A 72089-nucleotide genomic window follows, 5' to 3' on the forward strand; every position below is an offset into this window, starting at 1 on the left:
TAAATAAAAGATTCTAACTACTGAAGGCACTAACTACTGATAGGCATAGTTAGCAAATGAAAGATTTTGATGGAGAACAAGCAATGTATTTACCTTAATAGCGTTCAAAAGTCATTATATATATATATATATATATCAGTTCATGACATCCAGTCCTACAAATTTCCTTTTTCTGGCAGACACACGTCCAGATCGTCCGCTCTCAAAACTCTGCCATCTCTCTCCACACATCCACCACTGCTGGCGGCTCACCTCCAACTGTGCAACGCTATGCGCTGTTCACATCCAACTGCCCAACACTACAATAGCGAATATTCCAACAATAAAACCAGCCACAGACTGCACACAGCACCGTCAGTGATTTTCATGCAGAGCGCTACGTTGCGTTACCAACATAAAAACCTAAACAGCCCACTTACATAGCCCACATGCTCCCCACAAAAAAAAAAAAAAAAAAAAAAAAAAAAATTGTTTTGGCAGCGACTAATAATTATTTGCTAACATTTTTTATATTAACGATAACAAATATATCAGATGCACACACTTATTTATACACTGTTGGTCAAAAGCAAATATTGTCCTCACAGTACATAAAGACAGTCCTGATCATTCATCACAGTAGTAATTACAATTTTATGCACAAAGTCTGAGCAGTAAAAGAAAATGCACACAGAAGTAGTGGATTTCCATACAGTCTTGAAGAAGTAGTATTGTCCTTCCAACGGAAAGACAGTGCTGACTCTTGAAATGCAGACAGGTAACGGGCCACAACAGAGCAAACCCACAGCTGAATCAATCGACGTTTTGAAGAATATTGGTAGGTAGGTCATCACAGAGCAGACCCACTGTAGTCCTGGTAGAGAGTATGGTATTGGTGGGCCACCAGAGGTGCAGATCCACTGCAGTCCTTGTAGAGACAATGGTATTGGTGGGCCATCAAAGGTGCAGACCCACTGTAATCCTTGTAGAGATGACCAGCCACCATCTGTTGCCACTGCGCACGTGCACACTCACCATTGAAGAGTCTTGCAGATAATATAACAAGTCCATGAACCAACAACTGTGCAATCACAAAAAAATTTTTGAAATGTCCTTATAACCACCAATGCTGTTAACCAATCCCTTGCTGAATTATCAACACATGCGTAAACACTAACAGTCACTTTTTTTTTAACTTCTCACATATTTTGCATATACTATGACCAACAGAAATTTACATACTGAAATGAATGCCTACAAGTTACTTAATTTGATGAACTGGTGTCAATTACAACTTTATAACATGAGAATACAATTACAAACGTACAGAAAACATAATTAAAGAACATGATAATACAAATAATATTTGTAGTAATACGGGCTTTACAAACGAATAGAAATATACACATACAGGAATTATGACATAAGTAAATAAATAAAATAATGAGAATAGTTTTTGAAACATTAATTTCACACATGAGCATTAAAACAGAACAGAATAAATTATGTCTAAACATCTTTACAAAGTAAATAACACAGTATTAGAAAAATTCTACATCATACCTCTTATCAGATAAACACATAAAAACAGGAAGAACACAAATACACAAGGGTACACAAATATATAGAGGGATAACACAAAAGGACAGGGTTTGTTTTACTGCAATATTTATAGTTTTTGATTTGCAAACAAAAATTTCTTTACTTCTTGGAGATATCCCTTAGTTCATCTCTCTCCCCACATCCACCACTGCTGGCGGCTCACCTCCAACTGCGCAACGCTACGCGTTGTTCACATCCAGCTGCCCAACACTGCAATAGCGAATATTCCAACAATGCAAACCAGCCACAGACTGCACACAGTGCAGTCAGTGATTTTCATGCAGACCGCTACGTTGCGTTACCAACATAAAAGACTAAACAGCCTACTTACACGCTATAGTCTAACAATATGAGCTACGGAACAACAAGAATTTTAGAGTGAAGCTGATGCCATATATCATATGAAAAATCATAGCACCAAATCACATAGAAGTGCAATTTCATACACTAACGTAAGTTAATGTGTTAACGTCTTTGCACAAATCCCTTATGTGGTCCTAAGATCTCGTTTCTGAGCTTAAAAGTTATCTTCACTTTTGGTGATAATCCTTTTTACGTAGAATAGAATTTTTTTGTATGAGCTGCTCTTTAAAATGTAATTTCCTTACAATAACCTTTTTCAGGCAGTTTACAGGCTGAAGAAAGACTAGCATTGATGACCTTCAATAACAAGATACATTTTGATGTACAAACCAAGGTCCGGGTTGTAACTGTTTTGCAGTGTGTTTGCTATCCGTCCACAGACACTTTTTACTTATGCTGTCTCCATTTTGCAAGCCTTCTGCACCATTTCGCTTGAACACTGTCACAGGTAACTTATCGATTTCACAACAACTGACGAACGCATTTACCAGTGATTTGTAATACCTCACGGGAGTGTCCCTGTACGCACTGGTGTGATGGCAGCACCTGCCGACTTTCAGGATATTAGTATTAAAAGTAGTAAACATAGCCATTTTTTATCCTGAAATGTGTGAGGATGACAAGATACTCTATCTATTGGGCTAAAAAACTGTAGGGCTGAGAAATAAAACCATTGAATTAATAATCTCTTTAGATGAAATGCAGCCTACAAATCAAGTAGTTGTAATTCGTGTTTGTAAAATCATTTGACCACGGAAATATTTATGCTGAATATGTCTTAACAACCAGCTACTGCAAGTGAGAGGTGGAGAAAGCGGGAGCTTCCACATACGGGCGTCCAAATATGAAGACATGCAGAAAAGTAATGCCTCCGAATTTTCTATGTGGAAACTCTCAAAGCTTTGCAAATAAAACAAACATTATTAACAATCTTTGTCTTTATTATTCACGTATACATAGTTGCAACCTTTTTGCCACTAAAGGGCTTCCAGGTGTAGCTTGTAACATGGCGGTGTGTAACGTAGCTATGTCGGTGCGTGAGAAACAGCGTGTGGTAATCGAGTTTCGAATTAGAAGAGATCTTCCACAAATCGAGCACCTTCTCCTCCAGCATGAAAATGCCAGATCACACACGAGCGCTGCGACTTCTGCAACAATCTGACAACTTCGGTTGAATGTAATCGATCATCTTCCATACAGTGCCGCCGGCCGGAGTGGCCGTGCGGTTCTGGGCGCTACAGTCTGGAGCCGAGCAACCGCTACGGTCGCAGGTTCGACTCCTGCCTCGGGCATGGATGTGTGTGATGTCCTTAGGTTAGTTAGGTTTAATTAGTTCTAAGTTCTTGGGGACTCATGACCTCAGAAGTTAAGTCGCATAGTGCTCAGAGCCAATTGAAACATAGCCATACAGTGCCGACTTGGCCCCATCCGATTTTCAGCTCTTTCCAAAACTAAAGAACACCTTCGAGGACTTCACTTTGATAGTGATGAAGCGGTCCAAGCAGAGGTGAGGTTGTGGCTCAGTGGACAAAGTGAAACAAACATACTACAGTGACGGTATCAACAAACTGGTGCCTCGTTGGGGGAAGAGTGTTCGTGGCCAGGATGAATATGTTGAGAAATAAGTGTATACACATGAGAATGAAGATGTTGAATGTTAACAACATTTGTTTTATTTAAAAAGCTTTAAGAGTTTTCACATTAAAAAATAGCAGGCATTACTTTTTAGTACGTTATCGCTGTTTGAAGTACTCATTTCAATCATTGTCGGGAAATAACACGTTTGTTATTCCTACCTAGAAGCATTTCTCCAATATTTCAAATGTGTCAATGAAGTTTTCAGAGTGACCATACTATCCAGCCTCCCTGAGCGGTGGTGTGGTAACTTGTGTGTGTCAGCAAACGCTAGCGCCCTCGCTGGCCATCGGTGAAGTTATGTCAGGCTACAAGTCAGGAACTGTTTGGGCTCTAGGCAGGTCTTCTCCTTCAAGCAACTCCATATGACAGGGTTCGGAAAGACAGACCTCAGCAGGGACGGCTAAGAATGACTTAACATTAATGAAGAACAAAAAGTAGCACTGTTTTCCTTGCCTGCATGTTCATCTATAGTACTTTTAAAATTAGTTGCACCTTTTGACGTTTGGCTCACCGTGGGAGCCATGACGCCGTTTTCTAGGTAACACAAATGGCGAGCCGACTTCCCCTACCACGCCGCCAGCAATTCGGTGGGTAAAGCGCCTTGTTGTCACGCCGTGGATGAACAGTACCACATGGTGTCGTGCATTAGATGCACCTACTTTCATTAGCTCTCATTGTAAAGCGATACTTTCTTGAATTGAAGTATTCTGCCGTAATCACGTATTGTAAACAAGTGTTTTGTGTTGACGTCGCATTAATAATCATAGTGCAGCACGCTCGAACACGAGATTCACAATAAATGGGGTCGTCCAAAAGCACGTTCGCCGGCTTTGCGGATAATGTTGCGCTGCATAATATTCCACCGAATTCGACAATTGTAATTGACAACGCGCCATAACGCTCCATTGTAATGGATACACCTCTAACAGTAAATGGAGGAAAGTGAGTGTTTTGCTATGGGTACAGAGAAATGTTCCATTGGATAATGGTGAAACTAGATTATGTAATACGGTATTAACGGAACTTTTGTACAAGTCAAAAGCTCCACGCTGTCAGGTCGATGAACAGACTAACGCTAAAGGGCATAATTTAATCAGGGTTCCTCCGTATCATGCTTATTTAAATCTGACTGAAAATATATGAACCAAAGTGGAAAGAAATGAGGCAAAAACCAACAAGAAATTCACGCTAAGTGAGGTTTAAATGCTGCCAAAGGAAGCCACAGTAAATGTTGCACCACAGCCATACCAAGAAGGTAGTTGAGGAGACATGGACTCATGAAGGACTTTGACGAGGTTTGAATAATACGTAACTTCTCTTGTGCCATGTCTAAACGAAGCAGAGTTCTCGAATATTCACTTCATTAACAGTCTAATGCACTTGAAATTGTGACAGAGTCCCAAAGCAGTATGCTAGTACACTAACTGCTGAGGGTGAGACAGGTCAAAGTATAAAAATAAATGTGTAACTTCTTCACAGACATCGTTGCACACAAAATCTCGTTTCACCAGCTATTGATGGTTCTTAAATGTTACATTATTTCCTCTAAAAACCGGTAGTTGATCGAATATTGCCGTACATACTGAAGTTTCACGAATCACTCATATGGAAAAAATATGCTCTTCTTTGCGTCCCATCATTTTCCAAAGTGTTGTTTTGACATCCCAGGCTGTTTATGAGATAGGAGGGATTCATGAATATTTTATTCTCGTTTTTTTCACTGGCGCTTGCGTTCGTGACAGGGCCCTTTACATACTTTCAGTTTTCTCGACATTGTAGATAGGTAGCGATATCTTTCCAAGTTTAAAGAATAATTCAATACGCAGCGACATATGACTCAACACGTACAAAACGCAAATTCATAGCGACCAATGTTTTTGACTACAAATTCTAAGAATTTCGTGCGGTAGTTTCCCTAATACCGAAATATCATAGTATTTATGACCATTAATGACATGATAGGCAGTTCATGATGAAGCTGACGAATGAAGCTGTAAGACGTGCGGGAATCTGAGTTTGTTATTGAATAGTTTGTTTAAAGTTGTTTGAGAAAGACAGTCGGCCAACTTGCACGGCTTGCTGTTCATACAGTCAAGAGAGCTCATTCACTACATACTGAACTGTCAAAAGTCACAACTAATTTTAAAAGCACTATAGACAGCTCCTGGTTGCACTTGCGAGAGTTCTTCCATATTCAAACTAACATTGCTTTGTTCAGAGTGCGTATTCAAGAGCCCAGATTTAATAATTTCGGCGTATATTTTACGAAAAACAGCGTTCACTTGCTGTGATTGAAATCGAGAAAGAGCTTTTTGAAATCAACCAAAAGAAAATCATTAGCTACTAAACGCCGAGCCAAAGTGTGGCAGAACTCACCTTCGATAGGCCCATGAAACAAGAGGATGTTTCAAGGGTATTTGCTCTTGAACGACTTGGAAAGTCCTGGATCACCTAAGGGCGGCCGTGTCCAGGTGTAAAGAAAATCTGAAGCGATGAGGCTATATTAGTTCTGATGACTACCATGAATGATATGGCTGCCTTTAAGTCCACCATGAAACTTCTAACGTTTTCCCCGCGTATTTCTTCTTCTAATAATTTTCGGATGTGCAGCCGGAACCCGTCGACCTTCTGCCACGATATTTCGGCCCAGAGACGTCCGGCCATCTTCAGGTGAGTAAACAACTTCTAGTAGTTGTCTACTAACCTGAAGATTGCCGGAAGTCTCTGGGCCGAAATATCGTGGCATAATGTCGACGAGATTCGGCTGCACACCCAAAGAGACAGTAGACCCTAATGCATGACATAATTTTCAACTTCATACGTCTATCCTTTCCTGTGAAGAAGGATACTGAACAGTCGAATTGACAGCCTGCAAAAAGTTAGATGAACCGTGCATCTTAGAAGACCTCCTTACAGCAAATAACAGGGCGGCTACTTTCTGCAGTAATTTTGTAAATTGAACACTTGGAACCTGGGTCAATACCATTTTCATTAACACATAACATGTAATAGAATTATTTAGCGTGTTTTTGATATACTTACTTGTTTATTTTAACTAAGATCGTTTAGCAGTGTAAAATACAACTTTACTTAATAATTTTATTATTCCTGTAGTACAATGTCTTCGACAAGAACAAATTAATGGCAAATATCAAGCCCCGTCTTAGGGTGGAGACAGTAAAGCAACGCTAATATGAAAAAAATGGCCAGATGTGAGTAGGAATCGCGCACTGAGGGATCCGTATAAACTTAATTATGTATACAGACAGTTCATTAAATCCGTTTATCTCCACAATTTTTCTCTGTTATCGACACTGATACTGGCAAGATATCGGGCATAGACTTCCAAAAATGTATTAATTTCGTCTTTAAAGTCGGATAACGAATAAAAAAGTAATGTTTTTTCGTGTGATATAATTACAAATTAATAATTTTCTGATTTTTTTACTTGTATTGTGGAATCTTCCTTCTTGTCAAACTTCATCATTCTCCTTCATTGGGAAGTGCCTTACAGGTTTTATTGAGTGAGGGAGTATTAAAATATGAGACTAAATGGCCGTATATTTCATTGCACTGACTTAGAAGGTTAATATTTTCACTCCACCGAAACACCATAGACCTCAGTATGTGACATAAATTTCCACTTGGTACGTCTGCACCTTCCTGACAAAAAGGGGTCTTAACAGGCAGAGGGACAGGCAGACAATCGGGTAACTAACGACAAAAAAAGAAAGTTTTGTGTGACATAATTAAAAATTAACAGTTTCGTATTATTACCTCTACTTGTACCGCTAAACCTTTCTTCTTCCCAAATTTCATGATTCTAGACCAATGGGAAGATCAAAATATGTGACATAGAGGGCCGTGTCTTGCGAGTGCTTGGAATTAGGAGCTTACTCTCGTTTCATCGCCAAGTGACTGTAGACTACAGACATGTGGCATAAATTTCAACTTGATACATGTATTCGTCCGTGAGAAAAAGGGGACTTAAGAGACGGAAGGACAGGCAGATAATCTGATAACAAATGACAAAATTTTGTTTCGTGTGATATAATTACGAATTAACAATTTTCTGAATTTTTTCTTTGGTTACAATATGGAAAAATTTCATGATTCTAAGTCAGCAGGAAGTACCCTGCAGGTTCTGATGACTGAGTTTGCGAGAATCGAATTACGTGGCATAAATGGCCGTTTCTTTTGATAGCTTTGACATAGAAGCTTCACTTTTTAACATCGCCAAAACACCATGACCTTAATATATGACGTAAAGTTCAACTTAATAGGTGTATCCTTTCCTGAGAAGAAGAATTCTGAGCAGTCGAAGTGACGGACGGATAGCAAAGTGATCCATAAGTGTTCCGCTTTTAGTGATTGAGGTACCGAACCCTAAAGACAGCTAAAATATAAAAATATCTGTATCAAGGTATCACATATATTATTAAATGTGCAATATGTAGCACGGTGGTACCATTAATATTGGAAATGGCACACATTGTTTTAGCTATGGCTTTGAAGGAAATAGTTGTTTACCAGTGACGGCTACCCTAGTGGACTTTCGGATCAGACACGAAAGCGCCGTCGTCGACCACACTGTAAAATGTCTCAGTATGAAATTTCACATGAGTCACATGTCTCCTAAGAGCATGAGCTGATATGCGTTCATCGATATTCATTTAGCATAGGCTTATTGACGAACGAATGCGTACCACTGACAGAACAACAGTGCTACGAAAATATTTGTAGTGATTCACGATTTCGGATGACTGAATTAGACATCAACATTTGAGGAAACACTGGAATAATTTGCACACAGTGCTCTACCTCACCCGTTGCGAACATCACGAGTCTGAGTGTTAGGGACGAGAATAGCATAATCAGCTGCTCGTGATGCGTTCCTGGAAGCGTGGCTAATGGCCGCGCCTCGGGCCACGCCGGTCAGCGCATTGCGTGTCCCGCCTTCGCAGAAGGCGCTGCGCAGTGTGTAATCGCTGCAAGGCCAGACGGTCAGGGCCGGCTGCGGAAGGCGGTTTAGGAGAGATGCAGATAACGAGACCACGTCTAGGGGGACGACTATCGCAAGCCACTCGTTGGGCTCTGCCGCGTCAGAAGACTGCAGTCAAAACTACCAATTTAATGCTTTTCAACAGAAAATAAATAAACAAAACTACATGGAGCAGAGGCTAAGCCACTAGACTTGCATACGTAATGAAAGGATCAGAAATTGCCGTTCAGACACACACATTTCATTTTCTGCGTCCTCATTCAGTCATTTCTTAACAGGAATGCCTGTACGGATCGCTTAAATCGTCTTGGCTGATTTTCTACAACACTTATCTAATGCGAGGCTGAGACCAGTCTCTAATGATATCGACAGCGTCGGGACGTTTAAAACCAGTCTTCTTCTTTCGTGTCTATATACCGGGTGATCAAAAAGTCAGTATAAATTTGAAAACTTAAGAAACCACGGAATAATGTAGATAGAGAGGTAAAAATTGACATACATGCTTGGAATGACATGGAGTTTTATTAGAACCACCCCATATTGCAAGACACGTGAAAGATCTCTTGCGCGCGTCGTTTGGTGATGATCGTGAGCTCAGCCGCCACTTTCGTCATGCTTGGCCTCCCAGGTCCCCAGACCGTCCGTGTGCTTATTGGCTTTGGGGTTACCTGAAGTCGCAAGTGTATCATGATCGACCGACATCTCTAGGGACGCTGAAAGACAACAACCGACAACAATGCCTCAGCATAACTTCGGACATGCTTTACAGTGCTGTTCACAACATTATTCCTCGACTACAGCTATTGTTGAGGAATGATGGTGGACATATTGAGCATTTCCTGTAAAGAACATCATATTTGCTTTATCTTACTTTGTTATGTTAATTATTGCTATTCTGGTCAGATAAAGGGCCATCTGTCGGACATTTTCTGAACTTTCGTATTTTTTTTTATTCTAATAAAACCCCACGTCATTTCAAGCATGTGTGTCAATTTGTACCTCTCTATCTACGAGGTGCATTCAAGTTCTAAGACCTCCGATTTTTTTTCTCCAAAATGGAAAGAGATAGAAACATGCGCGTTTTAAAATGAGGCCGCGTTCATTGTCAATACGTCCCAGAGATGGCAGCACCGTACGGCAAATGGAATTTTACTGCCAGTGGCGAGAATGAGAACTGTTTTAAATACTTAAAATGGCGACGTTTTCCTTACTTGAACAGCGTGCAATCATTCGTTTTCTGAATTTGCGTGGTGTGAAACCAATTGAAATTCATCGACAGTTGAAGGAGACATGTGGTGATGGAGTTATGGATGTGTCGAAACTGCGTTCGTGGGTGCGACAGTTTAATGAAGGCAGAACATCGTGTGACAACAAACCGAAACAACCTCGGGCTCGCACAAGCCGGTCTGACGACATGATCGAGAAAGTGGAGAGAATTGTTTTGGGGGATCGCCGAATGACTGTTGAACAGATCGCCTCCAGAGTTGGCATTTCTGTGGGTTCTGTGCACACAATCCTGCACGACGACCTGAAAATGCGAAAAGTGTCATCCAGGTGGGTGCCACGAATGCTGACGGACGACCACATGGCTGCCCGTGTGGCATGTTGCCAAGCAATGTTGACGCGCAACGACAGCATGAATGGGACTTTCTTTTCGTCGGTTGTGACAATGGATGAGACGTGGATGCCATTTTTCAATCCAGAAACAAAGCGCCAGTCAGCTCAATGGAAGCACACAGATTCACCGCCACCAAAAAGATTTCGGGTAACCGCCAGTGCTGAAAAAATGATGGTGTCCATGTTCTGGGACAGCGAGGGCGTAATCCTTACCCATTGCGTTCCAAAGAGCACTACGGTAACAGGTGCATCCTACGAAAATGTTTTGAAGAACAAAGTCCTTCCTGCACTGCAACAAAAACGTCTGGGAAGGGCTGCGCGTGTGCTGTTTCACCAAGACAACGCACCCGCACATCGAGCTAACGTTACGCAACAGTTTCTTCGTGATAACAACTTTGAAGTGATTCCTCATGCTCGCTACTCAGCTGACCTGGCTCCTAGTGACTTTTGGCTTTTTCCAACAATGAAAGACACTCTCCGTGGCCGCACATTCACCAGCCGTGCTGCTATTGCCTCAGCGATTTTCCAGTGGTCAAAACAGACTCCTAAAGAAGCCCTTGCCGCTGCCATGGAATCATGGCGTCAGCGTTGTGAAAAATGTGTACGTCTGCAGGACGATTACGTCGAGAAGTAACGCCAGTTTCATCGATTTCGGGTGAGTATTTAATTAGAAAAAAAATCGGAGGCCTTAGAACTTGAATGCACCTCGTACATTATTCCGTGATTTATTCAGTTTTCAAATTTATACTGACTTTTTGATCACCCGGTACACACACACACACACACACACACACACACACACACACACACAGCGTCAGTTACAAGGGAATATATTCATAATTAATAAAAGTGTAAACTGTAGGCACGTTACACTCTAAAACAAAAAATACGACGCACTATGAAGGAATTCTCCGAATGGGACGGAAATCGGCAGATGCGATGTCACGAACAGACAAGAAAGTAATTACAGTTTAGAAAAATGTGATGATTTACTCAAGAGAAAGAACCTCACTAATTGAGCAAGTCAGTACGGTTTTGATCCACCTCTGACCCCTATGCAAGCTGTTACTCGGCTTGGCATTAACTGATAGAATTATTGGGTGTCCTTCTGAGCGAAACGTACTAAGTTCTGTGAAACTGTCGCCTTAGATCGTTATAATCCGAAGCTGCTTGGACAGCCCTGCCCATAAAACTCTAAACGATGTCAACTGAGAACAGATCTGGTGACTTTGCTGCCAAATATGGGACCTGGCAAGCACGAAGACAAGCAGTAGCCACCTTTACTGTGTCCGGGAGGGCATTATCTTGCTGAACTGTAAGCCCGGCGTCAGTTGCCATGAAGGGGAACAAAGCGGAGCATAGAACATCGTCGATGTTTCGCTGTGCTGTAAGGGACCACGTTGACAACCTTAGGGGCCCTGCTATGAACTGAAACGGCACATCAGACCATCACTCCTTGTTGTCGCGCCGTATGGCGGGCAACAGTCAGGCTGGTATCCCACCACTGTTCGGGGCGTCTCCAGACACGTCTTCAGTAGTCACTGGGGCTCAGATCGAATCGGGACTCGTCACTGAAGACAGTTCTACTCCAGTCAATGAGATTCCAGGACCAATACGTGTCTTCTTGATGAAATAATTTACCAACAGCCGTATGTATTGTGTCGCCTGGCAACCATGACTGTGTCGCCTGGCCACCAAGAGCTGTTGCAGGACGATTTGATTCACGGATCCAGTTATATGGCTCCTTCCGTGTATAGCGATTTTACGACTATGACGAGTGGTGCCTGAAGATGGCATCAATGTAATGCCGAAACTAGTAGCACATAGAAGTTTATAAAATAAAATGAATTTCTACAATACATACGGCTGTTGGTAAATTATTGCATCAAGAAGTTCATGCCAGCCGTCGTCCCACGATCCATAATGGATCAATGAAGACCGAAAGCGCGTCTAGAGAGACCCCAGACAGCTATCGGATACCAGCCTGACTGTCGCCCGTCATCGAGCCAGGAGTGATGGTCTAGGGCGCCAATTCTTTTCACAGCAGGAATCCTTTGGTTGTCATGCGCAGGACACTTTCAGTACAGCGGTACGTCACCTATATTCTACGCCCCGTTTTTTTACTCTTCATGAGAAGCCATCGTGGGTATACTTTTCAACAACATGGCGTAAGGTTCTTCTGATTGTCCTCATGTTTGCCAAATCCTACCTTGACCAGCAAGGTCACCGAACCGCTACCCAGTTGAGGAAGTTTGGAGCCTTATGGGCAAGATCCCTATGGGCAGATCTGGCTTTTGACGATCTGGCACGCCAACTGGACGGAATTTGGCATGATATCCTTCAGGAGGACATCCAACAACTCTATTAATCAATGGTAAGCTCAACAGCTGTTTGCATAAGGGCCAGAGATGGACCAACGCATCACTGACTTTGCTCAATTTGTGAAGCTCTTCCTCTTGAATGAACCATCCAATTTTTATGATATTGTAATCATTTGTGTGTATACAGGGTGGTCCATTCATCGTGACCAGGCCAGACATCTCACGAAACAAGCGTCAAACGAAAAAACTACAAAGAACGAAACTTGTCCAGCTTGAAGGGGGAAACCAGATGGCGCTATGGTTGGCCCACTAGATGGCGCTGCCTTAGGTCAAACGGATATCAACTGCGTTTTTTTAAAATAGGAACCCCCATTTTTATTACATATTCGTGTAGTACGTAAAGAAATATGAATGTTTTAGTTGGACGATTTTTTTCGCTTTGTGATAGATGGCGCTGTAATAACCACAAACATAAGGCTCACAATTTTAGACGAGCAGTTGGTAACAGGTAGGTTTTTCAAATTAAAATACAGAACGTAGGTTCGTTTGAACATTTTATTTCGGTTGTTCCAATGTGGTACATGTACCTTTGTGAACTTATCATTTCTGAGAACGCATGCTGTTACAGCGTGAATACCTGTAAATACCACATTAATGCAATAAATGCTCAAAATGATGTCCGTCAACCTCAATGCATTTGGCAATACGTGTAACGACATTCCTCTCAACAGCGAGTAGTTCGCCTTCCGTAATGTTCACACATGCATTGACAATGCGCTGACGCATATTGTCAGGCGTTGTCGGTGGATCAAGCTAGCAAATATCCTTCAGAAAAGAGTCCGGGGAAGTCAGATCCGGTGAACGTGCGGGCCATGGTATGGTGCTTCGACGACCAATCCATCTGTCATGAAATATGCTCTTCAATACAGCTTCAACCGCACTCGAGCTATGTGCCGGACATCCATCATGTTGGAAGTACATCGCCATTCTGTCATGCAATGAAACGTCTTGAGTAACATTGGAAGAACATTATCCTTCCTCCCATAATGCCGCACCATACATTACCCGCCAAGGTCGCTGATGTTCCACTTTTCGCAGCCACCGTGGAATTTACGTTGCCCAATAGTGCATATTACGCCGGTTTACGTCGTCGCTGTCGGTGAATGACGCTTCGTCGCTAAATAGAACGCGTGCAGAAGATCTGTCATCGTCCCGTAATTTCTGTTGTCCCCAGTGGCATAACTGTACACGACGTTCAAAGTCGTCGCCTTGCAATTCCTGGTGCATAGAAATATGGTACGGGTGCAATCGATGTTGATGTAGCATTCTCAACACCGACGTTTTTGAGATTCCTGATTCTCGCTCAATTTGTCTGCTACTGATGAGCGGATTAGCCGCGACAGCAGCTAAAACACCTATCTGGGCATCATCATTTGTTGCAGGTCTTGATTGACGTTTCACATGTGGCTGAACACTTCCTGTTTCCTTAAATAACGTAACTATCTGGCGAACGGTCCGGACACTTGCATAATGTCGTCCAGGATATCGAGCAGCACACACAGCACACGCCCGTTGGGCATTTTGATCCCAATAGCCATACATAAACACGATATCGACCTTTTCCGCAATTGGTAAACGGTCCATTTTAATGATGTATGAAGAAGCAAATACCGCCCACACTGGCGGAATGTTACGCGATACCACATACGTATATGTTTCTGACTATTACAGCGCCATCTATCACAAAGCGAAAAAAGTGGTCCAACTAAACCATTCATATTTCTTTACGTACTACACGAACATGTAATATAATGGGCGGTCTCTATTTTAAAAAAAAGCAGTTGATATCCGTTTGACCTATGGCCAACGATAGCGCCCTCTGGTTTCCCCATTCAAGCTGGACAAGTTTCGTTCTTTGTAGTTTTTTCGTTTGACGCTTATTTCGTGAGATATTTGGCCCGGTCACGCTCAATAGACCCCCCTGTATATCACACCTACCGATTTCTATTCCATTCGGATAATTACTTCGCCGTGCACTGTTTTTTAATACTTTATTTATTTCTAGTATATTTACAGGACAGAACGTTTCTGGGGTGCGTTTCAATAAACTGCTTTCAAGTCTGTGACCACCAAATCAACTACTGTTTCAGGACGCCTCCATCATGATGACAAGTTGGAGTCGTAATCGTAGATGTCCTTTTTCGTCTCTAATTCTCCAGTTGCCGCGTGACAGGAACGTCTTAGCATCTTGCTACCGCACTACATCTACTTCAGTATATAACGATAAGCCAAAATATTATGACCCGCGCTTAGCAATGTGTTGATTCACCTTCGCAACGGAGCACAGCAGGGATTCTACGTGGCACAAACTAAGCAAGTCCTTGGTAGATTACAGGACGGATGTGGCGCAAACGTCTAAGCAGAGGTCTCGTAATTGACGTGCTTTACATTTCGGTAGTTTGTAGACGTAGAGCTGGCGCTCGATAGAATTCCAGATGTACTCCATCGGGCTGTGATTGGACGAATTCGGTCATCAAGACATCTACGTGACTTCACTATCACGCTCTTCAGTTTACTGTGGCGTGAGTCAGAACTTGTTACATAGGTAGTTGTTCTGCTGGAAGATACCATTGCCGTCGGGGAAGACATCGGGCATGACGATACACAGGCTGTCTGCGATAATGTTTACGTACTCCACAGTTGCCGTTGTGCCTTCTCCGTTTACCACAAGAAACCATAGAAACTCAGGCAAATGTCTAACTCAGGCGCCCTGCGTCTGTGGTGTATTGTTTTTTTCATTTATACACTGGAGTGGATGTCGGCGTATTCCGAGATGACCATCGACTCGGCGTCACAAGAAACAGGATTCATTCAACCACACGCACAGTTCCACTGAACCAGAGTTCAGTCTCTACAACCCTGCACTTTCTGCTGGCTTAATGAATATTTCGTTGAGTCAACATGGGAACATGTAGGGTTCGTCTGCTACACAGCCTCTTCTTCAACAATATGCACTGAACTGTGTTCTCCGAAGCACTTTTGTTATCATCAGCATTGTACTCCCATCAGAGCGGACAAATCTGCGGACCTACGTCTTGTGACCAGCTTCGATATTTGCGAAACGCTCATTAAGAACTGCAGGGCTACAACATTCTGCCCTTTGTCGAACTCCCTTACCTCAATGGATTTCCCCATTTGTAGTTCGTATCATGATCGTGTTAAAGGGGGGTATAAGGCAGGGCTGTAGATTATCCCTATTATTCATTACCAAGTACTCCGAAGCAACAGTGAAGGAGTTGAAAGTTTATTGCGCAAGAGCCAGTGGGAATGACAGTGGTCACGTTCGCAATCAACGTAGTTATTTTGACAATATTTTAGAAAGGCTTAGAGCTCGTGAGATGAATGGAAACCAAATCCAGCACAAATACAAAAAATGAAGAAGAGAAGACGACTGGCAAAGCAAAAACGAAGTGATGAACAGCAGTAGAAAGGAGAATTCAACCTCGTTTAACATCAAAACTGGAAGCGACCCAGGAGTGGAAGAATTCTCTTGTCTAGAGAGCCAGGCAAGTCAGGTAAGCAGACTGACGCAGGCGTAGAAAGCTTTCTTCACTAAAGCAGCTCCACTGACATACTGATATGAAATGTGTAACAAGTTAATGAAAAGGCATGTCTGGAACACAACATTGTATGGAAGTGAAATGTGGATTATACATAATCTGAAGAAAAAGACTCTGGAAACATTTGTAATATTCGGTTGCCATTCGGAATGTTTCAGGGATGGGGCGAAAAAGTCGGCCTCGCCCTTTTCAAAGAAACCATCCCGGAATTTGCCTGGAGCGGCTTAGGGAAATCACGGGTAACGTAAATCTCAATTGTCGGACGCAGATCTAAATCGTCTTCCCCCCTAAGGTGAGTCCAGTGTGTTGATCCCTGCGCCACCTCGCTTGGCAACTGGCAGATGAAGCATGAATAGATGAAGTACCGACAAGTGCAGGTAAGTAAAGAAGGTTGTCGAATGGTGCCCTTACCAGAATAAGTGGCAGGTTAGAAAAACATATATTACACCTTCTAAGAAGCAATAAGTTGATGCTAGAGGGAGCAGTAAGAGCGAAAAAATTGTAGGGGCAAAACAGATTGTAGAGAACGTTGGCTGTAGTGGTCTCACAGCGATGAACAAATTAGTGCAAGTTGCAAAGATTGAGGACAGCAAACATATAGACGAAAGACTGATGGCCTAAATACGAACACTGAAAGCGAGATACATGGGAACTGTGTGCAAGTGACAACACTTGTTGAGTAACAAAAAATAAGCTCAGAAATCGCAGAATTTAGACATATTCTGTGATCGAATCCGCACGTTGTTGCTACCAGAGAGGACTCGTCTTTTAAATTCTAGTACAGTTGCGGTCTGCTTATACACTATAAAACAATAAGACCTCTGACAATCAAGAGACTGAATACTGACTGTTGTCATTGCCGGCACATGACGAGTTAAGGAAACTATTCAGACTGTTAGGGGCATATGTGCAGATATTCAGATCGGTCATACTTTGGTTTGATCCCACTTCAAAGCCTCAGTTGTTTTTTTTCTCTTTGTGTGACAGTCTTCTTGCAAACACATCGCGTAATTTACTGCCTAATGTTTTCTGCACAGTTGTAACTGCACCACTAAGTGGACTACGCCTGTCTGTATAGACTAACCGTTCGGCACTGACTTGCCCACACATTATCACCTGACCTACAACCCAGAGAAAAAAAAAAGCATTAATGACGTGCTCTTGCCATATGTACTAGGAGATACTAACCAACCTAAAAACATACTACTCCTAACAGCGGTAATATTATTAGTCTGCAAATGAGGTAAACACTGCTGTAGCGATGTTCAGTACGTGGTCCTCAGTCAGTGATACAAATACTTACTCCGCTAACACCCTGTATAATCGGAGCATACACGAATCAAGAATCATTTTAGTGACACTGGACTGTTAAGTGACAGTTGGGTAATTCACTAACGTGAGCGATTTTGAGAGGGCAGATGTCGTGGCCCGGCGCCTTGGAATGAGAATCTCGGAAATGACGGATTTGATCGGCTGTTGGTGTGCTACTGTTGTGAATATGTACAGAAAGTAGCTGGAGGACAGTGTAGCAACGACTAGATGATAAGGCGTTGGTCGGCAACGAATGACAAAAGATGTGTGACAGAGGCTTGACCGCTCTAAAGCAGGACAGGCGGACATCTGTGGCAGACATGACGACAGGGTACACTATTTGTGTAGGCACAAGTATTTTGGAGCACACTGTTCAGCATACTTGTTGAACATGGGGCTGCACGGCAGACGACCCCTACATGTTTCCATGTTGACCCAACGACATCGTCTATTACTATTGCAGAGGGCATGGAATCATCGAGATTGTTCGGTGGATCAGTGAAAACGTTTCACTGGGTCCAATGGAAAAAATTTTTTTCTAAAAAGATAATTTGTAGTGTCCAGATATGCCACCACCCAGGCGAGTGACTGCTCTAAACATGAGCCATGCTACGACACAGGCCGATTACATCAGTATTAGGCTACACGGGACATTCACCTTAGCTTCCATAGGACCTGCACTATGGCTGCTGTGGTCTATTTGAACATTATTGCAGACCACCTGTATCCCTTCATGCCTGATGTCTTCTCCGTTGGCAGATGGCATCTTCTATCAGGATTATTGTCCGTGTTACGAGGACACACATTGCTACATATAACTGTGAAATCACGTAAATGTCTTGACTATCAAATTCCCCCGATCAGAACACGATGGTTCACTTCTTGAATACTGTCTGGTGACAGTTCTTCATCCGAAAATAACAGACCCGTAATTTATGGCATTTGCGTGACCTGGGCATAGACGTCTGATCCCACATACTTCCGCCGATAACTTATCAAGGACCTGCTAGTCCATGCGGCGGAGAATCGCTCCTGTACTACGTTGCAAATGGTGGACCAGCATGCAAGTAAGCAAGTGGTCGCATTATTTTGCTTCCTCTCCGTACGTCCGTTACGTTACGTTACGCTGTTTTATGTCTCATACAGTTTTGGCTTTATATATAACAAAATGTAAAGAAGGTAATTTGCACGCAAGTGCAGATGAATAAGTCAGCCGTACTGTAAAAGCTACAGCCAGGCCTCCAAAAGGAATATGAAGAGTTGGATAAGGGCGAACATTACTCGCGTACTGAGGGTTCCGTCAAAACTTAATTATTTTATACGTATAGTTCATCCGTCCTTGGAATTGAGAATCTCAACGATTTTTGTCTCTTATCGATATCGATACTGGCGGGAATATCAAGGCTGTGTCAAAATTTGTGCAGTAATTCCTCAGATCAGCCAGTACATACGAAAAGAAGCGAGAAAGGAACTTCACTAGAGATAAGAGATAAGATGTAGTAGAATACTTTTTTCTTTACTTGCTGAAACATGACTGCAACTCACATTTTATGTTTGCATGCTGTGTTATTCGTCTGTTATCCTTCTGGCGGATGATGAATGCAATTTATGTTCAAAAGGCAGAAGATATTTTTTATGTGAAAACTACAGTTTAACAAGTTTCAGAGTTTTTTACTTTACATGTACTGCGTAGCCTTGCTTCTTGCCGGATTTCATGATTTTAAGCCAACTGGAGGTACCCTACATTTTCCTGCTCGACTAGCCGCGCGGTCTAATGCGCTGCTTCCCGAGGAGGAAGGCGTACCGGTTCCTGGCACGAATCCACTCAGCGGATTGGTGTCGAGGTCCGAAGTGCTGGCCAACCTGTGGATGGTTTTTAAGGCAATTTTCCATCTACCTCGGCGAATGCGGGCTGGTTCCCCTTATTTCGCCTCATTTACACTATGTCGGCGATTGCTACGCAAACACTGTCTCCACATGTGTGTACACCATCATAATTACTCTACCGTGCAAACATTTGGGGTTAGACTCGTATGGTGTGAGACACTCTCAGTGGGGGGGGGGGGGGGGAGGAGGAGGGGGGGATCCACTGGAGGCCGAACCGCGCAATAACCCTGGTTTCGGTGTGGGGCGGCGGTGGGGTGGGTGGACAGCTGTGGCCTGTAGTGAGGTTGTGAACCACTGAGGGCTATGGCGGGACGAAGCCTCCCCATCGTTTCTAGGTCCCCTGTTTAAATACAGAATACAATACCCTACATTTTTTTATGAGTGAGTTTGCGGGTATCAAAATCTGTGACATAAATGACCGAATCTCTTGATTGCATTGACTTGGTAGCTTAAATTTTTTGCACCGCCGAGGGACCATAAACTTTAGTATGTGACAAATCTGAACCTGATACGCCAACCTGTTCCAGAGGAAAAGAGTCTTAAAATAGGGACAGAGAGACGGATAAAAATGACAGAAAATATTTTTTCCTGTGGTGTAATTACAAATTAAGAATTTTCAGATCTTTCTTTTTATTTGGATTGGGAAACCTTACTTTCTACCAACTTCCATGATTTTAGGTCAACGGGAAGTTCTGACGAGTGAGTTTTCGAGTATCAAAATATGTCAGTAAATGGCCGTTAGTGTTTATTTCATTGACCCAGAAGCTTAAAATTCTTATCTCTCCAAAGGACGTAGACCTTAATCTGTGACATAAATCTGATCATGTTACGTCCACCCGTTACCGAGAAAAACGGTTCTTATGTGTCAGACGGAGAGCGATCCTACAAAGGTTCCGTTTTTACAGATTGAAGCATGGATCCTGGTTGCTCCAGAGGCCCAGCGTCCATTTAGACTTGTCAGAGTACCGGAGGAGCTGCACTCCTGCTTTTGTTTTTACCTCCTTATTTTATGATATTTTAAACCAGCATCCCGACCATGTACCAGTATTTACGGATGGCTCTAAACAGGGGGACTCTGTTGGTTGTGCTGTTGTTTTCCCTGATCGAGTCGTCAAGTTACGGCTTCCTGCAGCGTTTACCATCTTTGATGCCGAATTGTTTGCGATCTTGCGGGCATTGGAGCAGATGAGATGTGTTCCCAGTATTAAGTTTCTCATCTGTTCTGACTCCCTGAGTGCCCTTCAGACCATGCAACACTTGTACCCAGCGGATACGGTCGTCCAGAACATCCATGATGCCCTACTCCACCTGCAACGGCAAGGGAAGGAGGTTTCTTTCTGCTGGGTGCCGGGGCACGTGGGAATTAGGGGAAACGAACTGGCGGATGTGGCTGCCAAAGATGCATGTTCCCTCCCTCACTTTGTTGAATGTGCCGTCCCCCTCCATGCTGTTACCTCCCTTTTGCGTTTTCGTGTTATGTGTCAATGGGAAGAGGAGTGGCTGGCAGTCGGTGAAAATAAGCTGCGTCTGGTCAAGGCCACCACGCGGCCATGGCGTACGTCCTACCAGTCATGCAGGCGGGATGAGGTTCTCCTCACTCGCCTCCGCATCGGGCACAGTCCCTTAACGCACAGTTTTTTACTCCGGCGGGAGGATCCCCCAATCTGCAGTGCTTGTGGCGTCCAGATTATGGTCCGCCGCATTTTACTTGACTGTCCTTTATTCTCTGACCAGAGGGCGGTGGTTTCCTTGCCACCGGATTTGCCCTCTATTTTGCAAGACGACGCAACGACTGTGGTTAAGGTGTTACAGTTTTGTGTCCTGTCCAATTTGTTGCCTCGGATTTTAGGGAGAGGATTTTAATGTGCTGCTGGGTGACTGGCTCACCCAGGCTTTAGGTAAGAGGTCCGCCAGTCACGATTACCTACTTGTTGAACTTCGATTTCTGTTCTCTTTTCCTTGTGTTTCCTTTCCTCTTTTAGTGCGTTTCTTCTCCTCTTGTTTTGCCTCTGTATGTGAGGATTTGGAACTGCGTCAGGTCTGTGTCTTTTAGCCGTTCTCCTTGTTCGGTGTCCGTCTTCGTCCCTTCACTGCATGTGTTCCTGTTTCTATGCGTTTGGGCGCTGATGACCACGCTGTTTAGCGCCCGAAAACCTCAAACCACACACACACACACACACACACACACACACACACACACACACTAAGACGTCCGAGATACTGAATGCGTGTGGAAGGAGCGGTCGGCCTCCAGGGCACCTGCGCCTGCGCGTCCGCCTCGTAACCGTACACTTCAAGGTAGCCCGAGGTCGCCGGCGCGTTCTTTGTTGAGCAGATGGCAGGCGCAGTCATCCAGAGCGTTCCGGAGCGTGAGACGGGCTGCGGACGCGGAAGCGACGTCAGCGATCGCTCCCGAAGGCCGTCCGGACACCGCGACCGAGAGTGACTCACAGCTCTTTCTGCAAACTGCAGCCGCGATAGCTGCGACTTCGCCTGCGACAGACGGTCAGCGCTGACACACGCCGTGTCCGTTCCCATTTACTCTGAGATGCGAGGGCGGCAAAAACCCCTTCTGGTCCCAGCGTAAACTTCGTTCATTGTCGCGACAACCTCAGTACAGGTCGTTATTCTTGCGAAGTTTTGCATTACCTAACATTTTGGCTGTGTTTAGTTGCCTCCACTGAACTGTATATCATTGTTATATCTTCCCTTTATGACATTGATAGGAAAGATGCAGTTACATTGCATTCTTAGGGCAATTCAGCGCAATATTTTAATTCCACTTTCAAATAATGACCGTGGGACAAATGTACATTACCATAGGGCTATAGCGTTGACATTAATCTGCTATAGAATTATGAAATGTGTTCTGCGGTCAAGAATTATGATGTTATTGGAGACCGAAAATCTCCTGTATAAAAATCAACATGAGTTCCTCAAAGTGGGATCTTTCGAAACTGGGCTCGCTTGTCGCTTCATGAAGTCCATAGCGCTGTAGACGATACGCGCTTAGGCTGATCCCGCGATCCATGACTTTAGGAAGGCATTTCATACCGTGCTGCACTGTTGTTTAGTAAATCAAAAAAGGACGTGCTTATCGAGTATCGGACCAGGTTTGGACCGAGCGAGGTGCCACACTGGACTCGCATTCGGAAGGACGACCGACCAAATCCGCGTCCGGCCATCCTGATTTAGGTTTTCCGTGATTTCTCTAAATCGCTTCAGCCAAATGCCGGGTTCGTTCCTTTGAAAGGGCCGGCCGACTTCCTTCCCCATCCTTCCCAGATCCGATGGGACCGATGACCTCGCTGTTTCGTCCCCTCCCACAAATCAACTAACCAACCAGCCAGGTTTCCGACTGTATTCAAGACTTCTTTGCAGACAGAACTCAACACTTCTCTCTTAACGGAACACAATCGACAGGTGTAAAGGTAGTTTCAGGAGCGTCCCAAGGAAGTGTGATAGGAGGGTTACTGTTTACCATGTGTATGAATGATCTAGTGGCATGCTCGGAAGCTCTTTATCACTGTTCGCAGATGATACAGTTGCCTATAACAAAATAAAAACGCCAGAAGACAACATCGATTTGCAGAATGACCTGCAGAGGACTGAATAATGGTACAGGCTCTGACAGTTGACCCAAATTTAAATAAATGTAACAAATTTCGAATACACTGGAAAAGAAATCCATTACTGTACAATTGCACTACTAATGACAAATCGCTGGAAACACTATCAACCGCAACATATCAAGGAGTAAATATCCAGAACGATCTTGTGGAATGACCCTCTAAAACAAACAGTATGAAAAGCAAACACTGGAGTGAGATACTTACGAAGAATCTTAAGGAAGTGTAACTCATCCACGATGAAGTGGTTTTTAAGGCACTTGTTTGCTCGTTTCTCGAGTGCCGTTCATCTATCTGGGATTCTTAACAGGTAGGACTGACAGAAGAGGTAGATAAGATACAACGAAGAGCACCTCATTTCGTCAAGGGATCTTTTAGTTGGCGCGACAGCGTTACTGAGATACTCAACAAACTCCAGTAACAGAGACTAGAATAGAGGTGTTGGGCATCACGGAGAGGTTTGCTACTAAAATTTCGCGAGAATACTTCTCGGAAAGAGTCGGACAACATGTTACTCCCTGCCACATACATCTCGCGAAATGATCACGATGAAGAAATTCGAGCCAGCCGGTGTGGCCGTCCGGTTCTAGGCGCTTCAGTCTGGAACCGCATGACCGCTACGGTCGCAGGTTCGAATCCTGCCTCGGGCATGGTTGTGTGTGATGTCCTTAGGTTGGTTAGGTTTAAGTAGTTCTAAGTTATAGGGGACTGATGACCACAGATGTTAAGTCCCATAGTGCTCAGAGACATTTGAACCATTTTTGAAGAAATTCGAGAATACACCAGTACACGGGCTTACCGACAACCATTGTTTGCACTTGTCATTTGTGAGTAGAACAGGGAAGAGGGGATCAGTCAGTAGCACCAGAAGTACGCCGCCACACATCTTCAGGTGGCTTGTGGAGTATGATGTATATGTAGACGTAGATATAGAAAATTAAAAAAAAAAATTAATGAGAACACCTCCAGTGTTCTAGTGCCTGTTGTATTTGTTGATAAAAGGTACAAACTTGTGCGATCTTATTTTCTGAAGATGAAAACATCATTTCAACAGATGACGAATGGTGTGAGTGGCTGTTGGTTGTGTCTCCGTAACTGGAACTTTTCAGATGCGGATCGGAAGACGGCATGCCTAGACGACTTACAGGTACAGCTTATCGCCATCTTTCGGACTGTGAGCAAGGTTGTACCAGTCACATGAGGAACATGATGCCATCATACTGACAGAAACCGCGCACAGTTGGCTGTAGTGCAGTGACTGCAGAACGACCAGTGACGAGGTGGACTCAAGACAACGGTCTCGCTAAAGGAATAGACGTAAGTCCTTCCGGAAGGTTTACTCCACGTGATGATAATAGGAGAGTTTAACTGTGTCTGATGAGTGTACTCATAGCGTCAGCTGAATTCAGGGAGGGGTTACAGCCACGAACCGTCAAGAACACATCACTGGAAGCTGGTTTGAACTCTCGAGTTATCATGCGTCGTTTACCGCTGATAGCATACCAAAGACAACAGGGACTTGCGTCATGTAGAGCAAGAGTCAATTGTGACATTAGGTGGTATTCTATCGTGTTCCACTAGGAGTTTCACTCGTATCTGTGGCGGTCAGATCGACATCAACGTGTCTGCAGACGACATGGTGGAAGGTCACAGAGACACATACCTCTCCAGCTCCTAGACTCATGGTGTGAGGAGCTATTGGAAATGACAACAGAACTGAAACAGAACTGACTTCGTAATTTTTGAAGGGAGGCTCAGTGCTCATCAATATGTGAGAAGAATGGTAAACTTTGCTGTCGTACCCTTCATGGCCAGCAACATAATATAGGGGGAGATTAGTCTTTAAAGTCCCGTCGACAACGAGGTCATTAGAGACGGAGCACAAGCTCCGATTAGGGAAGGATTGGAAAGGAAATCGGCAGTGCCCTTTCAAAGGAACCATCCCGGCATTTGCCTGAAACGATTTAGGGAAATCACGGAAAACCTAAATCAGGATGGCCGGAGACGGGTTTGTACCGTCGTCCTCCCGATTGCGAGTCCTGTTTGCTTACCACTGCGCCATCCCGCTTGGTCAACATACTGCATCAACCCGCAGTGCAATTCACGTGATAAACCCCTTAAGGAATTTGAATTTATGGATGCCGACCGTCCCCCTATTTTCCACACGCAGACCATTTCGGAGTACGATAGGAAGATGTAATACCTGCATGTATTTCGTTCAGAAATTGTTCAAGATGAGTTGTAGAGGGTGTTTGCTTCCGTGTCACAACGAACACAAGAATGTATTTGCGCCCATGGGGAGGGGGTGGGGGTGGGGGGTCACATACTCTGATTCTGGAAGAAACGAAAGTTAGTTTTGTAATACTTATTATTTAATTAACATCTCCACAAAGTCTGATAAATATTGAGCTGGTGCTTCGAGGTATAACGTGTTTTAAGATAATAAATTTACTGTCTTCACACCTCCTGTACAGATTAAATTTGATTTTCCAGGAAGTTTCTAAATAACGCACACAGCATTGCAGAGCGAAAGGTTCATTCTGAAGTTGGTCACTGTGCTGTAACTAAGACGTTTCCACGCACATGATAGTCCTGCATGATAGGCTGAAGAACTTAAGTGAATTTTTGAAAGTAGGAGTTGAGGTACTGGCAGAAACGAAGATGTGGATGTGACAGGTGAGTCGTAGCTGGTTAGATCAGTCTGTAAGACTATCGTCCTAGAAAGGCTGGGTTCCGGGATCGAATTTATATCTGGCACACAGTTTCGTTAAAGTGCCAACGCAGCCAATTTTAATTATTTGGCAGTAACACAGCACAGTCCTTAAGGAAAAGTATTACGGAAGTCATATTCGCGAAGTACCAAATTCAGTATCCCGTAAGGACGTGTTGATTGTCGACTGCTTTGTTTCCCCTTACATCACTTCACATGAATGCTAGAGAATTTTCTTAAAGGCCAAGAGATTTTATTGCAGTTGAGCACGTGTTCTGTCTCTGCTGGCCTCGATGCGGACGGACCGGAATGCTTATCTGCTTTCGGAATTCCGTTAGCAAACTTTGTATAACTCCATTACGTTTCGCATAGCCGTCAATAGTTATTACTATGCAGTTGTATCATGGCTTACTATTGCGGTCGCTAGGGTCATAAAACATGTTATGATTCACACATCGTCTCTAAGAAATTAATTTAAAGTGTTCAGTAAGTAATTATTTTTATACTTGATGACTGGATCGAATATCGTTCAGATTTGTTCTCCATACTTCTCACCCCCTCACTCATTCCGTGAATTTGTGTGTTGTTTTTTTATGTATTTTCTGCTCTTTGAAACTGCCACGAACAATAAACTCGTCATATGCTTCCTACAATAAAAATGAAAGCAGGGCTCTAATGTAAAAAGATATTATATAATCTGAAAAATACCTTTCTAATAGTGTCTTCACCTGAAAAAAAATTATTGCGTGACACGTATACACATGGGCGAGGTGAAAAGTAACGCCTCCGAATGTTTTATCTATAAAATCTTCAAGCTTTTTAAAGAAAACAGATATTAACTTTCTACATCTTCGTTGTTTATGTCTACATAATTGCAGTTCTCTGCCGCTAGAGGACTCCCAGCTGCAGCGTGTATCACGGCGGCGTGTAATGTAACTATGTGGATGCGTCTCAAAACAACGTGCTGTAGTCGAGTTTCGAATTCGAAGAGTTAGGGCACCCTCTCCTTCAACGTGATAATGCCAAACCACACACGAGCGCTGGGACATCTGCAACAATCCGACGCCTTGGTTTCAGCCTCCACACAGTCCAGAGAAGAAAACCAATTTATTTATGACTTTAGATAAAGATCCTCTGTTTTGTACTAGCAGTAGAGACAGAGTGACTGTTTCTGTGTGTGAGGGAGATAGGAGGAATCGTGGAAAATTAAAAATACGGCAGTATAATTGGTGAACAATTTTGTTTTGAATCGATGATTATGGCGAAGTAGGAAGGTCAATGACTGTAGTTCTATTCTTATTTACTTGCCTTAACGTAGCAGGCGAGAGCCAGTGGCACCTGCATATTTTACTGAAAATGTATAAAATTGCTAAATATAAACGTAGGCTTCCCTGGTCATTGTCACATTCAACAAAATTTTTCTGGGTTTGTTTTTGCATTGTCAATATATAAAACTACCGGCGTTTCGGTCCCTGTTGCAAGAGACCTACTTCAGAGTGCTTTTGTTTACTGTTTGTTTCAGTAAATAAAAACACGCTGAAAAGGGTCAGTTGCAACAGGGACCGAAACGTCGGTAGTTGTATAAACTGACAAAGCAGTCACAAACCCAGGAAAATTTTATTGAATATAAAATTATTCTTGAGTTTATACTGATTCTAGCTTCAAGCTAGTAGGGAAGTGCTATACATACTGGTTGCTAGTCATTAACTTGTGCCGACGGTAGAGACAGTGCAGCTACTGGCTACGAGTACCAGCGTCTAGGTACGTGATGGAGAAAGCGTATGGTCTCATTACTCGGTAAGCGCGTCACTAACAAGGTGAAACTGCAGCTTGTCACTAGGAAACAGCGCCGGAAGTGACGGTACTGGCGGTGGAGTCACCTGTGGTACGTCGTTATCGCGGCGAGCTGAACTCCAGCAGCGGTTTCCGCTAGCGGCGCCGCGGGGTTCCGCAAGGTTGCCTGACTGGTCAGCCTTTACACAGAAGGAGAAATCGCCGGGAGGTGACGCGGCTCAGGTGAGTCGGCGCCAGAGCTATCAGGTGTGCCTCCTGTCAGCACTGATAAGCGGAGCGGACCTGGCACACTGCTTCAGGGGGAAAGCAGGTAGCGTAAAGCACTCAGGCGCCACAAAGAAGAATTAATAATGCTGCTACCGAGTAAAACGGAACACACAGTTGTGACCGAAGGAGGGTCTTTAATCGTACAGCTATGTTACCTAATTGTCTACCGGGAAAAGGAAGTAGTCTCACTGCAAAATTTTAATGAATGCTAATAATTAAAGAGTGTGTTCGAAAACTGAAGTACACCACTGAACGCGGATGCTATATGACATGCCTGACTAAGTTAACTACACTGTGTTGTTTGATATTTTATAAAATGTGTGACACACAACTGCTGACTTTGTTGACATTTTATTGCGATGCGTTTCTGTCATAAACCTTGATCACGGTCCTGTGAGCAATAAAAAGTAAAAATGATATCAAAATGCAGAAAAGAAATGACCTAGAAAGTCACAAAATTATTTCGAATGTAACAACAGAAAAATTACGTGGAAAAGTTATTCTGAACTAACATTGAACATCAAAACTAAAAGTATTGTTCATTTCGAACATTACAAGTATATCTGTGCAAAGACCAGATAACTGAAAAGAAAACACGAGCCGTACGCTGGCATTACAGGGCCAAAACTCATAATAAACAGTTCTAAAATAAATGTAAGAAAATATTACATTCGTAGCCAGGATGAACCATACATCTCGTAACAAAATTCTATTCCAACCAAGAAAGACAAACTAAAAAAAAACTGAAAATAACAGGGCTTTTTACATACTTAATTACTTTATGACAACAACATCCTTTGTCGTCATAAAAACTAAGGAGTAACATCTTTACAATAACAAAGTTATCAAAATAGGGTAAATACCATACTGCAAATATCTATTTCATGCCAACAATCCTAGCTTCAATATATTAACCCAGTTTACAGATTTTTTTAGGAACAAAGAACCGCCCACTAACACAACATTTATTAAACCCAATATCTGAAACATCTTCAGGAAATTTAATCAGAAATTATCATATTCACAATCATGACCCGTTAGGAGACAACCCCATGGCATAATACGGATGATAATTCTTCGGAAGTGAAATATTAATAGCACATCAAATTAGCAAAGAGTAGAAATTTACACAATCATCAGTAAAAACACTGAAGAGAACAAACAAGTGAAGAGAACATGTTTATATCAGGAGTGCCTTAGTAACAATGCCTATTTGTCTACAAAAACAAAGCACACAAACAATTTACTGAGTGAAAAGTAAAAAACATGACACTAAGACAGTGAACGAGCTTATGACAGGCACATAGTGTAACTAATAAGTTCAAGCTTACACACGAAGCCAGTAAGTAGAATGTTGTTGTTGTGGTCTTCAGTCCTGAGACTGGTTTGATGCAGCTCTCCATGCTACTCTATCCTGTGCAAGCTTCTTCATCTCCCAGTATCTACTGCAACCTACATCCTTCTGAATCTGCTTAGTGTATTCATCTCTTGGTCTCCCTCTACGATTTTTACCCCCCACACTGCCCTCCAATGCTAAATTTGTGATCCCTTGATGCCTCAAAACATGTCCCATCAACCGATCCCTTCTTCTAGTCAAGTTGTGCCACAAACTTCTCTTCTCCCCAATCCTATTCAATACCTCCTCATTAGTTACGTGATCTACCCACCTTGTCTTCAGCATTCTTCTGTAGCACCACATTTCGAAAGCTTCTATTCTCATCTTGTCCAAACTAGTTATCGTCCATGTTTCACTTCCATACATGGCTACACTCCATACAAATACTTTCAGAAATGACTTCCTGACACTTAAATCTATACTCGATGTTAACAAATTCCTCTTCTTGAGAAGCGCTTTCCTTGCCATTACCAGTCTACATTTTATATCCTCTCTACTTCGACCATCATCGGTTATTTTACTCCCTAAATAGCAAAACTCCTTTACTACTTTAAGTGTCTCATTTCCTAATCTAATTCCCTCAGCATCACCCGACTTAATTTGACTACATTCCATTATCCTCGTTTTGCTTTTGTTGATGTTCATCTTATATCCTCCTTTCAAGACACAGTCCATTCCGTTCAACTGCTCTTCCAAGTCCTTTGCTGTCTCTGACAGAAATACAATCTCATCGGCGAACCTCAAAGTTTTTACTTCTTCTCCATGAATTTTAATACCTACTCCGAATTTTTCTTTTGTTTCCTTTACTGCTTGCTCAATATACAGATTGAATAACATCGGGGAGAGGCTACAATCCTGTCTTACTCCTTTCCCAACCACTTTTTCCCTTTCATGCCCCTCGACTCTTATAACTGCCATCTGGTTTCTGTACAAACTGTAAATAGCCTTTCGCTCCCTGTATTTTACCCCTGCCACCTTTAGAATTTGAAAGAGAGTATTCCAGTTAACATTGTCAAAAGCTTTCTCTAAGTCTACAAATGCTAGAAACGTAGGTTTGCCTTTTCTTAATCTTTGTTCTAAGATAAGTCGTAAGGTCAGTATTGCCTCACGTGTTCCAACATTTCTACGGAATCCAAACTGATCTTCCCCGAGGTCGGCTTCTACCAGTTTTTCCATTCGTCTGTAAAGAATTCGCGTTAGTATTTTGCAGCTGTGACTTATTAAACTGATAGTTCGGTAATTTTCACATCTGTCAACACCTGCTTTCTTTGGGATTGGAATTATTATATTCTTATTGAAGTCTGAGGGTATTTCTCCTGTCTCATACATCGTGCTCACCAGATGGTAGAGTTTTGTCATGACTGGCTCTCCCGAAGCCATCAGTAGTTCAAATGGAATGTTGTCTACTCCCGGCGCCTTGTTTCGACTCAGGTCTTTCAGTGCTCTGTCAAACTCTTCACGCAATATCTTATCTCCCATTTCGTCTTCATCTACATCCTCTTCCATTTCCATAATATTGTCCTCAAGTACATTGCCCTTGTATAAACCCTGTATATACTCCTTCCACCTTTCTGCCTTCCCTTCTTTGCTTAGAACTGGGTTACCATCTGAGCTCTTGATATTCATACAAGTGGTTCTCTTCTCTCCAAAGGTCTCTTTAATTTTCCTGTAGGCAGTATCTATCTTACCCCTAGTGAGACAAGCCTCCACATCCTTACATTTGTCCTCTAGTCATCCCTGCTTAGCCAATTTGCACTTCCTGTCGATATCATTTTTGATACGTTTGTATTCCTTTTTGCCTGCTTCATTTACTGAATTTTTATATTTTCTCCTTTCATCAATTAAATTCAATATTTCTTCTGTTACCCAAGGATTTCTACTAGCCCTCGTCTTTTTACCTAGTTGATCCTCTGCTGCCTTCACTACTTCATCCCTCAGAGCTACCCATTCTTCTTCTACTGTGTTTCTTTCCCCCATTCCTGTCAATTGTTCCCTTATGCTCTCCCTGAAACTCTCTACAACCTCTGGTTCTTTCAGTTTATCCAGGTCCCATCTCCTTAAATTCCCACCTTTTTGCAGTTTCTTCAGTTTCAATCTGCAGTTCATAACCAATAGATTGTGGTCAGAATCCACATCTGCCCCAGGAAATGTCTTACAATTTAAAACCTGGTTCCTAAATCTCTGTCTTACCATTATATAATCTATCTGATACCTTTTAGTATCTCCAGGATTCTTCCAGGTATACAACCTTCTTTTATGATTCTTGAACCAAGTGTTGGCTATGATTAAGTTATGCTCTGTGCAAAATTCTACAAGGCGGCTTCCTCTTTCATTCCTTCCCCCCAATCCATATTCACCTACTATGTTTCCTTCTCTCCATTTTCCTACTGACGAATTCCAGTCTCCCATGACTATTAAATTTTCGTCTCCCTTCACTACCTGACTAATTTCTTTTATCTCGACATACATTTCATCTATTTCTTCATCATCTGCAGAGGTAGTTGGCATATAAACTTGTACTACTGTAGTAGGCATGGGCTTTGTGTCTATCTTGGCCACAATAATGCGTTCACTATGCTGTTTGTAGTAGCTAACCCGCACTCCAATTTTTTTATTCATTATTAAACCTACTCCTGCATTACCCCCATTTGATTTTGTATTTATAACCCTGTAATCACCTGATAAAAAGTCTTGTTCCTCCTGCCACCGAACTTCACTAATTCCCACTATATCTAACTTTAACCTATCCATTTCCCTTTTTAAATTTTCTAACCTATCTGCCCGATTAAGGGATCTGACATTCCACGCTCCGATACGTAGAACGCCAGTTTTCTTTTTCCTGATAACGACGTCCTCCTGAGTAGTCCCCGCCCGGAGATCCGAATGGGGGACTATTTTACCTCCGGAATATTTTACCCAAGAGGACGCCATCATCATTTAATCATACAGTAGAGCTGCATGTCCTCGGGAAAAATTACGGCTGTAGTTTCCCCTTGCTTTCAGCCGTTCGCAGTACCAGCACAGCAAGGCCGTTTTGGTTAATGTTACAAGGCCAGATCAGTCAATCATCCAGACTGTTGCCCCTGCAACTACTGAAAAGGCTGCTGCCCCTCTTCAGGAACCACATGTTTGTCTGGCCTCTCAACAGATACCCCTCCGTTGTGGTTGCATCTACGGTACGGCCATCTGTATCGCTGAGGCACGCAAGCCTCCCCACCAACGGCAAGGTCCATGGTTGATGGGGGGGAGTAAGTAGAATACCTACCCATAGTAAGTAGAATACCTACCCATAAATCAATAAAATTTTTAAGTAACGTCGGTCGCCCTGTTTGTCACCTAATCAATTTCCATTTGATGATCAACGTATATGTTTCAAACGTTTCCCCGTCACTTAAAGCAAATGCTGTGATGTTCCATCGGACCACGCACTTCATTTCCAGTGACCTCGTCATCGACGGAGCGGTGAATACAAATCTTTTTAGTAGACACGTGTATTCAGCATCTATTATAAACTATTCTTGGTACCGATGAGGGTTTTCGATAATTAATTCGTGTTGTTAAGGTCGAAACTCATTTAATGTAGCAAAATTTCCTTTCTTTAAAGGTATGCAAAAGAGTTTGAAAAGAGAAATACAGTGCGTTAACGGTTTGTTAATGACTGCTGCGGTACTTACCGCAGAAATTGTCAGGAAAAGTAGACCAACGTAGATAGACAGAGGTATTGGCTTCGCATTTCTGGCATTTTTATGGGAAATTATACGTAAAATAGTAGCATTCGATGTAAGATCAAGTTTCCACATTTCAGAAATATTTTTAATTCTTTTACAAAATTATATGGTTGAGTCTAAAATGGTATGAGTATCAGCTATAGGGCAAAGCACTCTCCCCTTTGCGTTTAATAATTTGTGTAAATACTTATTTACATACAGTGAAGACTTCTTGGAGTCGTACAGGAGAATCACAGCACGATAATCATCTTAATCGTCCTCCTTTGCTACTTTTTCTATCGGTGTCGTGTGTTGCTGTTACAGACAATGAATATTAGCTCACAATACACACTCTGCTCACGACGCTATGATCTGACAGAAATCTTTATATGTGTGTAGTGCTATGAAGAAATATTACAATTATCGACGTTATGTGGGTTACACAAACGTATTTCAACAACGGATGTAATTATTACATTTTCAGTGTTCTTTGTCTTGAGTACTCTTGTTAGATTAAAATTTTGTGGCAGGTAGGGACTTGAACATGAGAATATTTCTTGGAACCCTGTAAATGCTCAGCGGTAAATTCGAAAGCTGCAGACCTATAATACAAGCTGGGGAGAGGTCAGCTGCTTTGGGCCGTATCCTTTACCTTTATCATAAAAATGCTACAGGTGTCATACGTACTCAGTTCGTAGGACAGACTCTTTGTAGAGTATGGAATGTAATTACACGGACAGTCGACGGCGAGTCGGGGAATAAACTTAGTTTGGGAGAAAATCTGGACCACAGTTGGAAAATGTCGTAAGTCATTTTTGTTATGATGTCATCTGTTCTGAAGAGATGGATTCTGTCAGATATCAACTGAAATGTCACAACTGTGCAGAAACACGTTTGGGCTAAAAACAATAAGACACAGGGTTTTCTTGCAAAACGGAAGTTCACCTCCATTCATTAGTCATGCAAGAGCTGGAACAGAAAGAGATACATCTTCATGACAGAAGGTCTCCGAAAAAATGGCCAGAGCCCTGCACGCCTATGTGGTGTTACGACGTGTGGTTACTACAGATGATGACTTCCAAATCGTGCAGTTTGTCCGTATTAAAGACCACTACACTTTCAGTAAACGGCTGAGGTTTGAGAAAACATTAAGGGTGGAAATTTGGTTGTAGAATCCAACTCACTCAGTATTATGTGCGCACACGAAATTTCTTACTATGATAATTAAGACCACTAATGTTCAAATGTTCCGTTTTGTTCCCTCATTTACAACCATCCTAGGTGAGCATTTCTCATTTTTCGTCCAACACTCTACCGTCGAGACATCGACAACTTCAGAACGAGTTCTACATATCTAGTACACTAGAAACATTTTCGAAAACAACGCCAATCGTTCGATGTGAAAACAAAAAAGTCGTTTTGCCACGCTCTGATGCTAAGCGTCTCATCAGCCTATTGATATTAAGGAAAGTACGCAGCAATTTCTATGGTTTTTCCGTGGTTTCTGGTTGTATATGTTCTCCAGCACACTGCACAGCTGATACCTATTTCTGAGTCACAGTGCAAGATATCCTTGACAGAGCCGGTTTCTTGGTCAGAAATGAAGAAGAGGAGAACGGTGTAATCGTCTACGGTCATTATGCTAATTCTTGCCGTGCTGTCACCCTGGACTTCGTTCGCTACACACAGGAGTTGTCAGCCTCTCCTGAGCACTCTATAATCTGCAGCGCTTCTTCTTGTTGCTGGTAAACCTTTTCGGGGCATACGATCGTGATGCACGAAACTCGTCTCTCCTAACGTTTCGTCCATAACCGCGCTGGACATCTTCAGAAGCATTGCTCCTCCGTTGAGTCTTGCCGACTAACAGATAAGACGTCTGATAACGAAATTTATACAGTAGGAAAAGGGGGCGTGGCAGGACTTACATGTGATAAGCATAGATGATCTTTGTCAAGAATAGAACTGAACTATGTGTGTCGTCTTGTCAAAGATAAAAAACTATTTAGCAGTTCTGCAGAGCTAGTGTCCATAAGTCGCTAAGTTTCATGGTCCTTTCTTCCCTCTTAAAACTATCCCTAAATTAATATATTTCAATGGCTTCTCTACATAGTCGTCGACAATAGTTTGTAGTCGTAGACAAAATTTTTGTAGCTTCACTTCGTGAGTTCCCGCCTAAAGAGCATGCTCTGCTACAGCCAATTTATCTATTTAACCTAGTCGGCAAGTACTTTGGTGTTCCTTTAGCCATGTATTCACGACTCTCTTGGATGTTCCATTATAAACTTCACCACAAGTACACGGAATTTTATATACGCCACATGCCGACAGATGAGGGCGTTTATCCTTCACAGATCGGAGTGCTTGACCTATTTTCTTTGTTGGTCTAAAAACCGGTCTAATGTTACGTTTCTGTAAAATCTTTCGGATCTGATCGGTTACTTATTTTAATAAAAGGGAGAGAAATTGTATTGTTCCATAGTTGTTTTCCATGTTCGTCTACCGACCTTCCGTTATTTGGTCGTAGAATTCTGTTTAATTCTTTTCCCGAGTAGCCATTTTTCTCGAAAGCCAGCTGTTACTTCGACGTCCAGGTATTCCGGCGTACAAATCCTTCTGGCTCTATCGGCAAGACATTTAATGATATCTCTCTTTAATTGTGGACAGTCATTAGTTATGATACAGTCCGATGGAAGCTTGGAACATAAAGTTTTTCGAAAAGTAACGCACACGGAGAGATATTTGCGTAAGAACTCTAAATGTAGCCACTGACTGTGGCAATAAATTTTATTACATACAATGAACTATTATTGCCTCAACCAATGGCTACAATCCAGTCCTGATGGACCACCAAGCTTCTCTATGATCCGTCTGCTGTCCCTTCCAATGTCTGCAAGAAATGGTGTACATTACCATATTTAGGAGACGTATCACAGACTGTAGCAAGACACTGAAATCCTTCAAGTATATGATTTCTCACTATGTTAAGAACAGTACAGCACAGTGTCTCTTCAATATCAAAGATAAGACCCGAATGTTACCCAGCAGTGGGGTATATGAAATTACCTGTTCTGATTTCTGATTGTGACAAGTTTTACTTTCGTCAGTCAGGCAGAGACATAGCAACTAAGCTGGAGGTTGCAGAATCTGACTCCACATTTACTATGTACTGAGTGAGGGTGGCAATTACCAGCCAGAGTCCGAGTCCTTCAAATAGAAAACTCCATCTGCTGGAAGCCCTAGAAATTAACAAACATGTAGCTCACAGCGCAGATCTAATTTTAAATGACCAGACACGGCTTAATACTTCCCCGTTTCTAAACTTCATACAATTTTCTCAGTTTTTCATTACTTCCTACACTGTCTGCTTATTCATATTCCCCCATTTTCCTGTATTCGTCGAGTTCTTTTGTTTTACTGAAACTGCCTGTGTAATCCATATGGTCTCTAGTTACAGTTGTTAAGTCTTTCTTTTAATTGGTATTTGTATTACTTTCCAAGTTTAATACCTCTTGAAGTTGTCTTACCAAGTACTATTTTTATTTTGTTTGGTTCGTTTATTTAATTTAAAACGTTTTATAGGCTCCATTTTTGAGTATAGTGTTATTGTTTTTATTGTTTGGTCCTTTATTTTTGTATATTGTTCAACTTTTTACTTTTTGAAATGTAGCGGAACCACATGTTCAAAGATGGCATTTACTGTATGTTCCCTCTCATTCCTCCTTTTTCCTGCATTTATTCATTTCTGCTTATGTTATTGGTATTGCTTAAGTCCTTCATATATTCTGTAGTTACAATTGATAGTTCTTTCTTTTAATTGGTCTGCCTACTACTCTCCATGTCTTATATCTCTGGAGGTAGTCTTGTCATGTGCTAGTTTTGTTTTATTTTATTTTATTGGTTTTGTTTGTTAATATAAAATTCTATGTAGATATGCTTTTCCAGTTAATGTTTTTTTCCTGTTTACTCCCTTTATATTTATTTATTGTTCAACTTTTACTTTTTACATAGGACTACCATCACACTGTCAAAGATGTCATTTACTGTGTATTTGTGCTTAAATCTAAATGTGTAACTTCTTTTTCAATGTAGTTTACAAACATTGTAACTACTTGGGCGACAACAGTCAGTAAATGTCTGATGGTGGTCTCGTAAGCCGAAAAACCCATTAACATAATAAATTAATACTGTAGATCAAGAGAAAACTTGTGCATTTCATTAATTATGATGTTGTTCTGTCAATAACCGACGTAGGATCCAGTTAACATCGAATAAATACATGCGCAGTTGAATACAAAGTATGTCATAATTCATAACCAGAACAGACACGGGTGAAAATACACGATAGTAAAAGCAAAAACAATATTCACGGGTCGTCAAATGAGCCGTTTACGAGGTAGTTGCTAGTGTATGGTTATTGGCCACCAATGACTTAAGTTCCAAAATAAATGGGTTCAAATTTTACCCATTATAGACAGTAACAAGAAGTGCAATACTGCTTCAGCACGTTGCACGTTGCAGTTTGCTATACACTCATATCTGCTTATGAACGTTCTCCAGGTGTTGTCTTCACTTTTTGCTGCAATACTATGCTCTTCTCTGTGACCAAAAGGATTGCTGTTTTCTTGATATTTAAAATGATCTTAGACAGGAACATCCAGGTAAATGAGATCAGGTGATAATTTGGATATTTGGAGATTATATATTAATTATGTTTCGATCTCTGGTTGGTTTTTACAATTATTTCCTTGTGGTATTCCATTAGGTAGCTGTTAAAAACATCGTAATTTTTATTCTTCTTACTATGCATAGAGAGTATACACAGGACACAATTTATTATTTATTGTGTCAGTATTGGTACATTCAAGCGCTCCCGTGCCGTCTGTTGGTCATCTTGGCTATTTCGGTCGACCAGTAGAGCCTTTGCAAATTCAGTTAGTTTTTACGTGTCGTGTCAACCTGATTGGGTTTCTGGCATTTCACTTTTATTCCCCAACTTGATCAAAATTTGTAAATATGACTATTTTATGCGTCAGGCTGGGTAACTCCTTTGTAAGCCAGGGTGTAGTATTTCTCTCTCAGTGTATGAGCGGTGATCATATAGCTGTATTTATATCATTATTACGTACTGACTGGTCTTATGTCTGCAGCCATGAAACAGTTGACAGTTCAACCGTTGCATATACAGTCCTCATTATAAAACCTACTGGAAAAATGCAAATAATGGGATTTTGGTGCAATTTTTACTAATTCAACTCGCCACTCGCCTTCTTTATAGCCGTCATCTTGGCGAGATTATGATATGGTATTCATAATTTTAGCGCTGTGCTGTATTTTGGTATTTTTTATCATTTGAGTGTCACGTAGGATTTGCCACGTAACCATATAAGTCAGCTTTGTAATTTCAACTTAATTCCTTTGTTATTTATCGCGGTTTTTTAAAATTAATTTGATTTAGGTAACACCTTTCTGGATGCTTTACTTGAATTGTTAAATAAGACATGTTACCAGTAAACTATATTACACTGCTCCTCTGCCTTGTAATTTTAGCGTCATCCACTTGTTATTTTCATAACTTCACTTGTTTCAGCAGGTTTACAATCTGCCTCGCTTCGACGAAGTTCGTAACTACACAATTTCATAGTCTTTTTGGCCTACCATACGAATGCATATAATTGCATGGCTACAGCTAATGATAGTTTGTAACGCATATTCACCGATTTTTTACGGTTTTAACGGTAAGGTAGCTTAACAACAGAAACACATTGCTCATTCAGTATTGCCAAGTGGATTTGTTACTTGTTCATTTTCTCTATTGAAGTTGGCCCTCCTTATGCATTTCGTTCTGTTATACGTTGTTTTATACCCTACTTTACTCCACAAAATTTCCCTATGCTACTTTTCCCCTATTTGTTACAGATCTGCAGATGGTTGAGGAATGCAGCCGAAATTGGTCACTGTACTGTAACTGTACAGAGAAAATAATTTCGGTCTACGAAGTAACAGTTCTTTAAATTAAATTCTTTTTTATTTCATAAGTCGCATTAAGACCGCGGTCTCCGCCCTGACAATGTCAGGCCTCACTGACTAAAGAAGTGTGTGCGTAACAAGGTGAGTGGTGGGGCGGCGCCCAGTAAGCAGGGGTCGGTATACAACTTGGGGCTACAGCCAGGAGCATCGCTCTCTGTACTCAGCACGTGCGTCGGGGTAGGCATAGTTCGTTTAGCTATGTCGAAGGTACTCAGCCAGTGTAGTGCTCATTACGGGTGACATAAAGCAGACAATTAGTACGTCAAGAAGGGACAACGATAGCTTTCAGAATATTCTCCGTCTCTACCTGCATACAGTGAATCACGCATTCGCCTTCTTATTTCACAACGTGATTGGTACAAATCATTTAATGACTCTGTATTAGTTCAGTTACATTTATTTCTTAAGTGAAAGAAAGCATTAGAAATTTTTGGAAAAAGATTGAACAGTCTCTCATATGGTAGTGAATTCCGGTACAAACCGTGTTTACTGTCTAGTTACGGCAGAAAACTTTTCCTCAACACATGCGTTGCAGACATTTGGGAAGCTCCCAAGGGACAAGCCAAAGCGGTCAGCTTGCTGAAATCTGACACAGCTATTTCGTGGCACAAATCCCTATGCATGGCTGTAGGAGTGCGTAAGATCTGAAGTGCTCACCTAAGCTATGACAAGTACCTATACAGCGAGGATGTCAACGACAACACATGCCTTTTCTTTCCTATGCAACGTGAGAAAATTCTTAGCACCATCACAAAATTTCTGCCTGCCCAATCTAGTGTACTGTCCATCCAACTACACACTGTCTGTGCTATGCCCAGCAACAGAAAAGGACCGTTCAGACAAAGTACCAACCTCATATTTTGCAATATACCTATTTTTATGTCGTAACAGAGAACTTTCAGCAATGCTCCTCTCAGTTTAACGTTCAAGGCACATTCACGTAAATACATTGGCAAAAAGTGTGCCGTCACTTCTTCAACGGAGCTTGGGGCTGTCTATTCACCAGAGAAGGGAGTACAAAGAATCTTCAGGCATTCACCTCTTGGCTTGGACTGTGGAGTTTCAAGATGTAAGTGTCACTTCAAGCAACACATCAAGTGTTAGTTATATTTCAAAATCCATATTCTGGTCAGCTCGCCCTTAACTCGTCCAATCGTGCATCTAGAATGCGAAGTTCATTGTACCACTTCTCTCGGTAATTTGAAAATTTAGTCTGGCAAGATGAGAAACTCTCATCTATTCTTCTTTCAGTTTCCTAATGATTTTAAAGTCGCACATAATTATCTCCAGTTTTTTGTGTTAGTTTTTATTTTTAAGAGTAACATCGTAGTAAGATTTCATGTCGGTTTAAAAAAATTGTAGAAGTTTCGTAGTTTTGAAATCGCCTTCTATTTGTGAATCCTATTTCCTACAACTTCTGTTGTAGTTATGCGACCCTTATCGAACAAAAATAAAAATGTGTACTCCAAGCTGATGTTTATAACATGACAAGGTGTCCTTAATGTGCAGTGCCCATATAACCAAAGTAATGATATATAATAAGTAAATATGGACTAATGTAATGCAAAGTCACTAGCAGTCACACGATTTATAACAAAGCTCTAAAGCTGTTACAAACACAAATTACTATCAACGTGTCTGCATTTTAATCACTGTGAGTCCTTGAGGACAGAAAAATTTGAGTAACTGGCAATATGTAGTTGTTTTTTGTTTTTAGTTTTGTCTGCTAACAGAATTGTCTTACATACGTTTCTGCTGTCAAAGGATGCACTTGCAAGAGTTGTTTGAGAAAAGTAATGAGACTTAATTTTTAATCTACCAAAGTTTCTATTTATTTATTTATTTTCAAACAGCAATATCGTACTCTTCAAAGTAATTCCTTTCGGCAGCAGTACACCGGTGGAGTCGCTGTTCCCAGTATTGGTAGCAGCGCTGAAAGGTTTCATCTGGTAGTGCCTTTAACATGTCGGTCACAGTCTTCAGAATGTTCTCCAGAGTCACAAAATTACACAGAACTTGATATATGAGCTATATAATGAGGTAATTTGGTAACCCCTGACTTCTGGTCACGGCTGCTATTGACTGAGGAATCTCTGACGGTACGTTACGGACGGTCTGCGTTCTCATATGTTGCATCTCATACGACAGTATAATGGTACAATTTTTCAGCACGACAATGCTTGTTCACACAAGACACGTGTCTCTGTGAATCGTCTGCGAGATATCGTGGTAGTCTCGCAGACAACAAGATCTCTCCTCGACAGAACATGAGTGAGGCAGTTCCGTTGTCAACTCTTTCCCAGTGTAAGTATCCATGATATCAATGACCATTAACAACAGTTGTGGAGCGGCCTGCCTCAAGAGAGGATATAATGACTTCATGACAGCCTTACGAAACGAATCAGTGCATACAACTAGGCCAGAGGTGGTTCTACGTCTTACTGATGACTGGACTCATACTGTCAAGGACTTTGTAAATGTGATTTGATTCTGTAACCACTTTTTTTGTTTTTGCAAGGCAGTGTATTTTCCTGTCGCGTTGGCGAGTGTTGCGGTATAGTGAACGTGCACGTACTAGGTACGCGGAGGCATCACATCAGATTGCAGAGCCGGCTGTTAGCTAGTCGGTGGCGTTTCGTGAACGAGGCGAACTTGATGAGGTTTTAGTGACGTTAATAAACTCCACTTATTTTCGCAGAAGCTTGAAGTGTGATGTTTTTGTGTGACTCTTTTCCCTACAAACATTGATCTTTTTTATGGAGTACATCAATGAAAGGAAAGTTTCACAGCGCTGTGTTAGCCGCGTGCAATTGCAGTGAATAGTTTTTGGTAGGAAGATAGAAAGTTTAATTATAGCACAATCGTCCAGAATGAGTTCTCAGAAAATTATTTTGAACAATTAGTTAACGAGCCTACTCGAAGTGTAGATGGTTTCGAGATCGTTCTTAACCTCCTAGCAACACATACAGCGATGAGTGAGCAGAAGATTGTTGTAACGAGACTGAATACTGTAACATCCAAAGCCACCAAAAACAGACCCGAAGTACATCTATTTAAAAAGCAGATAAAAATTTTCTTAACGCCCTCCTACAAGATAGTCTCCACTCATTCAATTCTATGTAAGCTTAGACCAGAAGTGATTTAAATTCAAAGAAACAGTATCGACGGTATTTGAGAGATTTCTACAAAATAATCTAATAAGACATGGTACTGATTCTCCACGGTATGCAAAACAGGTCAGAACACAGCTGCAGAAGTCACAAAAATCTGAAAGAACGCAAAATCTCCCAAGATTGACGAAGTTCTACAGAAGCTCGAAATTTGGCGGGAACTTCAGTGCAACGTGCTTTTAACGGTTTCAACAACGACACTGTCGCGAAATCTGGCAGAAAATCCAAAGAGATTCTCGTCGTATGTCAAGTACAGCAGAGGCAAGTCACAGTCAATGCCTTCACTGCGCCAAAACAATGGTGATGTTACTGACTACAGTGCCTCTAAAGCAGGGTTACTAATTACTGTTTTCCGAAACTTCTTCACCAAAGAAGACGAAGTAAATACTCCAGAATTCGAATCAAGAACAACTGCCAAGAAGTGTATATCTTCCGTGAAGCAAATCAACTTAAATCAATAAAGGTAAGACCTCCAGTACACACTGTATCCCAATCCGATTCCTGTCAGAGTTTGTTGGTACAATAGCTCAATATTTAGCAATAGTATACAACCACTCGTTCGTCGGAAGATCCGCACTCAAAGACTGGAAAGTTGCACAAGTCACACCAATACCCAAGAAAGGAAATAAGAATAATCCGCTGAATTACACACCGATATCACTGATGTCTATTTGCATTAGGTTTTTGGAACATCATCTCCAAGGAAACAATTTATTGACAAACACCCAACACGGACTCAGAAAATATCATTGTTGTGAAGCACAACCGCTCTTTATTTTCACGAAGTAATGAGTGCTACTGACAAGGCATCTTAAACAGATTTCATATTTATAGATTTCCAGAAGGCTTTTGACACCGTCCTACACAAGCGACTCCTAATCAAACCGCGCGCCTGTAGAGTATTGTTTCAGTTGTGCTGCTGGATTCGTGGTTTCCTGTCATAAAGGTCTCAGTTCGTAGTAACTGACGGAAAGTCATCGTGTAAAAGAGAAGTAATATGCGGTGTTCACCAAGAAAGTGTTGCAGGCCGTCTGCTGTTCCTGATCTGCATACACGATTCAGGAGAATCTGAACAGCCCTATTAAATTGTTTGCTGATGATGCTGTAATTTACCGCCTTACAAAGTCATCAGATGATCAGAACAAATTGCAGAACAAATTAGGGAAGATATATGCATGGTGCGAAAAGTTACAAAAAATGGTTCAAATGGCTCTGAGCACTATGGGACTTAACATCTGAGGTCATCAGTCCCCTAGAACTTAGAACTACTTAAACCTAACGAACCTAAGGACATCACACACACCCATTCCCGAGGCAGCATTCGAACCTGCAATCGTAGCGGTCGCGCAGTTCCAGACTGAAGCGGCTAGAACCGCTCGGCCACCGCGGCCGGCCAAAAAGTTACAGTTGACCATAAGAATGAAGTCATCCATATGAGTATTAAAAGAAATCTGCTAAATTTAGGTTAGCGATAAATCACACAAATCTAAAGGCTGTAAATTCAGTTCAATACGTGGGGATTACAATTACGAATAACTTGAATTGGAACTATCACATAGGTAATGCTGCGGGTAAAGCAAAACCATAGAGAGCGATTATAATGCTATAGAAAAGGCAAACCAAAGACAGCATTTTTGGCAGAACACACAGAAAATGCAACAGGGCTACTGAAGAGACTGCTTTCACTACGGTTATCCGCCCTATTTTGTAGTAACGCTGTGTGGAGTATGATCCGCGTTAGATAAGATCGACGGAGTACATCGAAAGGATTCAAAGAAGGGCAGCTTGTTTTTGAACTATCGCGGAATATGGGAGAGAATGCCATGGACATGATACACGAAATAGGGTTGCAGTCATTAAAACAAAGGTGTTTATGGCTTTCCCATAAAATTTCAGTCTGTAACTTTGTCTTCAGAGTGTGAAAATATTTTGTTAGCTCCCAGCTGGGGAGGAATGATCATCATATAAAAATAAGAGAAATCAGAGCTCGCACAGAAAGACTTGTGTGTTCGTTTTTCCCCACGCGCTATCCGAGCGTGGTACAGTACGAAAATAGCTTGGAGGAAATTCGATGAACCCTCTGGCACGTACTTGATTGTCAACTACAGAGTAATCATGTAGATGTGCGTGTAGTAACGCTCTTCTCCAGATTTGTGAATAACATGCCTGTAAAAGTGGGAGGAAGCGTAGATTAGTAGCATACACTTATTGCGATTGAAACAAAAGCACATACTCGAGCCCAAGTTTGGAACAGTATTTTCTCTGAAGTCTGCAATGGGAAAAGAGCTGGAAAAAGGGATACCAGTTTGGTAATGGTAGGAAGCGAGGAGGGAGGAAGAGGGGGGATTATAGAGGGGGACCAAAGCCTGACTGCAGTAAGATCAAATGGGTGTAAGTTTCTGTAGCTATGCAGAAATGAAGGTTTCCACTGGCGAGGAGCATCAAACCTATCTTAGGACTGGAGAACACAACAGCCACAAAACTTCGACAGTGCCCGTAGGTCACAGAACATTCTCATCCTTCCGTGTGATGACTAACATCACAGACAGTCCATTCTGTGTTTAGGAGAGATACGTTGCGCCTTAGCAACAGTTTGGTCAAGACGCCGCGCCAGCACGTTTCTAACCGGCGCGTCGGCTGGTCTCTGCCTTGCCTGCCAGACGGCCGCCGCATCTGCATGCGGCCTATTGTCTCAGTTGCAGGAATCTCGAGACGCATGGACGATCCCGGCCATTGCCATTCCGAGACTGTGTCCGACTTCGCTTCACAGCAGCGCCGACAATCCCCGCTTCGTCCGATGCCGCATCTCAATAGGTCATTGTTTTGTAATTCCACTGCTGCTGACACTGTTGCTTTTGGCAGGCCTACCTACTTCATTACTTCTCTGGACACATGTGACTTGCAAGTGCTAAAACACAACAGAGCTGTTTTGTAACTTTTAGGGCATATTCTCACACGAAAAGCCATATGTTCATGATTGCTCGTTATTCTACAGAAGTTCCAATGTTAGGTTTTCAAATTTCAAACAGAAACTTCTAAATAAAGAAAAAAAACGTACTTCGGAATGGTGTTCCTGTTCGGTCTAGTATTTCTGTGCGTCAGTTATATTTCATAACCATATTCGAGGCTTAGAGAATTTGAAAAAAATGTCGGTGGTTGTGCAGAGGTGTTTTCAGTTTCGAAAAAAGTTCCAGGGAGCTCCTTTTAGAAGTCATAATTCTGAGTGATTAGTTTTTGAAATCATGTTTCCGTTGGCGTAGATCAGAGTTCAGAAATAAGATGAAAGCTTGAAATACGTCAATAGAAAATCAAACAGGCCATGAAAATTATTTAGTAGCTAAGAAATATGTAAATAACTATTATAGTGTTCAAGAAAAATGTTAAGAAAACTGTTTTGTAAAATTTATTTAAGTTCTTTGCATATCGGTAGTGGTAGTGAAGTGTCTGCAGCAAGCTCTCTGTTGGCGGGAGAGCCCGCGCATTGATATATAGGGAGCGTGGCGAGAAGCGCGCAGCATTGTCGATAGAACACCCTTGAGTCAACCTTTGTGCAGGGAGGGTGTGTGTAGAGACAGCGGTGTGCCTTTTAGCCACCAGATACATATTACTTGAAGAGTACTATAATTATATAATTCGTAATTATTTATAAATTATTAAAAATCGACGTGTTGAAGACATCAAAACTATTTAAGCGCTAACTGCATACTGTTAAGTTCGTTGTTACATTTTTAATCTGTTTTATGTAAACGATCCCCAAACTAAACTTTTATAAATTGAATCATTATAAAGAGTTTAAATATTATATTCAATCATTTTCAGAATAGATCAGTTTATCTCAATCAGTATCGTATTATTTTTCATTGACCCCAGTAACCACACGATTTAACTTTTACTGAGTTTTCTCAATTTTTTTATTTAATAATTACATTGAAATTTGCACTAGTAACTTCAGTAAAAAAGCAAATGAATAATAAGTACAGTTTTAGCTCACATATTCGCAAATGCCAACCCAAATAATTATCAACAATACATCAGAGTGAGTATATTCAGACATGCAGTCAGACGACGTCATCCAGAGGCGACCGATTAAAATAAAAGGTAAGGAAAATATATGTGTATGTTTACGGCTAAGCCACGGCGTAAGCTTATGTGTTCACGTCGAAATAATCTCCTTTTGATTAGTCACACTAATACTGCTACCAATAAAGGCACAAGGCGTTCAACATTGTGTACGCTAAAGACTATCAGAACAGGCACGTTGTCAAAAGCAAGTCCAGACAGGAAATGTGCGAGGCACAAAAAGTTCAATTGTCTTTCTTTCTTTCATTAGGTGGAAAGTAAGTTAAATTATTTTATTCTAGACGGGAAGGTTATCGTTTAAACGCATTAAGTTAAATTATTATTTATTTATTTATTCGACGGGAAGGTTTCAAACTTAACAGAAGGCTGCCGCATCACATTTTTCCATGTCACGTATTTTAAAATTCTCTTATCGAATACTAGCTGGCAAACCTGGCGTTGTTCGGGTATTCATTTTGCCAGTTTCCTATTAGAGATGGAAACAAAAAATGAACGGTGTTTGTATCGAAGTATCGAAAAAATTTCATTTCCATGTATTCGTGAAAGGACCTTTGAAATTATGGAACAGTCTTCAAAGAAATGAGTGTAATGTAGAAATGTGAAAGTACAGTATGCAAATTGAGAAACATGATCCTGGACAGTTTTGTGTACGTTGGACGCAGCTGCTTTTCGTTTCTACAACGCGTCTTTTTAAGCGCTTCTATGGCAATGCCTCTTCATAGCTCTATAGACGGCCATCGCTTTTGCCTACAGCCGGCCGGGGTGGACGAACGATTCTAGGCGCTCAGTCTGTAACCGCGCGACCGCTACGGTCGCAGGTTCGAATCCAGCCTCGGGCATGGATGTGTGTGATGTCCTTAGGTTAGTTAGGTTTAAGTAGTTCTAAGTTCTAGGGACTGATGACCTCAGACGTTAAGTCCCATAGTGCTCAGAGCCATTTGAACCATTTTGCCTACAGCCATTTGAGCTTCACAGTTGAAAGCTGTCAAAACCGCTGTCACGTGTCAAGGATTTCCTTGAGTTGCTTCGACTTCAGGAGTGCCTAAGCATTAAATAATAATATATGTACTAAAGCTTCATGCACGACGCGGCATTTTTTCATGTACCTCGCTGTCTGCGACGTCATGTTTCTTGAACTACCTATCGTACAACAATGTATTTGTTTGTGTGTAGACATTCAGTGGTATATGTGGATAGTAGCAGCGAAACATGTTGCGAATAGAGTTAGTAGCAAAGGGGTAATAACTTTAAACGTCATTAATGATGCGCCAATTTTCACGCGTCTCAGTATTTATGAGGCCATATTTCCTGATATGTGTGTCGTGCAATGATACAGTTCGGTAGGTACATTCAGCGGCACTTGTGGATACTTGCTGAAAAATGTATTGCGAATTGAGTTAGTCGAAAATAAGTAATAAATTTAAACGTCATGCACAACGTGGCAGTTTTTCGCGCTTCGCAGTATTCATGACGTTATATCTCCTGAACTATGTGTGGTACTATGATATACTACTACCTGCGAAATTTATTGCGAATACAGTAAGTAGCACAGAAGTAATACATTTAAACGTCATGCCTTATGCTGGAGTTTTTCACGCATGTAATTCTTCACGACGTCGTTCGTTGTGAACTGTGATCAATAGGTGGTTGTCACCCCGTAGCGATTGTTGCATAAGAGTAACGGGTACGTGATCCAAGTTTTAATTTAGATCTTTTAATCTTTTGACACAAACTCTAGTCTTAATTTGTACTGTACTATGGAAACATCGTGTTAACAGTCTTTGTACTAACGATTGTTTCGGATTTCATGCCAGTGAAATGAGTGATGTCAAAAGCATCACTCTTAAGAGTTATTCAGGCATTAATTACTATTTTTCTTTGTTTTAAAGTCTTTTAAATATCTTACAACTTACAAGTGACGTTATTGCACCGAACAACAGATGAACAAGATTCAGGAGCACTGTTAGTGTATTTTAGTCTTGACTGTAAATATAAGAAATTTGTAATGAACTTTTTTCATTTTGTTCGTAAGTAAGCGTGCCTAGCACAAATCGAGCAAATCCTGTTCTGTTTTCTTTTCATTTTTTATTTATTTTTACTAGCAGCGGCTTAAACACATCCATTTTTCCTCAAAATATACATTTGAATTGAGATGAATAATCACATTCATATGCAGCATGATATACTGATAAGCCAGAAAATTGTGACCATTGTCTCGTAAACGGCGAAGATGGTCGTTCTACTGTCGTGAGCATTGGTGGAAAGTGGTTGAAGGATCGAGGAACCACGAGTAGGTGACATGGGTTAGAGGCTCGCTCACTCTGTAAAGCAGATTAAAGTGGTCATCTATGGCGGACTTATCGACAGAGTACAATGCCAGAGCAGTCACAAGTGTTTCTGAACACAGCTCCCAATACACATTGTTGAACGATGGATTCCGTAGCCTATGATCGACACATGTTCACACGACAATCACCGAGATGGGAACATGGATAAATCACTCATTGTTACTCCAGATCGATGGTCGTATTTGGATAGCTATTAGTGTTATAAGGCAAGAATCGTGATACAGTGGTCTTAGGAGTATGACTAAAGTTGATGTCTTGGTCATCAAATTCGCCTGATGTGGACGCAATGGAACATATCGTGACGCAACAGGTCGCCTGCTTCGCACCCACAAACGACTGGTCCATCTGCCAGAGGTGATTGTTCTGGGTACTGATTTCTCAGGATCTATGCACCCAAATTGCGTGAAAACGGAATCACATGTCAGTTCTAGTATAATATACTTGTCCAATGAATACCCGTTTATCATCTGCATTTCTTCTTGGTGTAGCAATTTTAATGGCCAGTAGTGTAAACAAGGCGCTGCAGTCATGGACTGTGTGGCTGGTCCCGGCTGAGGTTCAAGCCCTCCCTCGGGCATGGGTGTGTGTGTTTGTCCTTAGGGTAATTTAGGTTAACTAGTGTGTAAGCTTAGGGACTGATGACCTTAGCAGTTAAGTCCCATAAGATTTCACACACATTTGAACATTTTTTGGAATTGAAAAGGCAGGCCACTCTCAGCTAGTTCAGTGGCCTTAACCGAGCTCCTAGCTAGGCCGTGAGGGGTCATGTGCTGTCTACCGGCCAGAATGTCATCCTCTGACTTGCAGCCGTCATACGGATGCGGTATGGAGGGGCGTGTGATCACGACACCGCTCTCCCGGCCGCTATTCCTCTGTCAAGTAGCTGCTCAGTTGGCATCACAAGGCTGAATTCACCCCCTACCACTGTTCCCACCAAGGAAAAATTCTTAGGAATATCAGGAATCGAATACGGGTCCTCTGCATGGCAGCCATCTATGCTGTGCACTCAACAATGGAGACGGACAAGCACTTCGCAATTGATCAGCGATATCGGCGATAACAGTACAAAACATTTATCTTGGAGTAGCAAAAAGACGCAGTGCAGAGTCGGTTTCTTCTTTCTATATTGTTCCTAACAGCCACCAATTAAACCTTCCTGTCTACAGGTATGATAGTCCCTGCCCCTAGCACAAAAAAAAGACTTTGTTAATTACACCCTTTTTCTGTGGAGCGTAGCGAAAATATACTCTAATTCTAGTACTACGGTCAACCATTCAGATGACGGATGTGTGTGATCTCCTTTACAAATTTACTAATCCAACGGTGGTCCTAAATTTATTTTACAACAGGCTGACTATTTAGTGTTTGACCTCCCAGTAAACAGTCAGTAGAAAGAAAGACCAGGTACTATGTGGCACATCTTCCTTGAGACACGCTAACTTATTGGAGATAATCATTAGAACATAGATCTCTTCTTTTCTACTTTTGCAATTACTACCAATTAAATTAGAGACTAGTTTGACACATTACTGACTGTAAGGAACATTTTCGTAACCTGCAGATACGGAGTTATTTACATTAACACGACTTTTTCCAAAAGCAGAGAATTATTTCATGAGACCGAAGTATCCTTTTTTCTGCCAAAGCATAAAGCAACAAGTTTGCAGTAAAAAAAGTAATAATCTTAGTTAGAACTGGATCTGGAAATGTGTTACAACTTTCGATTATATATCTGTTCAAATACTCGATAAACCGGTTACTTACAAGAGTAACTTGTGCTGACGTAATACTTCCCGTGATGGGTTTCAGCTTATAGGGGACAGGCAAACGGCTTGTACACCACGAGATCGATATCACATTGAATAGTGCGGTCTCAGGAAGAAGAATAAAACGCCCCTAAAGTAGCTCGACTAGATGTTATGATTTTGCTTGCAACATGGGAAACAAAAATTCGGTAGTATAAAAATACAGCATCGCCTATCCACAGGCACATAGTATTTCCGAAACTCTGCGTATTGTGACAGGGTACTAAGGCTATTTTGTAATGTACTCGTTGTTGAGGTGCTAAGAAACCGTTTACTATACGATTTGCCATATGCCATGACAGTGACAAAAAAGGCAGAACAGATGAAATATGTGCTGAAGAAAACGAAGTTCTTTTAATTGAACTGTTAAACGAAATGTCTTGAACTAAAGATATTCTAAAGGTGAGAAGGCTTTCCTGGGAAGGGGATGTAGTTCATATCTAAAAGGCGGGAGAGTATTTCAAGACGTTTTCTGGATGTTTGGCTATGACTATAACAAGAGCCCGTTTGATGTGTGTTTGGGATTTCGAGTATACAGTGTTATTCATAATTAGCTCCGGAGTTTCAGAAGATGACTGTGCGAACTCTACAGGACATACAGGAAAACAACACTTACAGTGGATAGAGCGTCTCTCCAGTTCTCCATTCGCAAAACGTGTCGTGGTGTAGTTCCAGAGCACACCACTAGAGGGCAGGTGTGTCAGAACGTACAATCATCCCAACCGTATTGTAACGCCGAATTAGTTCACGCCTGCATACTGACAACCCAATCAACGGATTCCTAAAGTGGAATGCGGGAACTGTTGCCAAGCAGCGACTTCGGGGAACTGCACACTCTTATTGACATTTATCGCATTGCTAACGGTGCGCATATTGAGCATATAATGTGAATTAAAAACCTCGAGAGAATCTATGTCCGCTGATGTGTGTCTATTTTCTGTACCTCTTGCAGTTTCCGCGCAATCATGCTCTGAACCCCCAGATGTTTTTGAATAACCCTGTATATTATTTACGTTTGTGACATTTGCTTCAACATGAGACACTCACATTGCTGAAAATAGCAATTTTAGACACCCATAAGCGGCCATTGCCGTGTCTAACGAATATAAAGTCGTCGAGACACGTCTCTCAACACAGATCTCAAACTCAAGTTACTCTCTGTTTCTATGATGACCAACAACTAAAGGTAAATCTCGAGGATGTAATTACGGATTCTCAATGATGTACCATCAAAACATGTGTAAAAACTACGTATTTTTCATGAAACACACACACACAATGACAAAAAGGAGAAATTGTAAATGTGGAGTGTGCTTGCTAATGCCACTTGACCATGAGGAGGAAATTAATCGTCCTCTTATCTCCTATAGTGCTACAACTCCTTATAGCATTCTGAGTATTGTCTCCGAGTTATGTATTTTCTTAGAAAGGACAGCGTTCAGTCTCTGTGTCTTACGTGAAGGGACACTATACATCTCATTTTTCTAGTCCCATGTGTAATCCCAAGACACACTGTGGTCTGTGCACATAATCGCATTACAAACATTTATGTTATTCACTCATTTACACCGAGATACCCAGCTGCGCTGAGCAATAACGTTTTTCGGGAATCTATGTGTTACCATCAATGTTGTTGCAATGAACGAACGCCACAGTCTGGAACCGCGTGACCGCTACGGTCGCAGGTTCGAATCCTGCCTCGGGAATGGATGTGTGTGATGTCCTTAGGTTAGTTAGGTTTAAGTAGTTCTAAGTTGTAGGGGACTGATGACCTCAGAAGTTAAGTTCCATAGTGCTCAGAGCCATTTCTGAACGCCACAATTACGCCTGCTTATATATTGCACTGGCTGTTCAGTATTGAGGAGGAACGTAGTCATCACAATACAAATCGCAGCACTGCCTGCACACGAAACAAATACTACTTGCAGAACGCAACTACTGACCATGGACGGTTTGGCATCGTTCTTCCCCAGTGACGTCACAGCATGTGAGCCTGGATGAGAGAGTAACGTGCGGAAAGCCGGAATATGGTCCCCCGATGTGGTCAAAATGTTTGGACCAGTCACCGTAACTGTCGTGACTAGTTTTCTTATTTGATATCAAGAAATCCTATGAGCTTCCTCTGAGTTCACCACAAAATTGTAATAAGGATTGCTAAATTATAACATGAGAACGACCTCGTAGAATAAGAGGTCAATAATGTGCCTTATTACCGCTAAGTAAAGCCTAAGTTCACTACATTACCAAGAATACCGAAATTAATGTTGGCCAAACGATCACGAATTTTGTAGGTAGATACACTCCTGGAAATTGAAATAAGAACACCGTGAATTCATTGTCCCAGGAAGGGGAAACTTTATTGACACATTCCTGGGGTCAGATACATCACATGATCACACTGACAGAACCACAGGCACATAGACACAGGCAACAGAGCATGCATAATGTCGGCACTAGTACAGTGTATATCCACCTTTCGCAGCAATGCAGGCTGCTATTCTCCCATGGAGACGATCGTAGAGATGCTGGATGTAGTCATGTGGAACGGCTTGCCATGCCATTTCCACCTGGCGCCTCAGTTGGACCAGCGTTCGTGCTGGACGTGCAGACCGCGTGAGACGACGCTTCATCCAGTCCCAAACATGCTCAATGGGGGACAGATCCGGAGATCTTGCTGGCCAGGGTAGTTGACTTACACCTTCTAGAGCACGTTGGGTGGCACGGGATACATGCGGACGTGCATTGTCCTGTTGGAACAGCAAGTTCCCTTGCCGGTCTAGGAATGGTAGAACGATGGGTTCGATGACGGTTTGGATGTACCGTGCACTATTCAGTGTCCCCTCGACGATCACCAGTGGTGTACGGCCAGTGTAGGAGATCGCTCCCCACACCATGATGCCGGGTGTTGGCCCTGTGTGCCTCGGTCGTATGCAGTCCTGATTGTGGCGCTCACCTGCTCGGCGCCAAACACGCATACGACCATCATTGGCACCAAGGCAGAAGCGACTCTCATCGCTGATGACGACACGTCTCCATTCGTCCCTCCGTTCACGCCTGTCGCGACACCACTGGAGGCGGGCTGCACGATGTTGGGGCGTGAGCGGAAGACGGCCTAACGGTGTGCGGGACCGTAGCCCACCTTCATGGAGACGGTTGCGAATGGTCCTCGCCGATACCCCAGGAGCAACAGTGTCCCTAATTTGCTGGGAAGTGGCGGTGCGGTCCCCTACGGCACTGCGTAGGATCCTACGGTCTTGGCGTGCATCCGTGCGTCGCTGCGGTCCGGTCCCAGGTCGACGGGCACGTGCACCTTCCGCCGACCACTGGCGACAACATCGATGTACTGTGGAGACCTCACGCCCCACGTGTTGAGCAATTCGGCGGTACGTCCACCCGGCCTCCCGCTTGCCCACTATACGCCCTCGCTCAAAGTCCGTCAACTGCACATACGGTTCACGTCCACGCTGTCGCGGCATGCTACCAGTGCTAAAGACTGCGATGGAGCTCCGTATGCCACGGCAAACTGGCTGACACTGACGGCGGCGGTGCACAAATGCTGCGCAGCTAGCGCCATTCGACGGCCAACACCGCGGTTCCTGGTGTGTCCGCTGTGCCGTGTGTGTGATCATTGCTTGTACAGCCCTCTCGCAGTGTCCGGAGCAAGTATGGTGGGTCTGACACACCGGTGTCAATGTGTTCTTTTTTGCATTTCCAGGAGTGTATATTAAGCATACTTATGATCAGGACAAGGGCGCCCTAGGTAATCATCTGAAAACGATTAACATAAGATAGGCCACCTGCACGATAATTTAGAAGTTTTACACAAGGCATCTAAAAGCTACACCCTGAACGTATTAACAGAAATGAAAAACTTTATTCACGGCAAAAGAGAACCACAGCGCCTGCTTAACAAGCAAAACGAATGAGGTGGTACTTTGACATTTTCCAAGACTTAACTAGCGTAGCAGTGCGGCGATTGGAGCGGACTGGGCAGGGGATCGTGTCTGCCTGCAGTGCAGCGTGTGCGCATTCGTCGCGGACTACTGCAGCCATCGTGTCGCGTGACGAGGGCCTCCCGACGGGTAGCCGTTCGCCTGGTGCAGGTCTTTCGATTTGACGCCACTTCGGCGACTTTACCGTCGATGGGAATGAAATGATGATGATTAGGACAACACAACACCCAGTCCCTGAGCGGAGAAAATCTCCGACCCAGCCGAGAATCGAACCCGTGTCCTTAGAATTGACATTCTGTCGCACTGACCACTCAGCTACCGTGGGCCATGCCAACACATTAAGCAAACACAACAGCCGCGAGGAGACGACGGTACCAATGTCGACAGCTCTTCCTCTGTCAACATATTAATGCCATTGCTACATATTTTAGTAAATTCGTTATGTTTTATAGCTTCAAATTACGAAAAGAAGAAGAGGCTGCAATACAGCTTTACATATCTTACAGTACAGAAGAACTCAAATAAGGGTCTGACTCGTATAATTTTAAAGTCAACCGTTAAATTGTTTTTAACAGCACAATTGCGCATTTTATTTTTATTTTTGTAAATTATTTTTATGAAATAACTGAATGCTGTTTTTTTATGAATTGATTGAATCTTCAAATTCTAGATGTTACTTTGAAAATTAGCGTGGTCTTTCCTGTTCATTATTTTTATTGATTACATTTTGAAATGACTGTATGCTTGATTTTTAGAGATTAATTTCAATTTTAGTTGGCAAGTCCATTTCCATTTAAGCCATCTATCGGCCACATATTGTTATTTAGGGCAGGCTGCTTCCCGGTACAGCGCTAGTCATGGTAACTAAAGTATATCGACATTTTAAACGTGCAATGTCTTCATTTTCTTCTATATAACATATAATTACTTCTCAATTGTTTTGCTTTTCTGACAAATTCTGATAATGACTGTGACCGAAGTGCTTTATGCTGTATGCACTCACTGGCGGAAAAAAATCGCAATACCAAAAATAATTAATGTAGAGTCACGAAATTTCGTGAATATATTTTTTTAGGTAGCATTTCAAGATCAGAGGTTATGTAAGGACGAGATAAGCCATCGCAATTGTGAAATTACGTTAGTAACTGATATAACCACCAGAATGTTGAATGCAAGGATGCAAACGCACATGCATTGTTTTGTACAGGTGCTGGATGTCAGTTTGTGGGATGGAGTTCCATGCCTGTTGCACTTGGTCGGTCAATACAGGGATGGTTAATGCTGTTTATGGACAACGCTGGAGTCTCTTCCGATGATGTCTCACATGTCCTCGATTGGACAGAGATCTGTTGAACGAGGAGGCCAAGGCAACACGTCTGAGTCCGTAGAGCTGTTGGGTTACAACAACAAAAAAATGGTTCAAATGGCGCTGAGCACTATGGGACTTAACATCTGTGGTCAGCAGTCCCCTAGAACTTAGAACTACTTAAACCTAACTAACCTAAGGACATCACACACATCCATGCCCGAGACAGGATTCGAACCTGCGACCGTAGCGGTCACGCGGTTCCAGACTGAAGCGCCTAAAGCCGCACGGCCACACCGGCCGACTTGGGTTACAACAGTGATTTGTGGGAGGACGTTATCCTGTTGGGAACCACCCTGAAACGGTGTCCGTGAGTGGCTGCACAACAGGTCGAATCACCAGGACGACGTTCAAATTTGCAGTCAGGGTGCGTGGGATAACCACAAGAGTGCTCGTGCTGTCACAGATAATCGCACACCAGGCCTTAACTCCAGGTGTAGGTCCAATGTGTCTAGTACGCAGATATGCTGGTTGCAGGCCTTCAGCGGATCTCCTCCTATCCAACTGTAAGTAGGCTGTTCAGGATTTTATATTGGTAACGCCACGTAGCACTCTGTATGAAAATTACTGGCTGTTCTGTGTGCAGTCTGTGGCTAGTTTGCATTGTTGTCTGCCATTGTAGTGTTGGGCAGCTGGACGTGAACAGCGTCCCTTAGTTTAGCATATGAGCTCAGTAGATTTAAGTTAGCTTAAGAGGGGTAGACTATATAAGAAACTGACTGTGGAGAATAGGTAAAGAATGCATTGCGAAGTTATATGAAAAAGATTTGGGCCAAAATGAGTATTGTACAATCAGAAATAATTATTTTGAAAGAAATATGAATAGAATACAGGAAGGAGGTATAGATAGGACTTTTTGGAAATAATGATGAATGAAGGGAGATCTCCAAGAAGCAAAGAAAGTTTTGTTTGCAAAATACTGCAATACAACAAAACCTGTCCTTTCCTTATGTTATCCCACTATGTGTTTATGTACCTTGTTTATTTGTCTTTTTCCTGTCTTTATGGGTTTAGCTGATGAGAGCTATGTTGTAGAATTTTTCTGATAATATGTTATTTTCTTTGTAAAGATGTTTAGACATTATTTATTCTGTTTTGTTTTAATGCTCATGTGTGAAGTTGATGTTTTGAAAGTTATTTATGTATGTACTCATATCATAATTCCGGTAACACTGATGTATATGTTATTTCTATTCTTTTGTAAAGCCTGTATTACTACAAATGTTATCTGTATTGTTATGTTTTTAATTATGTATTTTGTACCTTTGTTATTGTATTCTTATGTTATAAAATTGTAATTGACACCAGTTCATCAAATTAAGTAACTTGTAACGATTCATTTCACTGCACACATTTCTGTTGGTCATAGTATGTGCACAATATGTGAAAAAAACAGAAGACTGTTAGTGTTTCCACGTGTGTTAATAATTCAGCAAGGGTCTGGATAACAGCATTGCTGGTTCTAAGGACAATTCCAAAAAGTTCGTGAGTGTACAAGTGGTGGTTTATGGACTTGCTATCTTCTCTGCAAGACTCTTCGATGGTGATTGTGCACCCGCACAGTCGCAGCAGATGGCTGCTGGCCATCTCTACAAGGACTACAGTGGGTCTGCATCTTTGATGACCCACCAATACCATTATTTCTACAAGGACTACAGTGGGTCTACACCTTTGCTGACCCACCAGTACCATTATTTCTACAAGGACTGCAGTGGGTCTGCACCTCTGGTGGGCCACCAATACCGTAATCTCTACCAGGACTACAGTGGTCTGCTCTGTGATGACCTACCTACCAATATTCTTCAAAACTTCGAATGACTCTGCTGTGGGTTTACTCTGTTGTGGCCCATTACCTGTCAGCATGTCAAGAGTCAGCACTGTCTTTCGGTTGGAAGGACAACACTACTTCTTCAAGACTGCATGGAAATCCACTACCTCCGTGTACATTGTCTTTTACTGCTCAGACTTTGAGAAAAGAAACGGCAGTTTTACTGTGTTGAATGATCAGGACTGTCTTTATGGACTGTGAGAAAATTTTAGCTTTTGACCAACATTGTATCAATAAGTGTGTGCATTTGATTTCTTTGTTATTGTAATTACGATTATGAAAAATTTTAACAAATATGTATTGCCCAGTGCCCAAAACAATTTGTAAAATTTTTTGTGGGGAGCATGGGGGCTATGTAAGTAGGCTGTTCAGGATTTTATAGTGGTAACGCCACGTAACACTCTGTATGAAAATTACTGGCTGTGCTGTGTGCAGTCTGTGGCTAGTTTGCATTGTTATCTGCCATTGTAGTGTTGGGCAGCTGGACGTGAACAGCGCGTAGCGTTGCGCAGTTGGAGGTAAGCCGCCAGCAGTGGTGGATGTGGGGAGAGAGATGGCGGAGTTTTGAAATTTGTAATACTGGATATCATGAACTGCTATATACATTATGACTTTTGGACACTATTCAGGTAAATACATTGTTTGTTCTCTATCAAAATTTTCATTTGCTAACTATGCCTATCAATAGTTAGTGCCTTCAGTAGTTTGAATCTTTTATTTAGCTGGCAGTAGTGATGCTCGCTGTATTGCAGTAGTTCGAGTAACGAAGATTTTTGTGGGGTAAGTGATTTGTGAAAGGTACAGGTTAATGTTAGTCAGGGTCATTCCTTTGTGGGGGTTTCTGAAAGTCAGATTGCGTTGCGCTAAAAAAAATATTGTGTGTCAGTTTAAGCACAGTCATGTATAATTGTTGAAAGGGGATGTTTCACAACACACAGCCATCACTGGCACCGAGATAAAACCAGCTATTGTCAGAAAACGCAACAGACCTTCAACCCGCCCTCCAATGAGCTCTCGCTTGACACCGCTGAAGTCGCAGATGGCAATGGTATGTAAGGGGAATGCACGCTACAGGGCGTCCGACTCGGAGCGGTCCTTGAAGTAACCGATTTTTAACAGTACGTTGTGTCGCTGTGCTGCCAACTGCTGTTCAAATTGCTGCTGCAGTTGCATTACGATGCGCCAGAGCCACACGCCGAACACGATGGTCTTTGCTCTCGGTGGTGCTACGTGGCCGTCCGGAGCACAATTTTCCTGCGACCGTACGATCTTGTGGCCACCGCTGCTAGCAATCATGTACAGTGCCTAAATTTGTGCCAAGTCTTTCTGCAGTATCACAGAAGGAACATCCAACTTCTCGTAGCCCTATTACATGACTCCATTCAAACTCGGTGAGGTACTGATAATGACGGCCTTGTCGCCTTAAAACCACTTTGGCCAACGAACTCACCACGTGCAAATTCAAACGCATCTAACCCTCACGAGCGTTGCAGTCTTATGTATCTGGTGCGACATTTCAATAGTCATCGTCTCCCAGATGTAGAAACACGCCTACCAACATTCGTTTATGTACCACAACTCCTTCTTGCTGCTGCGATTTTTTCCATCGATCAAGAGTAGCGATAATGATGGCGGACTCATACAGTGGTTTTATGCCATTTATAGAAAAAAAACAGCATCACTTCTTTTCCTGATTTCGGCTCCTGAGAAGGAATGTGCTGCCATTCCTATTCATTCATACACCTCACTTAGAGTGTCCGCAGCAGTGTTCAAGCTCTCATAAAAGCGAAGATCTGCCACACCCCATATTAATGTCTACTGATAGATGTGTGGATACTTTTGATCGTATGGTCTATTTAGTGACTGTTAGCGATTTATGTCACTGTACAAGTACTTTGTACTGCACTTGTATTTTATCTTGTAGCCTGAGCAAAGTTCTTTTCTTACCTCTTAATTTAGCGCGCTTTGTATTTTTAAAGAAGCGCTATATTTTACATAATTACGAGAGAGGTGAGTTCATGACGGTGAATTTGTATTGGTGCGCTGTTCCTCCAGGAAGCACTGCGGTTCGGCTTACGAAACAATCGTCCTTGGGTCGGCAGAAAGGGCTCTGCGGTTCGCATTCCGCGCTCGCCATCCTTTCCTAGCAACCGCTCATCATTTGTTTCACGAGACGTCACGTCTGCACGCTGTCTGCAGCTGGTGCACTGCCAACGTCAACTACGTGTCGTGGTTGCGGCACCGCTGCTCCCAAGGACTCACAGAGACTTTGGCATCAGTACATCCAAATCTCTCCCTGTTCTCAAACACACGCAACACTTACTCATTCTGCCAAATAACAAAGATTTTTCAAATACGATGTTGAGTAGTCTGCGTCGTCATCCAAATATTTTCTGGCGGACAGATTTTGTGAACACTGTAGGAGCTACGGGACTTCTCGTATAGTCTTCGGCGATTCTAAAGACAAAATGCTGCTCTCGCTCTTTCGGTCGTATGGTGACGTCTTGGAGAGTCTTTTTTCTTATGCTCGCTCGTCTACGTAGAAATGAGTTGAGTAGTTGAACATAGTTACCAATAATGCACACAATGCACACACATGACTGTGATATCGCTCAAATGGCGTAATGTTCCTGTTAAGACACGTTTCACCTAGGCCTCTCTCAAGACAGTTCTAGAGTGGGGTTTGCTGCTGTAAGGGAGTGGTAGATGTCCTCTAGGAATTTACCAACAACTACACGTGACTGTATACGATGATCTTTCATCGTTTTAAGATGAGATTACATTAGATTAACATGTACTTTTTCGTTCCTCAGATCCGCAATGAGAAGATACTCAAGGATGTGGAACACATCGGAACATAATATTACACAATACATGTTTACAAAGAAAGAAGGATACGTCAGTGGACCTACTACGGATCCCAAGTGCAGTGTAGTAACAAACTTGTGTCGAAACATCTAAATGTACAATACACTGAGCTGCATATGATAATTCTGAGGCTATTGAAGCCACGCATCATGAAGGAGAAAAGTAAGTCTACAGCATTTATTCACACTGATCACTTTTCTTTCGTCAGTGGAGTGGAAGAGATTCGCCGCCAACAAATTTCGTACGTTCCGCTTAACAGAGCGTTACGGAGATGCTCAACAAATTCCACTCGCAGACGTTAAAAGAGAGGCGCTGTGTATCACGGAGAGATTTACTACTCAAATTTCGAGTGAGCACTTTTCGGGAAGAGTCGGACAACATATTTCCACCCACATATGTCTCGCGTAATGATCATGAGGACAAAGTTCGAGGAATTAGAGCCAATACAATCATTCCTCCCACGAGCTATTCGCGAGTGGAACAGGGTTGGAAGGCTCGTTAGTGGTACATAAGTACCCTACAACACATACTATTAAGGAGCTGGCTTTCAGATTATGATGTAGATGTGATTTAATTACGACAAATTTCATTAAGGAATAACAATATTGCGAAGCAGTAGTTAGTGTCCTCAGGTCCTTCAACAGGCCTCTGCAAGATGTTCTTGAGTTCACAGGACAAGTCATTCGTTTTACACGCTTTTGGATCAGAAAACTTCAGTGTGGCTCGTTGAGTTGCCAAAAAAGGACTGTGTGTGATTATGGAAAGAATGTAAACGCATTTTGCTATCTCTTTTAACTTAAAATCACCTACGTCTGACAGCATGCGCCTTGCAAATAAATATTTGTTTAGACACTTTAACAGTTCTGTGGAATATTTCTCCAATTTGAATTTACTATCTAGCTGTAATTCCTAGATTTTGACACTGTGATTTTCTTTCACCTGTTTGTCGTCATATTTAGACATATACTGGCGGGTGACCTCTTTGAAGTTCTCAACTACATACAGTGAGTTATTTTCTTTTTAAATTTCGTGACAAAGTATACGCTAGGAGCCAATTACTGATGTCCATGAAAATTTTACGAACTGATCTTTCTAAAACTGTACCTGATTTGCTATTTATTGCGATATTTTTGTCATCTGCAAACAAAACAAGCTAGGCATCTGATAACGTTACTGATGAAAGGTCAGTGATATGTATTATAAAAAGAGAAAGCCGTAAGATGGAATCTTTCCAGTTGAATTATGCCTGATAGGTTAATACGAGGCTCTTGCCGTTTGACACCCTTTGTTTCCAGTCAGAGAGATTCGACATGAACCGTTTCACAGTATTTTAAGATACGCCGTAATAATCTAATTAATTAAAAAGGATACAGTGATTTACACAGTCAGTTTCATTTGACATATCACAAAATATTCAGGAAAATGTAATTTAATATTTAATTATTTAAGTACATTCTTGCTGTATGAGTAAATAGCCCTTTCCTTATCGGGTCGCTTTAGAAATCCGATCTATGACTTTGACAGTAAATTGTCAGATGGATAAGAAACTGACTGTACACCTTCCCAAAAAGCTTAGAGAATGCTGGCAAAAGTGGAATTGGAGAAAATTCCTTTAGCACCCTTCTTATACAAAGGCTTAACTTCAGTAATTGAAACATTTCACTGAGAAATAGCTAATAACTGGGTATGTTACTAAACTCATAAGAAAATTCCTTAATTAACTTACTTGCTATTTTACGTTAGCCACAATAATTTTTTTGCTTTTAGAGGTATAATGGTATGTAAATTACTTCTACTGGTGTTATGAGTCATATTAATACATTATAAGACAAAGGAAAATATCTCGCACCACGAAGGAATTATTTGAACAGGACGGAAATCAGAAGATGTCATATGAAAGTACAATCAAAGAGTGACTACAATTTCAGAAATATTGGATGATTTATTCAGGAGAAAGGGCTTCATAAATTGAGGAAGCCAATAATGCGTTCGTCCACCTCTCGACCTCATGCAGGCAGTTATTAGGCTTGGCATTGATTGGCAGGGTTGTTGGCTGTCCTACTGAGGGATATCGTGCCAAATTCTCTCCAATAGGCGCGTTAGATTGTCAAAGTTCCGAGCTGGTTGGAAGGCCCTGCCCACAACGCCCCAAACGCTCTCAACTGCGGAGAGATCCGGTAATCTTGCTGACCAAGGTAGGGTTTGGGAAGCATAAAGACGAGCAGTTGAAACTCTCGCCGTGTGAGAGCGGGCATTATCTTGCTGAAATGTAAGCCCAGCGTGGCTTGTCATGAAGGACAACAAAACGGGGGGTAGAATATAGTCGACGTACCACTGTACTGTAAAGGTGCAGCGGATGGCTACCAAACTATAAAAAAGAAATGGTGCCCTTGATTATCAGGCCGTATCCCATGGCTATCCGGGGCGTCTTCAGACACGTTTTCGGCCTAAAATGTCATTCACTGGAGTAGAACTGTCTTCAGTGATGAGTCTCCCTTGGAAATGACCAGCGGAGACGGGTCTCCAGACGCCCCGGACAGCTGTTAAATACCAGCCTGACTGCCGCTTGCCATGTCACCCGACATCCAGGAGTGATGATATTGGGTGTCATTTCTCTTCGTAGCAGGCTGAGTTTGGTTGTCATCCGCAACACCCTTACAGCACAGCGTTACGTCGACGATATTCTACGCCCTAATTTGTTGCTTTTGATGGCAAGCCATCTTGGGATTACATTTCAGCAAGATAATGCCCGCTTGCACACGACGAGAATTTCTTTAGCTTGTCTTCGTGCTTCCCGAACTCCAGCGTGGTCGTCGAATGTCTCCCGAATTGAGAGCACTGGAAGTGTTAAGGGGAGGAGCGCTCCAACCAGCTCGGGATTTTGACGATTTTATACGCCAATCCGCAAAAAAACTTTAGGACGATGTCCCATAGGGGGACGTCTAATATCTCCGTCAAGCAATGCCAAGCCGAATAACTGGTTGTATGAGGGTCAAAGGTGGACAAACCTGTTGTTGACTTGCCCAATTTGTGAAGCACTTTCTGTTGAATAAATCATCCAGTTTTTCTCAAATTCTAATTATTTGTTTACCTGTGAATTTACATCTCATCTACGGATTTTCTTTCCATTCGGATAATTCATTCGTGGTGCGTAGTTTTATCTGTCTTAGAGTGTATTACTAATGTTAACTGTAATGACTCGTTTGAACATTTCATGGAACCCGACAAATTCATCTCTTCAGTAACAGTTACGAAGGGATTGTCAAAAAGTTTTGTTAGACTGCACACATCTAATGTATCATCTATACTTAATGCTACCTGCCCCTTTCCATTTCTGGGCCGGGCGGGATTAGCCGAGCGGTCTAGGGCGCTGCAGTCATGGACTGAGAGGCTGGTCCCGGCGGAGTTTCGAGTCCTCCCTCGAGCATGGGTGTGTTTGCCCTTAGGATAATTTAGGTTAAGTAGTGTGTAAGCTTAGGGACTGATGATCTTAGCAGTTAAGTCCCATCTGCTCCTTCACAGCAGCTAAAATTGACTACATTTTGTTACCTGATGTAATTATTCGATTTGATGCCTGTATTACTGTCTTCAATGTTTTGCGGTATGTATAGTATCAACATCAAAACTGTTTTTGAGAAACAGATAGAGTTTCCTTTTTGTCTTACAAGATATCTTTACTCTTTGAGTAATCCATGACTTCTACGAAGACTGCGGTCTAATGTGGGTTACTTTTGGAGGAAAACAGCTCTGAAAAAAAAGTAAGAACTCTTATTAGCAAAGTTTTCGTTCATGCCATGATGCATCACACAGTTAAGTGTCTTTGAAGAGTTGCCTAACGTAATTTTGGTGCTGACAGTGTTCGCAAGTGCGATATCAAGCTCTGCAATGATTTTTGCAACACTTCTCTTCAATGGCCATACGTCACGATCACTCAACACACACTTACGTCCGCGTTATGATTTAGCGGCGAATGTTTCTCCGATTTCCCTGTACGCAGTATAAATCTTCGATATGGTGCCTCTGGAAACACCAAACACTTCGGCTGTCTTGGGTAGGGAAGCACCAACCATACGAGCACCAACAATTTGCCCACGTTTGAAGTAATTGTGCTGCGATATAACGCACTACTTCTCACCACGTCTGACACTTGCAACGTACTGCGAACACTGCACTGGTGCCGCCCGTGGTCAAATACAACAGTGAAACGCGCAGGGGTGGCTAGCATTTGCATTTATGTTCAAACACGGATATCTCGCTGTTTTCCCATAGTTCCGTTCTACCTCTGCCTACAGAGTAATTTTTACTGATGTAACTGTTATTACAATTTAAATAACTTGTCTTTACGAGGTAGCAAAACTCATGAGGCTCACTTGGCGCAGGACTCCCAAAGGGAGACAACAGGAGACAGTAACTACTAAACTCCTCCGGCTCATATACTGTTTCACAACCTGTGTAATCTACACAAGGATTTCAGATATCTAAACAGCATTTTCCAGTGTATAAAGATCAGCTACGTCGAAGCAATTAGCTATTTAGGGCACATTTCTCAGTTACTCCATTCCTCTGATGGATATCGTTATAGCTACACGATCGTAACTCTTGTCGTACGATGCCACTAGTTTACCTGCTGATGAGTGAACAAGCAAATAGTGTTTTGTTTTGCACGTGTCTGAATTAATGCATACAGAAATAAACGATATGACCACTGCTACTCGAATATTTGTAAAAATGATTTTTTTTACAGGTCCGGTATATACTTTGCAGGTAGTGAAGTCTTCTACTCCTCGATTCCTGTCCCATTCTCCACCCAAAATTTTGAACACTAATTTTTAATAAATACCCCTACCCCCCCCCCCCCAGTTGCAAATTTAGGTACTACAATAATTGTGCTATGTTTGTTGACTGCTACACTTCGACAAAAATATATAATGAAATTATATGCGCTATTAAGCTGGGTAGCTCTTGTTATTAAAGAAGTTAGCGTACAAAAACATACATTCAGCGTTTAAAGAAAAACAAAAGCTGCTGTAAGCTACCAGCATCAACTACTCACATAGGTTTAGCTGTTCACCACATAGGACATTGCCTCGTGTACGTTTCATTTTTTGAATCAGCTTCTCAAATAGATTTACAGATTGTATTTTAACCATAATGGATGCTGTTGAACTGTGTGACTGTTCCTTTGTAACTGTTTCATGTATTATAATATGACTGTGTGATTCCACATTCATACGAAAATTTGTGGAAATTGTAATATCTCCTGTGCTTCCATATATGTAGCATCTCTGTACCTCTCATCTTTTATCTCTTTGACCATAATGAACGTGCGATCGGAAATAGATCATGCGACCACGGTGGCGGGCGTTGTAATCAATTATTTGTGATCGTCATTTTTATCTGTTTTCCGTCGTTCCCTTATTTGCTCTAAATTACATACCTACGCGAATTATATGTGTGAGTTGCTAGGGAAACCCAGACGATTTATGTCATTAGTGAGTGGGATGTCTGGTGTTGTCGACGTTTCTTCTGTGGATTCTTTCATATGGAAGAATCTAATTCCATGTTTAAGCAGCGTAGGAAATTGTTCGACTTTTTGTAGCAAATATGGACCACTGCCGGACAAGGAAAGAAGGGACTGTGTAGACTGTAGTGGTGCGAACTGTGTAAAACTTCCTAAGAAGAATTTCGATGCTGAAATACCGCTACAATTTAATTAAGAACAGTGCGAGAAACTAACGAGTATCAGGAAGAATAAATGGTTCCACTCTTCCAAATTATCCCTCCAGATCTTCGTAACGGAGTTTCACATGATGACAACGCCGACAACGAGTATGGTAAGTCGTCTCCTTTGCAATTACAAGTAATTTTGTAACGTTCTTCTTTTGTCGTTGCTGTAGTGACCAACGTAAACATACTCATAACGCCCGCCAGAGTCGCATGATCGATTTCCGATCGCACTTTCGATATGTATCGTTTGGATCCAGCGTCTTCTATAGGCAGTCATTCTTGGAAATTACCATAGTTTCTGTATTCTAATTCAAACACGTTGGAAACTGTGAGCTCACATCTCATATACAACGTGGCAAGTGGCATTAGTGTTTGAACACAGGAATATAGTGGTTTAGATGATTACTTTGGTAACAAATCTGGAACTACGATTTCGATTATCTGTTTGTACGTACACGCAACTGTAGTCATTTAGCCACTTCCAATGCTTTAACTTATATCTCCCTAGTCCACATCAAATGGTTCAAATGGCTCTGAGCACTATGGGACTAGCCATCAGTCCCCCAGAACTTAGAACTACTTAAACCTAACTACCCTAAGGACATCACACTCATCCATGCCCGAGGCAGAATTCGAACCTGCGACCGTAGTGGTCGCGCGGTTCCAGACTGTAGCGCCTAGAACCGCTCGGCCACCTCGGCCGGCTGGTCCACATCACGTAATTTGCTGTTTAGGTTAAACAGTAAACGCCAACCTTGAATGTGGAAACATGAACTGAATGTGTGGTCACCTCAACACGAGTGTATGCCCGCAACCCGCCATGATCTAAATCAACCGCCTTCAGATTTGACAGATAGCGAATTTTATTTAAGGTTTACGGAAGGTAAAAGACATCGCTCACACTAAAGGCTTTAGGTACGACATGACTTTCAACATTTACACTACAGTCTAGAGTTGACGAATTATACTGCTTCCATACTGCTGGCCAACACAAAACAGTCAATGGCGACAAAAGCTAGTGTACTATCCGTTTGTCGACAACATTTCAGAAACTCTTGCTAAAATGTCAAAATCCCGCTTTTAGAAACCTGCATTTTATAATGACAATAAAATGGCTAGAACATTATTATTGAACATTGGGTTGGAAATGGTTTACACAAGATCATCCAAAAACACCCTGGAAAATTGTATGGGTTAGACATAATACCTGTGGCAGTTAGACTGAACATAAGGGAAAATAAGATTGCAAACGACAGATCTAACTTTTTGCCAAGCATTTCATAAAGAAATATTATCCATTGAATATTTATTGTGACGTTCTTAAGAAGCTAAGAAAAGTAGAGAAAACGACACCACCGACATTACTACAAGTCAGTAAACCATATGGCATAGAATACAAGCTTAATTTTTAACTGACAAACACAGTTCTTTTTTCTGTTGTTATTTTTTATTTCATTTGTGGAACACAGCGTAGAACAGTAACATCAGCTTCGAAATTTAACAGTTTATTTTTGTGTGACTCACAATTAAATTTTCAGTTTGTACGCTTACGTGCAATCCAACTTCCGAAAGACGAAACCAAACGTCTAGAATGATTTTTGCTGTCGATTTTACACGTTAGAGGCTTGCAACGATTTAGTTAACCCCGTCACACACAGAGTATCCAATCGCCATTTGTTGAAACGGAACGGTATCTGCAAATCAGCTGTTCTGGATTCCTATTTACTTAGCGCGATAATTGCTTTTCTTTATTGAAATACAAATGGTAGATAACTCCTCTCTCAGTCTAATATTTCTTCTTCTTCTCTGCTACACAAAATGCCACTCTGTCCACATTATCCGACATTTTTGAAAAGCTGTAGTTGTCTGACAGAAGAATCAAGTCTCAAAAGCGATGAGCGTTTAGATGGAAGTGATTATCGGTTGTGTAAGAATAAATACGGGATTTAGAACCGTACGTCTAGAATCTACGTTAGAGTCTTTACATGAAGTATCAAAAACGGTATTTTGAAACCGTGCTATGAGAAACGAATGTTAACCTAGTGAATTATAAACTTGTAACACCACAGCTCTTATGCTGTATGGATTTATTTTGCTTTATTTAATGTTACATTGTTGATCTTCTGTAAATATTGTTTGATTGAACGATAACACAAAACTGTATACTCCTTTCTTTGTAAAAACTTTGGTGTCTTCATTTGATTCTATACAAAGTATTGTATCTGCAAATTATATTCTTTGTCCCATTTGGAGGGAACAAAACTTACTGTATATGATTGTAATTTTGTGGGAATAATTTTTTTTAGAGATGTCAATATGTGTAAATGTTTTGTTTTATTTAATGTATTTGGTTGCTGTTATGTAAATTGCTGATCCTCACTTAGGGCTCTTAGTTATTCTGTATGTAAAAGGTGCAGTGGTTCCTCTCGGGAACGGAACTGTGTAGCGCGCGCAAATTGTGGTTGGCCTAGGTGGAAAAGGTGGAACTGATAGTCAGTCGGGGACGAGCCAGCAGTCGGAGACGAGCTACGAGTCCGTGCACTGCCAAGTAACAGATGCATATTGTGATGGTTCCGAGAGAGGCTTTTCCTGCCGCTTTCAAATGCCTCGGATGGATGGATAAATAGCTGGAACTATTCTGGAATTTGTACCTGTCGTCGCCGCCAAGAAATGACAGAGTCCAGCAATTCTGTCCACGAATCCACCTACCAACATGCAGTTGCCACCACGTTGCGCAATCACTGTAACGTAATACTATAATGATGTACAGTGAAGGATCAGCTTAATGGATGTGTTATTGCTCAAATATAAGGTAATTTATATCTGAATTTATGTACCTACCTTGATTTTTCTCCTCATCATAACACCTCTCAGGTTCCTCTCCGTTTGAGCTAAAGTGATATCGGAGTGTCCTTACTAAAAGAACATTTATGACCAATGTTATGCTAATCAATGCCTCTTGAACTTAGTAAAAAGAAAGTTAAAGTTAATGTGGTAAGAGAGTGAGTTAAAGTAAATATTGTTTGCTGAAAATAATTTTCCTATTAAAACTGCTTATTAAAGTGCTGTTGCCAACTGCAAAATTAAAAGTTCTTAAGACTGAGGCTTCTACAGTTTTGCTTAGCAAATGATCACCTTGATATCTGTAGTAAATTCAAAAAGGTGTTAGTTTCTTGAAATTTTGTCAACATTGTGTTTCGCTGTAGTAAAAGTGGAAAACTGCAGTTGTGAAACATTATATGCTCATGTTTGTTAAGTGTATGTCTCTCTTGTGTATAGGAAGTGCATATTAATAATATAACAAGATCCACAGTTTGTCTATTGTATTAATGCTGAGTATCAAGTAACGGAAAGACCACTAATTAGTAAAACCATAATTTATGTTAGCCTGAAAGTAATAGGGTGTTTCGGTATCTCTTGTAAATTTTGCAAATAGTTTGTGCTGCTCCAGTTGTTAGCTTCAATCTTAAAACATATGTGTGTCAGAGTTCACTGCACTCCCGTGTAACAAAGTATAGGTTGTGTTTATCCACTAAAATTACTAATAAATATTTTCTTGAACGAGAATGTTAATCATTCTCTTGCCTAGTTAGGCTGGCGACCATTTTCTTTATCCATTAAACAGTGCAGATAGGCAAAATTCCGTTTGTTACTGTTCAAATATTTAAGTAATTCTGACTTTCATTTCCGATAAGCCACCTCCGTTAGGAACAACACGGTCAACATAACAAAATTCCTCTCAGAGGGTAACACTGCTCTGTTGCTTTATACCATAAATGTTATAACTAAATAATTCTGTTTTGCAAACTGCCTCCAGTTTCGAGGTTTAGGTATAGCAGTAACAGACAGGAGTGTTATAAACTTTGTAACTCCTGTGTCATTTAGTATCTTTGCTCAGTCCTTATTTTTTCTGCATTGGCGACTGATAGAAGCTGAAAACAGTATGTGAATAAAATTGTAGCAGAACGCGAAGAAAATTTTTGTTCCTTTGTTATTATTTACATTCCAATCGATCTCAGTGTCAAGGAAACAAGGTCACGGAATAGGTTATTACATATTACGAAGTTTTTGAAAAAAAAATTGAAATATAGCCTATAATGATTAGACTATGAATTGTCAGCTTCAGAATAATTATCGGTAATACCAATAATAAACACCTTATGAACTTATGTCGTTTTACAGACTGTCACAGTAGTGGACGAATGGAAAAAGTGTCAGCCATGCCAACATCTACGAATCATCTCGGAATTCGCTACATGTGATTCGGAAAAGCAATGAAGAGTCCCTATCTACGTAGCTGGATGAGATAAGGAATCCTGAAACACCTATATAAGAGCGTATTTTCGTAATTTTCTGTATCTTTTACTTAATTACAATTATCAATACTCAATAAACGAACCGAAAGCATTCTTGCAGGAAACAGAAATCGTTTTGCAATAAGAAACTCGCATATTTGGTTCAAAATTTGGACTTCTTTAATAACATTCTTCGACTGTTTTGGAAATGTATCTTGGAAAGTCCTTCAGTTTTTCTTGAATGGCATTTGATTATTTACCTGAAACATTGTTCTTCTGACTTGAGTTCACTGCGTGGCTACTACCGCTCCTTTTAAGGAATTCTCAGCCTCAAAACTGGTAACCGAGTTTTGTACTGCAGTACTGAGATTTCCGTCAGGTAATAGAATTCATGAAGAGCGTGTATTAACATCACATTTGTAACTAATGTGGTAAAAATTTTCTATCTCCCCGAACTAAGTTATCCATAGAACTAACTCACATGTTGTCAAGTAACGTGAAATGTAAAAAATAAGGATTGTGCACCATGGTGCCTACTGCCGAAGTAGTATAGCAATAAAAGTAGGTACATTCAGGATATAGACAATGTCATGAAAATGTGTCTTCCACGACGACTTCTGCGTTACCGTCAGTATCAGAAATCTACTTCTTCTGCTGTGCTATTCGTGTAATCGTTGAAGGAGAGCTATCAGCATGTACACAAATGTGTGCAAATAGATTATGTACGTTTTATTTGCGATTAGGAATCATCCTGTTACCTGTGTACTAAAAGATATTTCTTTCAGATCACTATTTACTATGTTTTTGGGATGCTGATGTTAATGTATAACATATTCACGTCATCTTCTAATGCATTATATTAATTGTATTTGAATGAAATTAAGTTTGCATTTACATAAGTTTTGAGACTTCTGATCTTTTAACAGTTTATATGAGTGTATTCCGGAGTCGGTTCTTATCGTCGATGTTTCTCGCTTTCCTTCTATAAGATCGCTTCTGCGTAAAAGTATCTTGATGACTTTACAATTTATTTTCAATTTTTATAAAGTCAATTGGATATATTTTCATTCCTTGTCATGTCATTTTCTTCCAACAATTTGAGCCTTTTGATCTAAGCATTCTTTTTCGTTGAAGGGTGGACAATAGCAACAACGTGATGCATGTAGCAACAGGAATCCCGTGGCATGCTGGAAAAAAAATTAGAGAAAAAATAAGTAATCGAAGAAATATTTGTTTTGTCGTAAATAATATCGTTAATACTGTAGCTCCTACCTGAACTGCTATGATATATTAGCAGTGAACATTTACATTGGCGACTATAACAGTATTTGTTCTGCTGAATAGTGAATACTTACTAATACTATCTAGCCGCATTTATTTATTGCGTGCTTTCGCACAAATCTTACTGAAAAGAAATATTCATGTACCACAACAAAACTTCACTCAGATGTATGACAGTGTGCAGTAAGACTGACGTGCTACATCATTCAAGCTCAGATTTATGGACATATTCCCGTTACCTGTTACTACTCCGAGCTAGCTGTGTGTGTTAAGAAACCGACAGCGTACTTTTACGCAAGGTTACGTGGTATTTACTGAAGGGCAAGAGTGTTGTTCTCATGCATCGGGATGGGACGCTGAAAGCATTTTGCTGCTCGATAAAGAGTGTTATACAGTTAAATTTCTGAACATAGGTACAGGGCAGTAGATAGCGTCACACAATTTAAGATTTCTTAAGCGGCTACGGTTTGCATGTGCTGGGGTCATCTTATGGCGTGA

This window comes from Schistocerca cancellata, chromosome 2, assembly GCF_023864275.1.
Source record: "Schistocerca cancellata isolate TAMUIC-IGC-003103 chromosome 2, iqSchCanc2.1, whole genome shotgun sequence".
NCBI classification, from domain to species: domain Eukaryota; kingdom Metazoa; phylum Arthropoda; class Insecta; order Orthoptera; family Acrididae; genus Schistocerca; species Schistocerca cancellata.